Source organism: Natrix helvetica (genome assembly GCF_964273705.1).
Source record: "Natrix helvetica genome assembly, chromosome: 2".
NCBI classification, from domain to species: domain Eukaryota; kingdom Metazoa; phylum Chordata; class Lepidosauria; order Squamata; family Natricidae; genus Natrix; species Natrix helvetica.
In genome coordinates, this window is record NC_138552.1 from 17,459,082 (window position 1) to 17,519,788 (window position 60,707).

Genomic DNA, 60,707 nt, shown 5'->3' on the forward strand with positions numbered 1-60,707 from the left:
TGCATCAAGCAGTAGTGTCTGCCGGAACTCACCCCTGAATACGCTGACATTGTAAACCACTCAGAGGCGCTATGGAGCAGTATATAAACCCTCTTTCCAATCGTCCTCCAGCTTCCATTTTGTCTCCAGTGCCTTTCTCCTGGCTTGGAACTGAACCAGATGGATATTTCTTCCAACATCAATGATCCATGAAATGTATTTGAATATTAGTAGCTCGGGTTGGGAGACGGGCTGTTGGGCTGAGTCTGAGCTCTGATTCAAAGCTCACTGATGATGTCTCCTAGAATGGTAATGAAATGCTTGCAACCAAATTGCCAAGTTTGGAACTCAGACAAACAGCCTATCAATGATCCATCCCAGAGCATAGAATTGGTGTCTGGAAGTGATATGTTACATTAAATATCTGGAGATTCATTTTCCAGTACTTTGTCAAAGCCGAACTAAAACATTTTTGGAGCGTATCTTTGAAAATCCATTTAAGTATACTTAAAGGCTTAAATGTTATTGTCAAACAAATTCAAACTCTTGATCTGGAAATTGATTTTTTTAATGGAGACCTTGTAAATATGACAGCACAGTATCAAACCATTCCCTTGATCGGATTGAGCTGAAGAAAGTAAAATGAAGGTATTAACAATTGTGAACATAATTGGAGTGCATACGCACAGCTCAGTATAAAAAAATTCTGCGAATGTTACCAAACCATCATCACAACATCAGAGTTTCTGCAATTTATTCTCTCAAACTCTTGGTAAGACTCACGTGACAATCAATAACAACCAGTAGCAAAGCCAAGGGAATATTCAGAAGACTGAAGATGGAATTTTCTAGATTTTCCATAGAATTTTCTAGATACTGGTAGTCCTCAAGTTATGACCACAATTGCGATCAGCATTTCCATTGTAAGGCAGTACATGCCAATTGCCAAGTGTCTGGTTTTTGATCACATGACCATGGGGAGGCATTGACAGCAGTGGTGGGATTCAAACATTTTTATTACTGGTTTTGTGGGCGTGGCTTGATGGCGTAGTGTGGCTTGGTGGGCGTGGCTTGGTGGGCATGAAGGGGAAGGTTACTGCAAAATCCCCATTTCCTCCCGATCAGCTGGGACTCAGGAGGCAGAGAATAGATGGGGATGGGACCAGTCAGAAGTGGTATTTACCAGTTCTCCGGACTACTCAAAATTTCCGTTCAAAATTTCAGTACTCACTGCCAAAAAGTTTAACCATCAGTGATATATTCTGTCCATGCATCATCTTATGTCCCAAAAACATTTGCACCTGACACGATGTGGATTAAAATTATCTTTTAAATTATATATTTAAATTACTAATCCCAGATCACATCTACTAAATTGTTGACTGCTTTGTGTTTTTTCAACTAAAAATCTTATACTATTTAATCCATTTTTTTTTCTTTTGCGTTGTTTTGCTGTTCCAGAAATACCTGGCTTTGAATTGTTCACACCAACCCATAAACCTGGAAGAGATCCTTCATAAGTTTAGAATGCAAGCCACAGTGAGATTGATATATTCTAAGATTTATGACAGTGAGTCACTCACCCAACCATTTACTCACTTCTGGCCTCTTAACTCTTCCAATCTTACTTGTATTTGTAAAATTCTTTTCTTCTGTTCAATTGTGTCCAGTTCCCAAAGACAGCCTGGATAAGTCCCTGCCGTTTTCTTGGCAAGGTTTTTCAGAAGTAGTTTGCCATTGCCTCCTTTCTAGGGCTGAGAGAGAGTGACAGTCTCCCAGATTCTAGTCTGATGCTTTAACCACTACACCAAACTGACTCTAATTTGCCCATTAAATTTGATAAACAGAATAAATGGGTTTTTTTAAAGCCCACTGGAGAAGGGTTAACTCCATTTCTACTAGTCCTAATTCAGATTAGAACCCATTCCGAGTCAATGCCTGCTTTGCAAAAGAAAAGTAAGAAAACAAACATGTCATGACATCTCTGGTACAGTAGCATGTCATAATTTACTTGGACTTCAGTAAGGCATTTGATAAAGTAGACCATAACCTATACTAGAAAATAGAAGAATGTGGGTTAGACAGCATCTCCACCAGATGGATTCATAACTGGCTGACCAATCACACTCAACGTGTGGTCCTCAATGGAACTGCATCTACTGTACATGGAGGGAAGTATGCAGTGGAGTACCCCAAGGCTCTGTTTTAGGCCCAGTACGCTTCAACATCTTCATCAATGATTTGGATGAGAGAATAAATGGGGAATTCATCAAATTTGCAGATGACACCAAACTGGCAGGAATAGCCAACACTCCAGAAGATAGGCTTAAGATACAGAAGGATCTTGACAGACTTGAACATTGGGCACTATCTATTAAAATGAAATTCAATGGTGAAAAGAGTAAGGTTCTACATTTAGCCAAGAAAAACAAAATGCACAGGTACAGTATAGGTGGTACCTTGCTCAATAGTAATAACTGTGAGAGGGATCTTGGAGTCCTAGTGGACAAGCATTTAAATATGAGCCAGCAGTGTGCAGCAGCTGTCAAAAAAGCCAACACAGTTCTAGGCTGCATAAACAGAGGGAAAGAATCAAGATCCCATGAAATATTGTTACCACTTTATAATGCCTTAGTAAGGCCACACTTGGAATACTGCATTCAGGTTTGGTCGCCACGGTGTAAAAAAGATGTTGAGACTCTAGAAAGAGTGCAGAGAAGAGCAACAAAGATGATTAGGGAACTGGAAGCTAAAACATATAAAGAATGGTTGCTGGATTTGGGTATGTCTAGTCTGATGAAAAGAAGGAATAGGGGAGACATGACAGCAGTGTTCCAATATCTCAGGGGTTGCCACAAAGAAGAGGGAGTCAAACTATTCTCCAAAGCACCTGAGGGCAGGACAAGAAGCAATGGGTGGAAACTAATCAAAGAGGGAAGCAACTTAAAAGTAAGGAGAAATTTCCTGACAGTTAGAACAATTAATCAGTGGAACAACTTGCCTCCAGAAGTTGTGAATGCTCCAACACTGGAAGTTTTTAAGAAGACGTTGGATAACCATTTGTCTGACGTGGCGTAGGGTATCCTGCCTAAGCAGGGGGTTGGACTAGAAGACCTCCAAGTTCCCTTCCAACTCTCTTATTCTATTCTATTCTACATTTCCAATTTAGGTATTTTTCCCCTTCTGTGCACAGTTGATCCTCGGTATGTCTTGCCATTAAGATGCTTGTTTTACTGGCAGTTTCCGTCCATTACTTGAAAATATCTTATCTTGAATATCCATTGCTGAATGTTCTCTCCTTGCTTTAACAAGGAATGGAACAGGTAAAGGAAGAAGTTTTGCCAGTGTTGAGAAGGGAGGTTATGTCTATTCCTACATTTGTATATTTAGAACCTAATTATGGATGATCATGAGAGATGGGAAGCTTCTGCCCTTCAAACGTATATCAGTTGAACACAATTTAGAGACAGAAAGTCTGACCCAAAAAATATATTGAAAGAGCCTGAAGGGGATAAATTTAATAAGAAGAATCAATACATGGTAATCCCCGCAGAACATCTGAAGCTGTAGTCAATTTCCAGGCGTTGGGTTGCCTGGAAGAGTTATATTACAAGATATTTTGACTTGCTGGAAGATGGAATTTAAACCAGAGAAAAACAAGAGGAGGGGTTATCTTGAAGTTCCCATCTCTAAATTTTCCTCTCTAAATTATCTCCAAATTCTTTCATTTGCTTGTGTTCAGAAGGGGCCATTGAGCTGCTCAGTTTTATCTAAATTGAGTTACCCACCGTATGAAACTTAAGGAAGACCAGTGTTCAAAGTCAACTTAACCTAGCAGCAATTCAAAGCTAAATCTCAGGTTTCGACATGGTTGAATTGGGTTGCTTAGATTGGATTCAATTTATTATACTGTATTTTTCGCAGTATAAGACACACTTTCCCTCCCTAAAAGAGGCTGAAAACTTGGGTTTGTCTTATACTCCAATGTAGCTTTTTTGAAGCTTTTTTTCAGCCCTAATGAGGCGCTAGCGATCTTCTGGGCTTCCCCTGCTTTTCTCATTGCTGCTCCCTCCGATGATCAGCTGTGCTTTAGAAGCTGTTTTTTATCCCCAACCAGGGGATAAAAAGCGTGCGTGCTCAAAACCAACAAATTTATGTGCTGAAGCTGTCCAGACTAAGGATGTTAGCCAGATGAATACCCGATAGGCAGAATTTCCACACACCCCTATTTTCCTCCCCAAAAACTGAGGTGCGTCTTATACTCCAGTGTGTCTTACACTCCAAAAAATATGGTAATTAATTCCTCAGTATGTATTTTTTTCCAGCTATTTCTTCACCCTAGAATGCCATTACAGTAGTTTCATTGCCTTCTTTTACATTTTAATGAAAAAGAATTTATTCTCTATTAAAGGAGAACTTACAAATATAATAATAATAATAATAATAAGTTTGAATTTATTAGCCGCTCCCTTTCCAAGTAGGACTCGGGGCGGCGTACAATGGGGCATATAAAACACAAAAAATATATAAAACACATAAGCGTACATACAGAACATACATACAGATACACAAACACGGACTCGAACTCGGAGGAGGTAGACAATTTACATCATATAGACAGTTAAAAACCCGCATTAAGATACCCCAATTATAAAAACCCCATATAGAATTAAAATTTTAACGTTTAAAATACAATTTAAAACCAGTTAGGAGGAATAAGAATAATTACGATTGAGCCAGGCCAGATAATTGAAAGAGGTGGGTCTTCAGCTGTACACGGAAGGAGCGGAGATCGGAAGTAATCCTGATGTCACGGGGGAGGTCATTCCACAGGGCTGGGCCCACCACAGAGAAGGCTCTGCTCCTGGGTGTCGCCCCCCGGCACTGTTTGGCGGACGGCACCCGGAGAAGTCCCTCTCTGTGTGAGCGAATTGGTCGTAGGGATGTGTGAGGCAGGATGCGATCCTGCATATAACTAGGCCCTGTGCCATGGAGCGCTTTAAAGATCATAATCAAAACCTTGAAACGCACTCGGTAGACCACAGGAAGCCAGTGCAGCTCGCGCAGGAGAGGTGTTACAGGGGAGTATCTAGTCCTCCCCATAATCACCCGCGCGGCCGCGTTCTGGACCAACTGTAGTCTCCGAGTGCATCTCAAGGGAAGCCCCATGTAGAGAGCATTGCAGTAATCCAGGCGAGACGTCACTAGCGCATGGGTGACTGTGCGTAGGGCATCCCGGTCCAATAAGGGGCGCAATTGGCGCATCAGGCGAACCTGATGGAACGCCCCCCTTGCCACGGCTGTTACATGGTTATCCATGGACAGCCGGGCATCCAGGAGGACGCCCAAATTGCGCACCTGTTCCATGGGGGCTAGTTGGACGCCCCCGATGGCCAGAGATGGAAGCACCTGGTTGAACCGGGAGGCCGGAAGCCACAGCCACTCCGTCTTGGAAGGGTTGAGTTTTAGTCGGTTGCCATCCATCCAGACCCGTACGGCCTCCAGACACCGGGACATCATTTCGACGGCCTCATTGGGGTGGTTCGGAGTGGAAATGTATAGCTGAGTATCATCAGCATACAGATGATATCCCACTCCAAAACCACGGATGATCTCGCCCAGCGGTTTCATATATGTGTTGAACAGGAGAGGCGAGAGCACCGATCCCTGTGGCACTCCACATGTGAGTGGCCTCCGGGTCGAACTCTGCTCCCCTGTCAACACACGTTGCGTCCGACCAGAGAGGTAGGAGCCAAACCACCGTAAAACGGTGCCTCTGACTCCCAGCCCCTCTAGCCGGTGCAACAGGATACCATGGTCGATGGTATCGAACGCCGCCGAGAGATCTAATAGGACCAGGATAGAGGAACAACCCCTATCTCTGGCCCTCCAGAGATCATCAACCAATGCGACCAAGGCCGTCTCCGTGCTGTGACCGGGTCGGAAGCCGGACTGGCGCGGGTCTAGATAATCATTTTCCTCCAGGTGACGTGGGAACTGCTGTGCTACCACACTCTCTACAACCTTCGCCAACAAAGGAAGGTTGGAGACTGGACGATAATTGACTAGGTCCGTTGGGTCCAGGGAAGGCTTCTTGAGCAGGGGCCTCACCACCGCCTCTTTCAAGGCGGCCGGTAGAGACCCCTCACCCAGCGAGGCGTTCACCAGGCCCAGGAGCCAGTCACGCGTGACCTCCCAGGATGCCAGTACAAGCCAGGAGGGACACGGGTCCAATAAACATGTGGTGGGTCGCAGACGTCCACGCAACCTGTCCAAATCCTCGATGGCAACCGAGTCAAACTCCTCCCAAAGCGGTCCCTCAAGACTCGCAACGGGCGTCTCTACTGAACCACTGAAAGGGGTCCATCCCATCCGGATTTGAGCGACTTTGTCCTGTAGATAATTCCCAAACTCCTCTGCTCTACCCTGTAAAGGGGCTTCCCGTGGTCTCTCAAACAAGAGGGAACGGGTCACCCGAAACAGGGCGGCAGGGCGGTTATCTGCAGACGCAATAAGAGCAGCGCAATGTTGACGTTTGGCCGCTCTTAGTGCCACAAGGTACGTCTTCAAATATGCTCGTGCCTGTGCTCGGTCAAATTCGGAACGGGAGGATCTCCAACGACTCTCTAGGCGTCTCTTGTGGCGTTTCATCACCCTTAGCTCCTCGGTAAACCAAGGTGCCAGGGTGGTTCTTCGTCGCAGGAGAGGCCGCAAAGGCGCCACCCGGTCTAGGGCCCCGGTAGCCGCACTATTCCATGCGACTACCAGGTCCTCTACTCGGGGGCGGGTCAGGTCCACAGGAGGTGGCCCAAGTTCCGTCTGGAACCTATCCGGTTCCATCAGGCGCTTGGGGCGGAACCATCTAATACCTTCCAGTTCCGCCTCCTCGCGGCGGGGGGTAGCACCAGGGAAGTCCAGCCGGAGCAGTGAGTGATCCGACCATGACAGGGGAATAGTGTCTAGATCCCCTATTCCCAGATCACTCATCCACTGGCCAGAGACAAAGACAAGGTCCAGCGTGTGGCCTCCCTCGTGAGTAGGGCCCTGAATTAACTGGGTCAGGTCCATGGCTGTCATGGAAGCCATGAACTCCCGAACCCCCTCAGACGCTTCTCCCATCGACGGCAGATTAAAATCCCCCATCACTAAAAGTTTGGGGGTCTCAACCGCCACCGATGAGATCAGCTCGAGGAGTTCAGGCAGGGCCGCTGACGTATAGCGAGGAGCCAGGTATACTATCAGCAGGCCCAACTGCCTCCCTGGGCCCCATCTCACGACAAGGGACTCACACCCGGATGTCTGTGGCACAGTGAACTCTCTCGGCTCTAAGTCTTCCCGGATAATCACTGCTACCCCGCCGCCCCTTCCCTGGGCCCGAGGCTGGTGAAATGCTCGATAACCTGGTGGGCACATTTCCACGAGGGGAAGACCTCCCTCGTGGCCCAACCAGGTCTCGGTTATTCCTGCGAGGTCCGGCTCCCCCTCCAAAATTAGATCGTGGATGAGGGGGGCCTTATTGACAACGGACCTCGCGTTGCATAACAGCAGTCTCAGGCCTTGGGTCTGTAGATCCTGACCACCTAGTATGCAGGGGTTGGTACAAACGACCGGGAATGACCAAAAACCCCGGTCTCCCAACCGACTACGCGCTCTTGATCTGTCCTCGTACCTGCCCCTCCCCACGACCGTTGGTATCAAAGAGCCCTGCACAGGAATGCTATCTTACTTGTTTATTCTTATAGAGGTAGTCCTCACTTACTGAACACCATTGGGACAGCCAACTTCATTGCTAAGACCACAGTTGCTAAGCGATATATCATGTGACTGCAACCACTTCCATCGCAAGGATTGCAATAAAAATGTTCAAATTAATTCTGAGTTACTCTATTTTCCAGATTTCATAATATACCAAACCATAAATGAATCAAGTGCACTAGATTTGTAAAAGCTGTAAATCAAAGCAGCATAATAATTGACCAGAAACTTTTATTTACTTGCTTCCCCCCCCCCAAAAAAAAGCATAATACTTAGCCAAATAAGGAAAGCCAGTTCTTAGTCTAATGAATCTTCACCATGTTTGTAATGAAATTTACCATATTCTCCACATCATAATACAGTCATCAAGTGATGGGTTTTTCTTTTTTCGCGAATTACCAAACTGGAAGATGAATGACTTTATGGTCCCAATAGCTTCTTTCTTGAGTATCAGTTTTAATTTTCAGAATGGGCAGAAACAGCAAAAGCATTTACAGCTGCATACATCCCTTTTTCTCAGAAAAGCCTTTTTTCCCTCAACTACCTTATTTTCTGACAAGCAGTGAAAAATGGGGAAGACCATTACACAACAGCATACCTATGAAACAGAGGTCGAGCATTTGCCCTTTACAAGAACATGTTTTCTGCCTGATATCTTCCCCACCCCTAACATTTGCCTTATATACTGTGTATCTGTGAGATATTTTAGAAGCTTCTTCTGGGGATAAAGAGGAAGAAGGCTCTCATTTCCCCTTAGTATAACTGGGCAAGTATCTCTTTGGTTTTTGGCAGATGTGCAATCTTTGTCTTATTGCATTGGTTGCCAAACTTCCTGAAGTAAATATTTTCCCAGATATGATCCAAGAGATACCATCTGGTTCCTTATCCCTATTCACAAAGTTGGGATAGAAATTGTAGACTTCGTTTAACAACCATTCCAGTGAGTTTTTGAAGCCCAAATTTAGATGATTGATTGATTATGTGTTATCAAGTTGTTGTCAACTCTGGAATCAAGATCACATGAAGTGCCGCTTTATAAAACCCTAGTAAGACCACACCTGGAATACTGCAGCCAATTTTGGTCACCATACTACAAAAATGATGTTGAGACTTTGGAAAAAGTTCAGAGAAGGACAATAAAGACAATCAAACTCCTGGAGACTAAACCATATGAAGAACAGCTGTAGGATCTATGTTGGCTAGTCTAAAGAAAATAAGAAATAGGGGTGACACGATAGCAGTATTCCAGTATTTGAGGGGTTGCCACAAAGAAGAGGGGGGTCAAATTATTCTCCAAAGCACCAGAGGGCAGGACAAGAAACAATGGTTGGAAACTAATCAAAGTGAGAAGCAACCTGGAATGGAGAAACTTCCTAACAGTGAGGACAATTAACCAGTGGAATGGCTTGTCTTCAGAAATCATGCATGCTTCATTACTGGAGGTTTTAAAGAAGAGACTGGACAGTGACTTATCTAAAATGATATAGTTTTTCCTGTTTGAGCAGGGGGCTGGATTAGAACACCTTCAAGCTCCTTCCAGTTTATTCTATTCTATTCTATTCTATTCTATTCTATTCTATTCCATTCCATTCCATTCCATATTTCTATTCTATCCCATTCCATTCCATATTTCTATTCTATTCCATTCCATTTTGTTCCATATTTCTATTCTATTCTATTCCATTCTATTCCATTCCATATTTCTATTCTATTCCATTTCATTCCATATTTCTATTATATTCCATTCCATTCCATATTTCTATTCTATTCTATTCTATTCCATTCCATATTTATATTCTATTCCATATTTATATTCTATTCCATTCCATTCCATTCCATATTTCTATTTCATTCCATTCCATTCCATTCCATATTTCTATTCTATTCTATTCCATTCCATTCCATATTTCTATTCTATTCTATTCCATTCCATTCCATTCCATATTTCTTTTCTATTCTGTTCTATTCCATTCCATTCCATATTTCTTTTCTTTTCTATTCTATTCCATTCCATTCCATTCCATATTTCTTTTCTATTCTGTTCTATTCCATTCCATTCCATATTTCTATTCTATTCCATATTTCTATTCTATTCCATTCCATTCCATATTTCTATTCCATTCCATTCCATATTTCTATTCTATTCCATTCCATTCCATTCCATATTTCTATTCTATTCTATTCTATTTCATATTTCATATTTCATATTTCTTTTCTTTTCTTTTCTATTCTATTCTATTCTATTCTATTCTATTCTATTCTATTCCATTCCATTCCATTCCATATTTCTATTCTATTCTTTTCTATTCCATTCCATTCCATATTTCCATTCCATATTTCCATTCCATTCCATTCTTATTCTATACTTTTGTGACCAGATATTTTTTCTCCATAATGGTCTATTCTTAACTTGTTCCAATAAAGAAGAATATTTGTAGCTCAGGGATTAAATGAGGGGTCCTTGGTGCTCTCTGAGCTTGCTTGTTTTCTTATAGACGTTTCATTTGCAAAACTGAGCTTCATCCTCAGTACTAGGGCTAGTGAGGAGTGCTCTCTGCTGTCCATTTATGTTCTGGTGTCTTGCCTGCCTGTGCGGGTGGGGGCGGTCTTAGAGATTCTTTCCTTTGATTGTCTACTGATGGCTCTTTGGCAGTTTCTTGGTTGGAGTATTGCCTACTTGAGTGTTGGTCCAAAGTTAACCTTGGAGTTAATCTATGCTGATCTGGGTGCTGATTACTGGTGGGGAGGTACTGGAGTCCTTTTCTCTTTTGGGGCTGGTTGTCTCTTTTGCATAGTCTATAGATGTTGTTAAAGTCTATGTGTCTAGAAATTCCCTGGCATTTTTGGACTTGGTCTGGTCTAGGATTGTCACATCATCCCAATTGAAACTATGGTTAAATCTTTCTATATGTTGTGAAATTAAAGAAGTTTCATTAGTCTTCTGACTGCCTGTTGGTGTTCATGGATGCATTCTGCTGAACTCTTTGTCCTACATAGTTGTTGTTGCAATTCTTACATTGTATGTTGTAGATCACTCCTATTTTTCCTTTTGGGGATGCTGGGTCTTTTGGTTTGCTTAGGATGTTTTGGAGGGCTTTAGTTGGCTTGTTTATTTAACTTGTTCTTTTAAATCTCCCAATGGTGAGCCCATCACCATGGTAACTGAGTCCATCCAACATGCTGTTGGTCATCCTCTTCTTTTCTTTCCTTCCACTTTTTCCAGCATTAGCGCCTCCTCAACAAATCTATTGTCTAGTTACAGAAATGAATCACTTTCTAAATTTTGGGCAAATTTTTAAACCTAAACTCCTCCCCTCCCCTCCTCTCCTTACAAAAATTTGTTTCTATCACTCTGGTCACATTCATTGATCTTCCCTTCATCAGTTCCAATTTCTATGAATCTTTCTTAAAAACTTCCTTAAAATCTGGTGAATGAAATTTGAATACAGAATGGATTCATGACGTGGAATCAGTACTTCTGATGGTGTAGCCTAAAGTCACAGTATATCTACAATTTTACATTATAGATTCAACGTTTATTTCAATAATGTAAACAGTCAAATAACAGTGGGAGATATAGACACTTTTAAATATTTGTATGCAGCGCTGCATGTGAAAAAGACACAGAAAGTGCACTAATTATTGTTGTTATTTTTTCTCTTTATATTCTTTTAGCTTAAAGCTACCAGAAACATTTTACTGGATAAATTTAAAATATTATACATTTATAAAAAGTTGATATTTTATCGTACTTTTAAAGCTTTTCCTTAATAGCAGACAAATCTTTTTTATTTGAAATATAAAGGGAAAGAATGAAAGTATTTAGAGGCAATGTGATTACAGATATTTAAACAGATTAATGTCTTCCTGATCCATGCAGCTGCTGTGACATATTATTAAAACTAGGGATTAAATTCTGTCAAAATTCAGAGTGCTTGCCTTTGGATATGAACACATTTTGAACAATTGTCACAAATGAACACAGATACATTTTTGACAACGCACTAACATTTTTTGTTGACTTGATTCTATATACTGCACATTAGCTTTCTAAGAGGAAATGAATGACTGTGATAAATAAAAAGTAATTTTGCATACCCATCCACCCATGATTTGTTCAGGGTAGAAAAACAACATTTATTATAGGCTTTTGTATTTAAAGAGTACTTTAACTTCCAAAATGTTTAATCGAGGAAGAGAATGTCTTTGTGTCCCAAATTTGATTCTGAGGAACCCCGATGTTCTGAAGCAAATTTGGTGGTGAGTAAAAGATAGAGGTAGAAGGGCCACACAGTGGCTAAGACGCTGAGCTTGTCAATCAGAAAGGTTCGGCAGTTCAGTGGTTCAAATCCCCAGCGCCACGTAATGGAGTGAGCTCTCGTTACTTATCCCAGTTTCTGCCAACCTAGCAGTTCGAAAGCATGTAGAAATGCAAGTAGAAAAATAGGGACCACTTTTGGTGGGAAGGTAGCAGTATTCTATGCGCCTTCTGCTTTTAGTCATGCCGTCCATATGACCATGGAGACGTCTTTGGACAGCGCTGGCTCTTCGGCTTTGAAACGGAGATGAGCACCGCCCCCTAGAGTCAGGAACGGCTATCACATATGTGCGAGCGGAATCTTTACCTTTACCTTAAAAGACAGAGGTAGAAATGGCAGAAGAAATACATTATCTATCTGCAAACTGTAAAACTGACATCCTAATATGGCATCAGGATATTATCCTATATGTTACCCATAATTCTTCTTCTTCCTAGTGTATTCCCACAGGTGCAGGGTTCACTTTTTGGATCATTGAACACCACTTTGCACAGTCAGCTGCGTCTCCAGGGTGTAGGCCCATGGCTTGCATATCTTTGTTGATGGTGTTTTGCCATCTCTGTTTTGGGTGCCTGCAAGGTCGCCAGGCATTGAGTTCCAGTTGGCAGACAGTCTTGGCCACGGTGGAAGGTGCTGCTCTCAGGATATGTCCATAGCAGTGGAGCCAGCCTTCTCTCATCTTCTCTATAATTGCTGCCACACCAAAATGCTGTCGAATGGTGCCATTTGTGATGTGGCCAAGAAGAGAGATGCCTGATATCCAATGGAGCATTCACATTTCCATGGCATGGAGAGAGCTTTCGGTGCCTGTTGTTGCTGCCCAGCATTCAGTGCCATGCAATGGAACAGGGCGGATGGTTGTCTTGTAAATCTTAGATTTAAGATGCTTGCTTGTTTGTTTGTTATTTATTTATGAATATATTACCCATAATTGGATAGTGTTAATCAAGCTGAAGTTGCATCTACGGAGACATGTACTGAATAAAATGATGGGGAAAGGGAATGAAAATCCTCGCAGCTTCCAGAATTTGGAAGGAAAACATCTAATCCCCTCTGCAACCAGAAATAGGTGCAATATACTTCGCAGCTCTAGTAGTGAGAAAACTACAGGCACTGTTGTACGGGTCGGTTCTGGCTGCTGCCAGTTTGCTCAGGAACACTTTATGTATGCGCTTGATGCACACTATGTGTGCATGCGCGGTACTTGAAAATGCTTCTGTGCATATGCAGGAGCAAAAAACAAGATGGCGGTGTCTATGGCGCAGCCGATAGAAACGGTTTGGGGGCATGGCAGACCGAATTACTATCTACTCAGCCGAACTGGTCCGAACCAGTAGGAACCCACCTCTGCACTGTTGGGATAAACGAAGGTTTTTTAGAATAGATTGGACAACCATTTCTCTGAAATGTTATAAGGTTTCCTGCTTGAGCAGGGGATTGGACAAGGAGACCTGCCAACGTCCCTTCCAACTCTCTTAAATACCATATTTTTCGGACTATAGGAAGCACCTTTTTCCCTCAAAAAAGAGGCTGAAAATCTGGGTGCGTCTTATACACTGAATACAGCATTTTTGGCCTCCCAAAACCCCGCCCCCTTTGCAAAATGACCTTGCAGAGCCTGTAGGAGGCTTTCAGAGAGCTCCTGGGGGCTGGGGAGGGCAGAGACTTTGCCCCCAGTCCCCAGGAGCACTCTATAAACGCCCTAAAGGCTAAGCATGCACTTTTTTTGACAAAATATGGGCCCTTCTTTGGGAGGTCTGCAAAGTGCAAAAACTTTTTTTTTTAAATTTTCCTCTTCAAAATCTTGGTGCGTCTCATACTCCGAAAAATACGGTAAGTTGTTTTATGTTCCTAGGCCACTTTCAAAGTTGCAGGCACAACCCATCCACCCTAGACTGGCATGGATGTGCTGGGTATCCACTTTGTAGAACTTTGGAGCATAGCCACGTTCAGATCAGAAGCTGGCAATGCAGATTTAAGAAGGGAAAACAATGTGTGTTGCAAAGATAGTCGGGCTCTCTCTCCTCCATTCTTTTTCAGAGCGAAGTGCGGTGGGTTTGTGTTCAGAAAGATGCATGTGCCAGTGTTGGGGGAAGGGGACCATAAAAATGAAAGATGCGTTTAGAAAACTGGATCGTGTTGAGTATCAGCAGACTGTTCGTGGTGGGCGATTGCCGGAGTGTTCCCCACTATCTCACCGGGGCTGCAGGCATATCTAAAGTTGCCCACTACAATAAGATAGTCAGAGGGCTCCATCAATCAGAGGCAAGAATATTTAGTTATCAGTGCCAGAAACTCCACAAATAAAAAGCCCCTTCCCCTGCTTTGATAAGGCGACTGCTGTCCCAGGTCTTATCAAGTCTCTCCAACCACAGGGGGAAAACAAAGATTCCCACTTCATTCATGGAGAGAGAGGCTTCTGAAACGCAGGGTGGGGGTGGGGATGGGGGGGGGGAGAAGGGACTTTCCTTTAGACACAGTCAGCCACGTTTCACTTCCAGAGATCCCTGCTTTGTAGAACCAGCTTTGTTGAATGGAAACAGGGGATATGAATGAAGGACAGGTGGCGGGGGAATACACCGTCTGTATTTCTAATCAGAAAGTATCAGGGGCTTCTAACTGGAGATGGAGGAAGGGAACGGGCAAGGAAGATGCTATCATGAAATGCAGACTGCAGTCCAAATTGGCGCCTGGTTCAAATAAATTATTCTGAAAGGTAGCAATTCAATAGGGCACATCCTTGGCAAACACAAGGGCGAAACGTTCAGGGCGAGAATAACCCGAGGAGAAAAGCTAGTGTAGGACAGACACGTGGGCTGGAACACGCGCCTTTCCAGGAATGAATGAAATTGTCTTGAGGTGAGTCAAGATTGTGGTTTCACCGGCACAACGCCTGATGTCTGGAACTTTATCCAGGGAGTCCTTCCCCCTTGGTAGTTCTGCCATCTGGGGACACCACTTAATGTTTGCTGCCAATATGAAATGTCTTGAGGGTGGAAAGGAGGTCAGGCTGTGTCTGCAGCTCTTAAATGTGTTGTATGTTTTCAATTGTTATGAACTGGTATTGATGGGCACGCCAGAATCTATGGGAGAAGGTGGGTATAATGAATAACAGAGCTGGAAGGGATCTTGGAGGTCTTCTAGTCCAACCCCATGCTGAAGCAGAAAACCCTATACCATTTCAGACAAATGGTTGTCCAATTTCTTCTTTAAAACATGCAGGGTTGGAGCACCCACAACTTCTGAAGGCAAGTTGATCTACTGATTATTGTTTTCACTGTGAGGAAATTTCTCCTTAATTCTAGGTTGCTTTTCTCCTTCATTAGTTTCAATCCATTGCTTCTTGGCCTGCCTTCAGGTGCTTTGGAGAATAGGTTGACCCTCTTTTCTTCATGAAAATATTGGAACACTCTATCATGTCATCCCTAGTCCATCTTCTCACTAGACATCCCCAATTCCTGCAACTGTTCTTCATATGTTTTAGCCTCCAATTCCCTAATTATTTCTGCTGATCTTCTCTGCACTCTTCCCAGAATCTCTACATCTTTCATTTAAATAAACATTTAAATGCATAAATAATAATGCACTATTACTGTTCATGCATAGATGATTGTGGGATAACCCACTTGGCACTTCTTCAAAGGCACTGCCCATCTAGTTAACCAGGATTCCAGGTGTATAGGTTTCCTTAAAGGTAAAGGTTCCCCTCGCACATATGTCCTTCTGTTTCAAAGCCGAAGAGCCAGTGCTGTCCGAAGATATCTCAGTGGTCATGTGGCCAGCATGACTGGAACGCTGTTACCTTGCCACCAAAAGTGGTACCTATTTTTCTACTTGCTTTTTTACATGCTTTTGAACTGCTAGGTTGGCAGAAACTGGGACAAGTAATCAGGGGAGCTCACCCCGTTATGAGGCCAAGCTCAGCGTCTTAGTCACTGACCCACCATGTCCCACAGGTTTCCTTAGGCTTCCTCTAACTGCAATTTTCCTGGGCTGGGCTGAGGCTTCAGGCATCCTCCTCCTCGCCCTGATTTTGGAACCCAACTGGGGGGCGGGTGGGGGGGAGGCTCTGCCCTCTCCCTGGCCTGGAGGGCTCCTTGGAGCTCGCGTAGCTTCCGCCCAAGGGCTGCAAACACGGCAGCTTGGCAGCCTGAGCTACCGAGAAGCGCCGTCGGCGTCGCGGCTGGACGGGAGCTCAGGAAAGGCTCCCCACGTTCTTTCCCTCACTCTGCCCGTCGAGGGGGCGACTTCGCCTGACGGCCGAAGCGTCCTCCAGAGAAAGGCTCAGAGCCAGACTGGAATAAAGGACGGCCGGTGGGCGGGGGCGGAATGTCGAAGTGGAGGGAGCGCGCATGGGGCGGGCGGGGGGAGAAGAGGGGGGGAGTTCGGCTGCCGCTCGTCGGGCCAGCCAGTCAGCAAGAGGGAGGCGCGCCACGTCCCCCCCCCCAACTTCGAGTTGGCCTCCCCGAGGGGGATAAAGGGGGGGGAGCAGGGTCACGTGCCTGACCTTTGCTGACACTTCTCCCCCCTGCCGGCGTATAAAAGCGGGTCAGCCGGCGACTCGAAGCAGCGCCTCGCTCAGGCTCCGCAAGGCTCGGACCTCTCCGTGCTTGTCTCGCCTCTCTCGACCGAGCGCTCGGCGGACTCTGCCCCGCGACGCCCTTCCGACGCCGGCTCCAACCCAGCCCCGCGATGGCCCGCCCGGAGACCTTGCCGCTCCTGCCGAAGCCCCGCGGGCAACCCTTCCCGCTCCTGGCTCTCGTCGCCTTTGCGCTGCTCCTGCAAGGGCGCGGCGGGCGGGCGGCTTCTTTCCAGGGCGTCGACGGAGCGCCCCCGATGGCCAAGATCTACCCCCGAGGCAGTCACTGGGCAGTGGGTGAGTCAGAGTCCCCTCACCCCACCCACCCCAGGGTCCCACCTGGGCTTCCCCGGGAGGCTGACTTGGCTAGGAACCCGCGACCCGGGTGCTCGTTTCCTTACTTATAGCCTTCGTTGGGCAGAGGGGCAGGAAACCAACATGGGCATCTAGGAGAAGTAGGTTTCAGTACAGGGATTGATTTTGCTTGCAGGACCCGGAGTTGCCAGTCTGTGAACTGGAACCCTACTTTCCGCACAATCAGCCCCTGGTTGGGAAAAATAGCCAGGATACCGGCCAGAATAACAAAATTCGAAGGGACCTTGGAGGTCTTCTAGTCCAACCCCCTGCTTAGGTAGGAAACCCTACACCACTTCAGACAAATGGTTATCCAACATCTTTTTAAAAACGTGGAGTGTTGGGGCATTCACAACTCCTGGAGGCAAGTTGTTCCACTGGTTAATTATTCTAACTGTGAGGAAATTTCTCCTTGGTTCTAGGTTGCTTCTCTCCTTGATTAGTTTCCCTGCTAAACAGTAGGAGTTTGAAGCTTTAGTCCTTTAATTGCATTCTCAATGGAAAGAGATCTGCCGAATGGAATAGAATAGAATAGAACAACAACAGAGTTGGAAGGGACCTTGGAGGTCTTCTAGTCCAACCCCCTTCTTAGGCAGGAAACTCTACACCACTGCAGACAAATGGTTATCCAACATCTTTTTAAAAACTTCCAGTGTTGGGGCATTCACAACGTCTGGAGGCAAGTTGTTCCACTGATTATTTGTTCTCATGGTTAGGAAATTTCTCCTTATTTCTAGGCTGTTTCTCTCCTTGATTAGTTTCCACCCATTGCTGCTTCTTCTGCCTTCTGGTGCTTTGGAGAATGGCTTGACTCCCTCTTCTTCGTGGCAGCCCCTGAGATATTTGAACATTGCTATCATGCCACCCCTAGTCCTTCTTTTCATTAAAGTAGATAGACTAGAGTAGCTTTGTGTGTCTTCAAAAAGTGGACTATCTCTGCCTCCCCCCCCCCCCCCCCCAAGTGACTTACCTTAGAGAACTTCCATGCCATGGCTTTCCATTTCCTTCCAGGTTCTCCATCTCCGGTCTGTAAAACTCCACATCCATGACTCCCTTTGGTGTCCCAGTTTTCTTTTAAATCCCAAAGGAAAATGTTGGGGAAGAGCTTGTCCCTTGGGCTTTTAAAAGGATGGGCAGCCAAGGAGGCATCCAAAGGATGAAAAGGAACACAACAGAAAGCCGCCACATAAAGATGCACATCAGAAATCTGTCGGTGGTGGCACACTCGGCTGCCTCCAATGATGAAATTAATTCAAAAAATATATAAAATTAAATGAGAGGTGCCTGCCCTAGCGGACCAAATTCCTGGAGATTGGGAAGCCAATTCTCCACTAAAATACTTACTCTTTTCAGTTGCTAATTTAAATTGTTTGTAATAAAAGTGTTTTAGGGAAGGGGCGGTAGGCTGGGAAGAAGTAAAGTAAGGAAGAAGAACTCAGGGGGAAAAAAGAGCTACAAGCTAGAGAAAGAGATATCCTGTTCTCTAAATATTGTTAGAACTACCCTTTATTTCCCTCTTCTGCATAAGGATCAGAAATTTTCCACTGGGAATTTATTTCACTGGCAAATCCAATTGAGATTCGAAGCATCGTTTGCCTGTATTAAAGCAAAGATCACAAACATATTGTCCATGAAAGTAGATCAAGAAAAGATGAATTCGATGGCAGTCATAATCAATTGAATATTGGCTCTTCATAATAATTGTGTTCCTCTTCTGTTTGTCATGGAAAGTTCCAGCGAGCTGTGTAGAACATACGAGCCTCTGTTTTAGCTGCTGAGACTTAACTGAGCATCACCCATGGGTGTTTTGTGAGGTCTAAAAAGTTTTTCCTTACTTCAAGGAAAGCGTGGTTATTGCCAGACAGATGACTATGTTCTTCACCATATTTGACATTTGGCACAGAGGAACAGAATAGAGAAGACATCAGGAGAGCTTCAATAATTCTCTTGAATTGTTCCAAGCCAATCAACGTGGATGTCATGGTCTTCAGACCCCAAAAGATGTCCCCATTGACACTAATTTCATGGCACATTATTTTCTTCTTGCAGGCCACTTCATGGGGAAAAAGAGTACTGGAGATTTTCCTTACCTATATGAAGACCGGCAAGAGATGCCCTTCTCTTTGCTGCCAGATAACGCCAAACAGCCGGCCAGCTATTTGCAACAGGACGAATCCTTCAAGGCGCTGCTCAAACGCATGGAAGAGGATGAAGATCAAAATACTCAGGTTCTCCGGGAAGAGTTGCCTTTTTCTTCCAAAAATGTTTGGGGGACGGAGGAAAGCAGCAGCTTCAAAGATGTAAGTGAGGTTTCCGTAACCCCACCTGTTACTCGTTGCATTCTCGTTATTGGATGCTTTAACGTTCTTCTGTTCAGTTTGCTCGCTGTGAAAATGTGTGTGGCAGGCAGAAACCGCCTCTCTTTAATTCCTGTCTCTTTCCTCATTCAGATGAATAAAAATTCGCTTCAGGGATTCTTTTTTTAGGAGATAAATAATAATAATAATAATAATAATAATAATAATAATAATAATAATAATAATAATAATAATAATAATAATAATAATAATAAAAAAATTGAATTTATTAGCCGCTCCCTCTCCAGACAGGACTCGGGGCGGCGTATAATAAAACATATAAAACATAAAACATGTGCAAACACATAGACATCCAAATACACACATATACAAAGACATACATGCACGGACATACATGCACGGAGGAGGTAACAGATTACATCACATTTAGACAATTAAAAGTCACCACTAAAATACCCCATTAGTAATACCACAATTTAAAATTTAAAAGGACTGTCAGGAGGAATAAGAAAAAATTTACGGTTGAGCCGTAATAAAGATTTCAAAGAAATGAAATTACTGCACTGATGACATTAACTAATTGGGCAATGAAATACCTGCTCTTCCCCCTCCCCTACCAATCAAATGGATAAAAATTTGTCTTGAACCATCTAATTGCCAAATATGCCTATAAGAGGAGAGCCCTGTTTGCTGCTTTTATAGACCTTACAGCAGCATTTGATATGGTAAGTAGAGAAGTACTATGGAGTAAAACTGACATCTCTTAAAATAGAGCCTAGACTCCTGGCTTTGATTAAAGCCCTTTACACAAGTACTTGTTTGAGGGTGCGGCATGGGTTTAATGGGGCTCTGGCTAACAGGATTCACACAAATAAAGGGGTTAAGGCAAGGGTGTATCCTGGCCCCCATTGTTATTTAGTTTATATATCAATGACTTGCTAGGGTTAGTGATGGATCCCATGGTAGACATGCTGATGATCCGAAATACTTACTGTAACAGCTTCCTTTATGCTGATGATATGATTTTATTATCACTAGTAGGATAAAAATTTGTTTTGGGGATTCTTTCTTAAGGGGGACAGATTTCAAAGAAATCTTCATGGGAAGAGTGACCTAGGAAAAGTGTCCTATATCTACTTACTTAGTGGCAAGGTGATCAAGACTTATAAATGTCCTTTCTTGATGATTTTACTGCACTGATGACATTACCTAATTAGATAACGTCTGCAAGCAAACAGCTAAGTTCAGAGAGCCCCAAGGACTTTACACAGTTTTTTTGTTGTTGTGCCATTCTCATTGGCTTCCCACATGCCAGTGAAATCCAAATCCCAAAGAATTCCCATAAAAATGGATACCTCTTGTCAGGCATTCCCTGTTAGAGAAAGAAATTTCAGACATATGTTCTCTAGTAGCTCAACAGGTTGGAATTGTGTGACATAACTGCTGCTTTGGGTTTATCTAAAAGCAGAATTAGATCGAGACATCAACCTTTGCCATTAGATTTCCAAATATCGTATTTGTCTGTAAAAAAAAATAACCCAAAAAGTCGGGGATTAATCTGAAATACTCTAAAGAGGGGAAGCTGTAAAAATGCTTTGCCTGGATGATTGAATACTGGTTCAGCATCATCTCCAGGATATCAAACTGAGTTGCAGTTTGAGATCATTTGAATTGGAGAAATAATGGAGAGGCCAATCTTCCCTAGTAACCATATTTTTCGGAGTATAAGACACACCTTTTTCCCTCAAAGAGGCTGAAAATCTGGGTGCATCTTATACACTGAATACAGCATTTTTTGCCTCCCGAAACCCTGCTCTTTTCACCAAAATGGCCATGCATCGCTTTTAGGAGGCTTTCAGAGAGCTCCTGGAGGCTGGGAAAGGCAGAAATGAGCAAAAAATGCCCCCCCCAGCCCCCAGGAGCATTCTATAAGCCTCCTAAAGGCTATCCATGCCCTTTTTAAAATGAAAAACAGGCCATTTTTTGCTCATTTTTGCCCCCCTCCGGAGCACTCTACAAGCCTCTTAAAGGCTATTCATGCCCCCTTTTTGGGGGGAGAAAAAACGGGCCCATTTTTGTGAAAAATGGGCTATTTTTGGGAGGTTTGCAGAATGCAAACACTTTTTTAAAAATTTGCCTCTTCAAAATCTTGGTGCGTCTTATACTCTGGTGCGTCTTATACTCCGAAAAATACAGTAGTATTATTGTATATACAGTAGTTCCTGTATAAAAATACAGGAACAGTAGTTCCATCCAGTTAACACCCCATAAAGGACATCAGTTTAAAAACAAAAGCTAATATTTGACATTTGTATTAGAATTCTACCATGAGTACATATTTAAATAGGGGCATCATGAAGCTACATCATTCCTATTGCTAAAGGAACTGTGGTGGGCAATGCAAGTACATGCAATGGAGTCGTCGAGGCATAGTTGCAACACTAAAGAAAGATAAAAAGGCTCTTGAAATGCTGCATGAAGTACATCAGAGGTTTATCACTACTCTTCTGTCAATAACCTCTGATGTAGATGCCTTTGTTAAAGAAGAGTTAGCCTTCTGCAAGAGACATGTCATAAATATAAAGGACCTTCTCTTTGGTACTACAAACAAGATTTGGCCAGGGAGAAACTTTTAGATTCATTATAAGGCAAGTCTTGTGCATTTGTATGAACTGTTTGTATTCCCCACCCACAAAACATTTCTACTTTTCCTTCTATTAGCTTCCTTCCTTCCTTCCTTCCTTCCTTCCTTCCTTCCTTCCTTCCTTCCTTCCTTCCTTCCTTCCTTCCTTCCTTCCTTTATCTGACTTTGCTCTAGGATTTTTTTGACTTTCGTTGGAAGTTCCTGTGCATGAAAAATGCTCTTCTCAGACCTCATGCTGAATCTCTGATGGGGTCTCATATTTTCTTAACTGCCTGAGGATCTTTCTTATATCATGAAATAATACGAAATCTAGGAAGTCATTTAGGGTAAAGGCTAGGGGAATGGATTGAAAAACCAGAACTATATTTTTATATATAAGCCAATTGCTTTCAAAGTGTGATTGCTTTCAAATCAAAGTGATTTTTGATGGAGGGATGTATAGAGATACATAAATAAACAAAGGAAAACCTCTGGTCACAACCATAATTTGTTCCATAACTTTGGTCGCAACTCGATTCGGTCGTGACCTGAACCTAACCAAAATTAATGCATGGTCGCTATTGTTTCTAAACAATCACCAGGAAATTTGACACTTACAAAAACCACCTGATTTGGTGGTGGTCAGAATTGTTCATGACCAGAGGTTCTACTGTATGACATTTTGCAGGAGGACAACTGTGTTACTCTGTCCTATCCAAAAATCAGAAGGAGTCAGGGAACACTTTTTTCAAACTAAAAGATTTTGCTGAAAGGCACAGACTGTTTGTGAGCTTTTTAATAAAATGTGTTAGCTTGAAAAGGTGATCTCAGTCTCCTTCTAATTTATAAACACATATACGTCTCCATTTTATTAAGTTATTTCTTAGTTTGTTCCACAACAAAGGCAATCTATGATCGGAACATGGGAAGGATAGTGAGGAGTTGAGAGATGATATTTTCTGCTAATCATAGTAGCACATTGGCTGAAAGGGAGCACCTTATCTTCCTCCTTTCTTCTAGGTTTGAGATATTTTGAGGACATCTGACTAGCATTCATTGCTGAGATAGGAAACCAGCAAGTCTCAAACACATCACTGAGAAAGGGGAGAGTTGTGGTTTCTTTAAACATCCTACACATTGTGGTATAGTGTTTTTTCTCCACTGGGACCGGTCTATCAGGGCAACCTGGTCTACCCAATTATGGGATGGAGCATACTGCTCCTGTTTTCGCCTTTCAGCCCCAATCCAGGGGCCTTCGCAGGCAGTTGATTTCGCGACAGACAATTTTTGTGTTAAATTTATGTTTTACCAGCAAAGAAAAATAAAAGGGAACTAGTATAGCTCTATTTCAAGCTATTTAGCTCTCATTAGCTTGCCATACCCTTCTGGATCAAATGGCTAGCTGATGAGAGCTAAATACCATATTTTTCGGAGTATAAGATGCACCTTAGTTTTTGCGGAGGAAAATAGGGGGGGAAATTCTGCCTATCGGGTATTCATCTGGCTAGCGTCCTTAGTCTTGTCAGCTTCAGCACATAAGTTTTCTGGTTTTGAGCTCGCGTGCTCACGCTTTTTATCCCCTGGTTGGGGATAAAAAACAGCTTCTAAAGCATAGCTGATCGTCAGAGAGAGAAGCAATGAGGAAAGCAGGAAAAGCACCTTGTTAGCGCCTCATTAGGGCTGAAAAAAAAAGCTTCAAAAAAGCTACATTTGGAGTATAAGATGTACCCAAATTTTTAGCCTCTTTTTGGGGGGGTGGGGGTGGAGACTGCGTTTTATACTCCAAAAAATGTGGTAGCTTGAAATAGATATATACTAGTCTCTCTTTATTTTTATTTGTCAGTAAAATATAAATTTAACATCTTCGTATTGTGTGTGTGTGTATTAGGTGGGGAAAGAGGTGTTCATAACTTTGCAACAAGTGAAACCTCAAGAAGACTGCTCATTCTTGAGTTCAGAAACACATACCATATTTTTCAGAGTATAAGATGCACCTTTTTCCCTCAAAGAAGAGGGTGAAAATGTGGGTGCAACTTATACATTGAATTCAGCATTTTTGGCCTCCTGAAACCCTACCCCCTGTGCATAGCCTTTAGGAGGCTTCCAGAGTGCTCCTGGGGGCTGGGGAGGACAAATTTTTTTGCCCCCTCCCCAGTCCCCAGAAGCACTCTATAAAGGCTATTTTTTTGACAAAAAAACGGGCCCGTTTTCATGAAAAAGGGGCCGTTTTTGGGAGGTCTGCAGAGTGCAAAAATATATATTTTTTAATTTGTCTCTTCAAAATCTTGGTGCGTCTTATACTCTGAAAAATACGGTAGATCCTAGTAAATTTGCTCATCGGCAACCCATTCTCAGCCAAGGAATTAGGCAGCAGAAGCTGGGGACAAGACTAAGAGTGTCCAGTGCTTGTCTGCCTGGTGGACAGTGTTGTGCACGTCCTAAGCCTCCTCAACTAGCTTGATGCTCTGGATATAAAGAAGGTGCTTTCCATTGTTAGATGCTGCTTGACGCTGCGTTGCTCAATTCCACTCCAAGGGCCAGGGATGACATCCTGACTCACCTTGTTTACCTGATCATCTGACGAACACAAATGTGGTCTTCAGAGTCGACTCCTTTTGGGGCTCTTTGTCATCCGCATTTGCCCACCCCACATGGAAGAGCGTGAAATAGCGTGTAGAAAAAGACCTGTTGGTGCTTCAACAATTCTCTCTTTTTTCCCCCTCTCTTCTCTCAGATGGTGGAGCTCCTGTTGCAAGTACTGGATAAAAAGGAAAGCACTCCAAGTTGAAATGACTGCCATCCAGTGCTGAAAACATAGAATAATGTCTTTAAGAGACTGTTGTTTCATAAGCATTTTATTGTACATGATAACTAAATGATTATCTTTTCTGTCAAAACACGATTCCCCACCCACCCCTGTCAGTATAAAAGAACACCTGTTTACTTGTTTCTCCTAACAGTGGCTACACTTGTCCGACGGCTTTCCGCCCTCTTTCCAAGCAGGGTTTTTCTTGTGTGAATTGCTTTGTTGTATATAATTGTCAATGAAGGGTCTTCCAATTCTCTGACAATACTTTACCATTTCTCTCTTCAATCCCTGCAATCTTTTACCTTGCGATCATTCTGCATTTCAATATGCACAATAAATAAATATATATATTTAAAAAAAAGATCGGCATTTTTATTGATCTGGGAGCACACGATATAAATGGCTAAGACGCTGAGCTTGTCAGTCAGAAAAGTTGGCAATTTGGCAGTTCAAATCCCTAGTGCCCCATAACGGAGTGAGTCCTCGTTACTTGTCCCAGCTTTAACCAACCTAGCAGTTCGAAAGCATGTAAAAAATGCAAGTAGAAAAATAGGGACCAGCTTTGGTGGGAAGGTAACAGCGCTCTGCACGCCTTCAGCATTTAGTCATACCGGCCACATGACCATGGAGACGTCTTTGGACAGCGCTGGCTCTTTGGCTTTGAAACGGAGATGAGCACTGCCCCCTTGAGTCAGGAACAACTAGCACATACTGTATGTGCAAGGGGAACCTTTACCTTCACCTTACATTCAGCACACTGGGACACAAGTTCCATGATGGGGCTCACATTGGAGAAATACTTAAGGAGCAACATATAAAACATGTAGTCTCCAGAAGCTTCAATTGGTGCAAAATGCAGCAGCCCACATGGTTTTGTGCAAGTCTAGATTTGCACATGTGTCTCCTCTCTTGTTCGAGCTGTATTGATAGCTGATTTGCTTTCAAGTCCAATTCAAGATGCTGGTTGTCACCCTTAAAGCCCTACATGGCCTGAAGCTAGTTATTTGAAGGACCTTCTTTATCCAGGTACATCGACCTGGCCCGTCAGAGTGGGGAGGCAGCAGGGGTGGGTTTCACATAAGTTTACCACCAGTTTGCTGTGCACCGAAACAATTTGCTTGTGTGTGTGGCTTACACGCATGTGCACGGCTTAGAAAACGTGGCAAAATAGGACGACATAGATCCGGGGCTGGTGGGCCCCACAGGTTGCCACTACCGGTTGGCCTGAACCGATCTGAACCAGCTGAATACTACCACTGGGAGGCATGGGATGTTACAGGAAACCACTCCTAAGGAGATCCACCTAGTAGCAAGAAGAAAGGCTGTCTTCTTGGTAGCTTGCTCCCTGAGGAACTTCATCCCTGCAGAAATAAGATGGGCTCCCACCATGATACTCTTTCAAAAGAACCTGAAGATATGGTTTTGCCAGAGGACCTGGATACTCAGAGTGATATGGTGACCCGTTTGATTAGTGTCACCTGGGGGTCGGGTTTTATCTGGCAACAGTGCAGATTATCGCTTGCAATTGGCATGTAACAGCTACTATAGCTTTGTCTCTGGACTTTTGTCCTGTGTTAAAGATGAAAGCCATGGGGGAGGCAAGCTAGGAGGTCCTTCAATTATCTACTTTAGGAAGAAGACACTTGAAGGTGCTTTTGAGGTAGCTCCTTTGTGGAAACTAGATGTCATTGGGGGAAAAAGATTTGAGGAATGGTCTCTCCCAAATTAAATCTAAAATGGTCTCGAGAAAGATCTGATCTTGACTTTATGATGTAGGCAATGGCTTGCATGTTCCTTGGAAACAGAACGATGAACAAGGTGGACTATTAATGAAATCTAACTTGATCTCAAACTCTTTCTAATGGTGCTCTGAAGTGGAAGATAACACCGATGCCAATGGATACAAATCAGGGCTGCTGAAAAATAAGAGGGAGCAATCAATCTGCTGGTGAGAAATTTGCTCTTCTTGAGTTGCTCCAGTTTTTTTTAAAAGAACAGCTTCCAAGTAACAGCTCAATAAGCTTCACCATGGAAGAGGCAAAACATGGACTGGTAGATAGGCAGAGGTGGGTTCCTGCCGACGCAGTGCTGCCATCTTGTTGTTTCAGTCATGCGGAAGCTTATTGAGCTGTTACTTTTTAAACAACTGCGCATGCGCAAAGCGCATCCCCGACCGAACCGGCAGTAAAAGAATCTGGAACCCATCCCTGTAGATAGGGAATAAGACTGGTTAGAAGGCAAGGAGTCAGGTGTGGTGGAGAGTAAATTCCTCTTAGAAAACATACTATTATATAACATTTTAATGTTGGTCTTAACTTGTAAGTCCTAAAGGAAACCAAGGAAATCTGCTTGAGCAGGGGTTGACTAGAAGACCTCTAATTCTTCCCCTGCCACACCCACCAAGCCACACCACGCCCACCAAGACACGCCCAGATAGCTAGCAGTAAATCTAATTCTGTTATTCTTAAGTGGTTCTTGCTCTTTGGAAGGACAGATGCTGAAGCTGAAGCTCAAATACTTTGGCTACCAAATGAGAAGGGAAGACTCATTGTGGAAAACCCTGATATTGACAAAGATCGAAGACAAAAGGAGAAGGGGACAACAGAGGATGAGATAGTCAGTGTCATCAATGCAATGAACATGAATTTGAGCAACTCCAGGAGACAGGGGAGGACAAGGGAGTTGGTTTACGATGATCCATGGAGTCATGAAGAGTTGGACATGGCTTGGCAACTGAACCACAATTTATTTGCAAGGAACTTGCCACAATCAAACATAGAGGCAGGTGCACCTGAGCCCATTCAAATCAGTTAACCTTGGGCTGAATTCTGAAGATCAGAATCTCTGTGGTATATTACCTTCATGCCTACAGGTCCATGAAGAGATTCTGAACTGAAATATTATGAAATGCTTGAAGTGGGATTCAAACATAGCTACGTAATTGGATCCAGTCTCTATCTAACCGTGGTGAGCCGGCCTGAAATGCAGAAGGCATGCAACGTAGAAACGAGATAAACAAATTAGTAAGACAAAATTAAGGATATCCATTCAGATCCATTGGGCCTCACTTCCATCCTAATTTATTCTCATTGATATAGTTATATTGATATGAAAATAAGGGTCAACCTATTTTCCAAAGCACCAGAGGACAAAACAAGAAACAATGGAACAACGGAAACTAATCAAGGAGAGAAGCAATCTAGAACTAAGGAGAAATTTCCTAATAGTGAGAACAATTAACCGGTGGAACAACTTACCTCCAGAAGTTGTGAATGCTCGCTCACTGGAGGCTTTTAAGAAGAGATTGGATAACCAGTTGTCTGAGATGGTAGAGGGTCTCCTGCCTGAGCAGAGGGTTGAACTGGAAGACCTCCTAGGTCCCATCCAAGTTCCAACTCTATCATTCTGTAATTCTGAACTCAGTGAGAACATGTGATTGGGAGTAGATTTAAAAATATGAGAGAGAGAGAGGAAGAAGATTCGTTACAGGAATGCTATGAGGTGTAAATTCTCCAAAATAAGCACACGTGGGTTTTAAAATGTCAAAAATAAAACAATTAAGTAATGCAAGGAGCATTACTGAATTTGCACTGAAGCTTGTTTTAGTCACAGGTGGAACAATTGTGTTTAGGTTGTCTGATTCTGCTTCAAGAGGATTGCAGTCTTGGGAATAAACTTTACTGACACCAATCAAACTGAAAAGGAACATACAGGATTGTACTATGTCAAAAGCAATCTGTCCAAATTGGTCTCTCCCTGCCAATGTAAGATTAAACTCAAATGAATGTTTTTTTTCAGGAAATAAACTGGATTGAATTAAGACTTCCTTTTGAATGGGCATGTAGAAGATCAGCTAATTCAACTGGGGCCATTTTACTTCTAGCATATAGGGGGAAATGACAACCATCATGTCATATGACTCAATTTTATGGCCATCGTGGCTTATGACCATAATTGGCAGGGTCAATTAAGGTCGCAAGCAGATGTAGTATTCAGCCGGTTCGGACAGGTTCGCCCAAACTGGTAGCAGAAATCGCCCACCCGCCCTGGCTCTATGCCATCCTATTTAGGTATATTTTTGAGGCCGGATGTCTAGAAGCCCACATTTTTTAGGCCTGGCACATGCCCGGATCACACACACATGCGCCGGGCACATGCGATCAAAGTGCATGGAAGGCTGGGCACATGCATGGAAGAGACACATGCACCTGTGAATGTGCATGTGTGCAAAGCGGGTGGGTGCACAGGGGGCAAATCCAGTGGTAACGAAATGTGAAACCCACTGCTGGTCATAAGTCAAGAACTACCTGTAGCAGCTCCATGAAACTGAATACAATTTTCAAGGTCATGTTACGTGATCAAGCATCCATTTAGTGCTCTTTAACTGGTGTCAAACTCAGTAACCAATAATTTGCAAAGAGTCAATGTCAGTCATTAATCAGAATAAAAATTAGCAAGTGTCTATGTACTGTGATCCCTATGCTATGCCTATGAGATACACTTGCATTCCGATTTGAAAATGTTAGCGCTCAGCGTGTGGTTGGTCCTTGCCTAATGAGGAAGGAACAAATTAGTCTCAGGACAGCTTCACAAAATATCTACATTGGCCAGAGCTAAAACAAATATGAAGAGTTCCATTAATTTGAGCAGAACCTTCGGTTCAAGCAATGGTGCCCCAGTGGTGGGTTTCAAATTTTTTTAGAACCTCTTCTGTAGGTGTGGTCTGCTTTGTGGGAGTGGCTTGCTGGCAGTATAACCAGGTGGGAGTGGCTTGCTGGCCACGTGACCAGGTGGGAGTGGCTTGCCAGCCATGTGACTGAGTGGGAGTGGCTTGGCAGTCATGTGACTGGGTGGCCGTGGCAAACTTGTAAAATGTGGTGAAACTCACTTAACAACGCTCTTGCTTAGCAAGCAAAATGTTGGCTCAGAAACTCTGGCATTTGAAGCACGCAAGTCTTAAAGCTGTCAAGTGACAAGACCTCTAACCCTTTAGAAAAAAAAAAACCCAGAGGTGTTCAAATCTGACAGCTTTAAGACTTGTGGACTTCAACTCCCAGAATTCCTCCTCTCGCTCTTCATCTTGATGATGTGCGGACAGGCGGAGGGAGGGAGCTGGAACCGGTTCTAAATGGCACTGTAGATTTGTGGAACCTCTTCTATAGAAGAGGTTAGAACTGGCAGGAACCCACCCCTGTGGTGTCCCCCCAAAACCCCAGATAAAACATTTAAAAGGCAAGTTGCCCCCCTTTGGCAGAAAGATTTGCCACAGAGGTGAGTTACTCCTGGTTCAGCCTGGTCGGGAGAAGCGGTAGTAGCGGTGGTGGGAGGCTCCGCCCACCTGCCCCGACACATCTGCACATGTGTGCAAACTCACCACTGATTTGCCCCATTCTCATTGTAGAGACCTCTGAAAAGAAACGTCACCTAGGACCTTAGCAAAGCTAAGATGGGGACAGCTAACTCAGATGAATGTAGTTTGCAAAATATTGGCAGGAATAGCAATTTATTCCCATTTCAATCAGTTCAGTTTGTTTACAGGTACACTATTTTTGTGTAACACTCAGCACTAATGAAGGAAAACCACAATTTTACGGAGCTAGTTTGAACATGGCCCTTCCATGTGTTCTGTCAGGCTCTAGGATTCCACCAGATGGCACTCTCGGCTAACACATCATTTTTGCACACTCACAAGTGGAAAAAGCTAAACCAAACCCTACATCTAATTGTCTATGGAGATTCTCAGTCATCCAGGTCATGGTTGTTCCAAAAAATGCTTTTTCAAAAGCTAACTGGACTTTGTTTTTGTTTTTCTCCTTGAAGATGTTTCTTTCCTCATCTGAGAAGCTTCTTGCTCTTCTCTGAGAGTTGCCTTTTCAAAAAGCACTTTGGAGACAAACATTATTGTGATATAAAAGTGTCTTATTTATGTATTTGGCTGGCATTTATATAGAGCCAAACTATTGCAAATTTTGCAACGTATGTTTAAGGTTGGTTCACACAACAGTGTAAACCACAAGGGAGTCGATTCCATTTTAACTGATTCTGGTATGTTGTGTAAATACAGTTGAATAAACTGTGCAAAAGGAGCAGGCTGGTGGTGATGATAATGATAATAATGATCAAATTGCTAAATGGCACAATCATGTGTATCAAACTTCACTCCTGCCAAGGAAAATACAGTAACTGTATTGTAGTTAACATATTTTCTCAGGTGTGTCTGTATCAGCTTAGATTGTCCAGTTCTTCTTAGGGATTCAGGATATCAGATTATTTGCCAACTTTACCACGTGTGGGAGGTTGTGGGGAGAATTGGAAAATAATGGAAGGGAGATTAGACATAAAAAATCAAGTGGCAGAAGGAGAATCTCCTGGAAGATTAATTTTCTGGGGTATAAATTCAGTGCATCTCCTCCAGCTTTGTAGCCTTAGCTTTCTATGACATGGAAAAATGAGAGATTTTACATCATTATATATAACTAGCTCGTGCTTTGAGATGAAACTATTATGTATTTTTCGGAGTATAAGATGCACCCTTTTCCCTCAAAGAAGAGGGTGAAAATCTGGATGCATCTTATACAGTGAATACAGCATTTTTGTCTCCTGAAACCCCGCCCCCTTTGCAAAAAATGGCCATGCATAGCCTCTAGGAGGATTCCAGAGTGCTCCTGAGGGCTGGAGAGGGCAAAAGTGAGTGAAAAATGGGCTGTTTTTTGCTCGTTTTTGCCCCCCTAGCCCCCAGGAGCACTCTATAAGCCTCCTAAAGGCTATGTATGCCTCTCTTTTTTTGACGAAAAACGGGCCCATTTTCTTGAAAAACGGTCCATTTTTGGGAGGTCTGCAAAGTGCAAAAACTTTTTTTTTAAATTTGCCTCTTCAAAATCTTGGTGCGTCTTATACTCTGGTGCGTCTTATACTCTGAAAAATACGGTATGTGATCAGGCTATGCAGGAGAAATTCGGTTCACAATCCGTTGGCTCAGTAATGGTCGGTGATTGAAACACATAAGGGAATATCGCTCCCGCTGCCTTCAGTTTGGAAGCAGTTTCATAGGTGGAAGGCGTAGACATTTTGGTGAGATACTGCCATTTAGTACTGTAAGGAGCCCCAGACTGCTCCTGAGTGAAAGAGTGGAACGTCTGCCAGTTTTACTGAGGTAACAGAATGTGAGGCAACTGGCAGTTGGAACAGAGTTCTTTTCAGGTGGGGAGGGGGAGTAGAACTCCTTAGCATCAGAGTGTGTTAATTACTGTATAAGAAATACTAATGATCTGATAGGCATTTTGAAAAATCCTTTCTTAGTGAGCACCTAGAAGCCAAGAGGAATATACATGTCAAATTTCAAGTTTGTAGGCTTGTAGCCCAATTCTCACCTCACAGTGTTGTTGTTTTGGGGAAAATAGGAGGAATTTGTGTTGGATATGTTCACCACAGTGAAGTTATTTGTAAAAATAATAAAGGCGGAATACAAATAAAAATATGAAGTTGAAATCAAAGGGTTGGTCCATCTATTGGAATCAGATATGTATTTTAACTCAGAGAATTCTTAATCTGAGTTGAAGCTAGAGAAATTTTTTTAGGTTCATTGGACAAACAGATTGGGGGGAAAAAACACTTTATGGAACTTTGTTTTTATATATAACAATAGCAGCAAGGCTTATATATGCACGGAGATGGAATGACTCATATATACCCGCAATGGAAGAATGGATGGTGAAATTAATGTAGTGGGAAGAGATGGTGAAATTGATTGCTTTGATTAAAGAAAAGACTTTTCCTAGTTTCGTTCTACTTGGAAACTACTCCTGGATTTTTTTTGTTTGAAATGGAAAGAAATGAAATTGTAACATTGGGTTTTGATTATTATTATTGTTTATGATTGTAGAAGGACTATTTGTTATAGTTTATTCTGGTTCAGAAGGTCACTGATTAAAGACTTTTATCTGTATTGAATAAAGTTGGAAGTTCCTTCCTTCTATAGCTTTTGTTTCTTTTGTTCTCCCTCCCCAATCCTGCTTTTCTCCATCCGTTCATTTTCTTTCTTTTAAAGTTTTTTTTTGCTTTTCTGCATTTTGTACTTTTTTGTAATTTTATAACATTTTGGAAGGGGGAAAAAGAGGAATGCTCCTTCTATCTAATCCTAAAATCAATGCTCATGAAAGCTTGAGCCTTTTTATAAAAATTGTTAGCCATTAAATGTTTCTACTTGACTTCCTTTGGCTACCGTAGATAGTTTGCTTCTTCCACACTGTCCATTCCTATCAACTCATTTTTGGGGCTCTTGGCCAGCTTAGTTCTTATATCAGCTACTCTGATGGTCTTCAAAAGCCTTCTCTGGAAGTGATGAACTTCCCAAGTTTCCAGGCAGTATGATTGCGGAAAATTTATCTCAGGACAATCTCCAAAATTTAACAGATTTTTAACAGACTTAACAGAGTTGGAAGGGACCTTGTAGGTCATCTAGTCCAACCTGCCCCTCAAGCAGGAGACCCTACACCATTTCTGACAAATGGCAATCCAATCTCTTCTTGAAAGCTTCAAGTGATGGGCCACCCACAACTTCTGAAGGCAAGCTGTCCTCACCATTAGGAAGTTTCTCCTTAGTTCTAGATTGGTTCTCTCCTTGATTAGTTTTCAACCATCTTGTATTGCCTTCTGATGTTTTGGAAAACAGGTTGATCCCCTCCTCTCTGTTACAACCCCTCAAATATTGGAACACTGCTATCATGTCAGCCCTAATCTTTCTTTTCACTAGAGTAGACATACCCAATTCCTGCAACAGTTCTTCATATGTTTTAGCTTCTAGCCCCCTAATCATCTTTGTTGCTCTTCTCTGCTCTTTCCGGAGTCTGGAATACAACTGAAACTCTTCCAGGCCTCCTACAATTTCAGATATGACAATGTCTTCTGTATATAGCAATATATACAGAATAGCAATAGCACTAGCAGTTAGACTTATATACCTCTTTACAGTGCTTTTACATTCCTTGCTAAGTGGTTAATAGAGTCAGCCTATTGCCCCCAACATCCTGGGTCCTCATTTTACCCACCTAGGAAGGATGGAAGGCTGAGTCAACCTTGAGCCAGTGAGAATCGAACTGCCGAACTGCAATCAGCCGGCAGTCAGCAGAAGTAGCCTGCAGTGCTGCATTCTAGCCACTGTGCCACCAAGGCTCTATATCGGTTATATCCATAATTCAGATGCAAGGTAAAAGTGTTGATGTTTTAAGAAAAGCATCCTAAGCAGAAATCAAGTCTCAGAAGAGGAAAAAGCACCTTAATGTATAAACCTAAAGCTTATCAAGAAATGTCAGCAAGCTAGAAATAAAAATATTTACACAACTGGGAGAGTAAATATTGAGTAGAGTACATGCCACAGGACTCTTGACATTTTAATCAAGTTTTCAGGTGATAGAAAGCTAGGAGAAGTGGCTAAAGAAGGAGATTCAGTCAGTGGAACAGGCTACCAGATGAAGGTATAAAGGTCCTCAGAAAGAGACTGCATCTCTGTCAGAAATGCTCTAATCAATGGATCCTGCTCTGAAGTGGGGGTTGGATTAGATGACCTCTAGGATTATTTCCTATGATAGGAAGAGAGGGGAGGGAAGGAGGGAGGGAGGGGAATGTCTTTTATTCCAGAAATATAATTCATTTTTCTCTTTCAGGCCACATTGTTCTTACCGTTCCAAGGATGGTCCAGAATTTTTCTACAAGTTAATCCTTTATTATTTGTGGTGTCCCGGATGAAATTTATTTTAATAAATAATAAAATGGATACCTAGAAGAAGAAAAAAGCTCACTTTCACTTTTCTGTATGGTTCCTTTTAAATATTTTTTCTTTGCTTTTTCCGGATTATTGTTATTGTTTGTTCAATGATATAAATTCTTGGAATGGATTGCAAGATACCTAAAATGATAAAAAGATTCTAAAAGCAATTGACAAAGGAAAATGAACTTAATAAAACATTACAACACAGTTGCACGTATCATATGAAAGATTTAAAAATAACCCTTTTCAAGTCAAATAGGTGTGTTGAATAAAATAAGGCAAGTACCATAATCATTCTGAATTTCTGTTGTTCCTGATGTACAAAATATTTAGCATTTTGGGGAATTTCCAATAAAGTGGATGAGGAGCCACATAACCCTGTAAATGGTGTAACAATGAACAGCTAGAAACAATGTAGAAGAAATTAATCACTAAGGGGTCAGTATATTATATAATTATTGCATTACATAATTAACAAGCCAAGGCAGGCAACAAAGCAAGATTTTTGCTACAAAAGGATCCCATCTGCTCACTTCCTACCAATACCTTGAAGCCAATTATTTATCACCTGGTTAATTTAATGTCATGTAATTCATTTATTTAATTGATATTCTGGTAGAAACCCTGTTTCCACACAACAGCAAATCAAGGTAACAATGAAGCTAATGTCGCTTTTAAAAGGCTGCCCTTAATGTTAATACAAGTGTTTAAAGATGAGATGTCTATTAGAAGAGGAAATAAGATGAGGGCAAACATTGTAGTGTATTGTGCTGTAATAAAAACTTAATTAAATGAAGGTTAATCAAATATTGCTCCTTAATTTAGTCCTTTCTCCCTTCCACCCTCTGTCATCTCATTAAATAGGACATTCAGTGGGGCATTTTAGAGGGAGTCCCAGACGGTCCTCCACCTTCAAGGCTACATCTTCCCCTCCCTGCCTTTGATGTGTGGATGGATGGATGGGAGATGCTGGACAAACCAGGTTTACTTTGAGGTTTTACAAAACCTGTTCTCTAAAGCAGCGGTCCCCAACCTTTGTGGCTTGGCAGACCGGCAAAGGGAGGGGGGGCAGAGGGGAACATGCAAGCATTGGGCTGGCACACATTTGGGCACAACACTCAACTTATGTGGGCAGTGGGCAGCTCTACTTGCACAGGTTGAACTGTGTCTGTGTGTCTGTGTGTCTTTGTGTGCATGCACACCAGCCCACCGCTCGCACGACCCGGTTGCAAATAGACCACGGCCCAGTTGTTCTTCTTTGGAAGCGGACTGTACATTGTGGCTTTTCCTTTCTTTCTTTTCTTTTTTTTGAGTCCTTGCAGCTTTGTGTAAAATTATTAGACTGCTATGTTGCCAAGAATGCCAGAATCTCAATGAGTTTTTCCCCCTTTGAGGTATGTCCTCTGGGAGAGTCAACAGCAAGTCAACAGGGCGTCCGTGGCTGTGTGCCCCACATTTTATTTATTTGTTTATTTGCCAAATTTAGGTACCACCCATCTCATTCACAGTCTTATTGCTTTCTCTTTTTTTAAATGCAAGATCGTGCATTTAAGATCTTGGAAGGATGAAAAGAGCCATGAGCTTTGTGGTCGAGTGAGGAGCTGAGCCCAGGATTTCCTTAACTACTAGGCTTCCCTGCATCTCCATTTCGCAAGGCACTTGCTCCTTTCTCAAGTCCTTCACCGGGTTGTTGTTGTTGTTGTTGTTTCCCCCCCCCCTTGTGTGTTTCCAAACCATCCCAAATAACGCATTGTCTGCCCGCAGCTTGAGCCGGTCGACTTGGTTACAGGGAGAAAGGAGAAGACAGAAGTGGCTTGGAAGGGGAAGGACAGCGAAGGGGACTGTTTTCAAAATACAGTGGTTCTCATAATGATGGGCCCCCCGAGAAGTTTTCTAATCCACAAATGGAAGCCCCATTGTTTCCAGGCCCCTTTTGGGCAGGGATGTTGAGAGAAACTGCTAAGGTTAAAAAGGTCCCTGAATGAAAGTTGAACAAAGATGACGGGCTTGTTTTTGACAGGGGCCCTTCAAGATACGCACAGATTGTGAAAATATAATTAGAAGCCTCCCTTTGTCTGACCACAATGAGTGGGAAATGCTGAATGGAGAGGTCCCCCCCCACTCTTTATGGAACCTTCCCCACCCCTGAGAAACAATGCAGGGCCTTGTGAGCTCAGCTCCTCTCCCTTAATGAGAAGCGTTAATTGCCACAATTTCCAGAATGCCTGCAAAGTACCCTTCGCTTGAAAAAAAGACACAGACAGGGAGAGAGAGGGAGAGAGAGAAAGAGAGAGGGGGGGAAGGATGGGTGGATGGGCAATGCAGGGGAAGGTTTGAGTTAAAAGGGTTCCGGACCCATTAAATGTGGTAACAGAGATAATGGGCTTGGGATTGTAAAACACAGTTTCCAAATCACAAGGATGGGCCTACAGGAGAAGGCAGGCAGGCAGGGTGTATCTATGGCAGATTCTCTTAATTTCCCCCCCACATTTTTATTTTTATTTTTATTCAAAGAGTTAAAATGCAGAATGCAGATTCTTGTCTCCAAAATGCTAGGCAGGGGTGGGTGGGGGGCAGGTATGAATTCCTGCCAGTTCTAACCTCTTCCATAGAAGAGGTTTCACAAATCTACAGTGTGTTTAGAACCGGTTCCAGCTCCCTCCCCCCGCCCGTCCACACATCATTAAGATGAAGAGCGAGAGGAGGAATTCTGAGAGTTGAAGTCCACAAGTCATAAAGCTCTCAAGTTTGAACACCCCTGCGGGTTTTTCCCCTAAAGGGTTAGGGGTACCAGGGTCTTGTAACTTGACAGCTTTAAGACTTGCACACTTCAATGCCAGAGTTCCTGAGCCAACATGACTGGAGGAGGAATTCTGGGAGCTGAAGTCCACAAGTCTTAAAGCTGTCAAGTTTGAACAGCCCTGGGGGTTTTCTTTCTAAAGGGTTAGGGGTGCAAGGGTCTTGTAACCTGACAGCTTTAAGACTTGCACACTTCAATGCCAGAGTTCTGAGCCAACATTTTGGTTGCTAAGCAAGAGCGTTGTTAAGTGAGTTTCACGACATTTTACTAGTTGGCCACGCTCACCCAGTCACATGGCTTGCAAGCCACTCCCACCCAGTCACATGGCCAGCAAGTCACTCCCACAAAGCAGGCCACACCTACAGAAGAGGTTCTAAAAAAAATTGAAATCCACCACTGGTGGGGGGACTCCCATTGTTCTCCTCTTGGGTGCAGCCTGATTCTTCTTCTTAAAATAGAGCTGTTTTGGGGTGCTGAACCAAATGGGACATTGACCAAATGGGAGATAGGAAAAGTGTAAATATATAGATAAGGGAGGAGAGCTTGTGGCTTAGAGGCTAATATAACTGCCTAACATGTAAAACAGCCCAGGTTCAAATCCCAGTAAGGGTATGGTTAGCTGATGAGAGCTAAATAGCTTGAAATTCGGTTGAATATTATTAAGATGCTCTAAAGATTGAGATGAATTTTGCAAAATTAACATTTTTAAAATGTCTTTAATTAAAACTGCAGGTTGAAGACACATGGTGTTAAACATCCCTGATTTAAGTCAGCCCAACCAGTTCCAACTAAAAGTTGTTTTTGTCTCCAAACTTTTTTTTCAAAAGAACTTTCTGTGGTCAGCCAAATGCTACTTCTTTAATTTCTTAGAATGCCCGTTATAGGAGATTAAAAGTTTGGAGTCAAAGGCCTGCATTAATTAAAGGTAAAGGTTCCCCTCGCACATATGTGCTAGTCGTTCCCGACTCTAGGGGATAATGCCCATCTCCATTTCAAAGCCGAAGTGTCAGCGCTGTCCAAAGACGTCTCCGTGGTCATGTGGCCGGCATGACTAAATGCCGAAGGCACACGGACGCTGTTACTTTCCCACCAAAGGTGGTGCCTATTTTTCTACTTGCATTTTTACATGCTTTCGAACTGCTAGGTTGGCAGAAGCTGGGACAAGTAACGGGAGCTCACTCTGTTGCACGGCGCTAGGGATTCGAACCGCCGACCTTTCTGATCAACAAGCTCAGCATCTTAGCCACTGAGCCACCATGTCCCTGTCTTAATTACACATTTTTAAAAAGAATCCCCTTATCACCTTACCATGCACTTTTATTAATTGCGCTGACCTTAGTCCCTGTGATAGACCACTTCCCAGCACACCGACGTTTTTATTCCAATCTGACAATGACAGATGATAAATGTGGACTTTTTCATATCTGGGAGTTACTTTTAATATACTGTACATTTCAAGATTCATTTGGAAATCTGAAAGCAGGCTCTCGCTAAGAATCACTTCCATTAGGAGCATCTGTGGAGATGGGATTTAAAAAAAATGGCATCCATGCAGGGGTGAAATTCAGCAGGTTCTGACAGGTTCCGTGGAAATTTTGAGTAGTTCGGAGAACCGGCAACTACCACCTCTGGCTGGCCCGAGAGTGGGATGGGAATTGAGATTTTGCAATATCCTTCTCCTGCCACACCCACCAAGCCTCCTGCCACGCCCACCAAGCCACGCCCACAGAACTGGTAGTAAAAAAAATTTGAATTTCACTACTGCATCCAAGGGGATGTGATTGAATACCATCACTTTGTGTTTTTTACAGGTGAGGTGGTCCCAAGATTTCGTCTGGGGTTGATTTTATGTATCGGCTGATATTTATAGTGTGTGGGATGGTGGAAAAAGCAGAAGGAAAGCCAATAGAAGGCGAGAGAGTGGGAGATCCCCCCCCCCCCAAGAGAGAAATGCCTGTTTATTCATGTCAGAAACCTCACAATTAAAATAAGGCATAAGAGGGGAGTGATTGGACTTTTGCAGAAGGAAGAAAAAAGGGCTCCTTTCTCTGGGTGAGAGGACAGAGGATTACCAACTAGGCATCCTTGAGTGATGAGAGAGGAAAGTTGAACCTCCGGTCTGGTGCTTTACTAGGGATTAGAACAAAATTGGGTTGCTGCCGGTTCAGCCCGGATCAGCCGAACCAGTAGTAGCGGTGACGGCTCTGTCCACCCGCCCGGACACTTCCGTACATGCGCAGAAATGTAGCACGAGCGCATGCAGGAGTGGGCCCAAACCGGTAGTAAAAAAATTAGCAACCCTCTCTGGATTAGAAGGATTGAGTTGGAAGAAGGTGGAAGAGAGGGTTGGAATTTCAGGAGGTATAAAGAAATGGGGTGGGGGATGAACAAACGGATGAACTGTTAGAAGAAAAATGAGAAATAATTCCTGAGAAAGAGGAAGACATGAGAAAGAAGCTCAGAATAACTCTACCTGGATTTTGCTTGGTGTTTATATTATTTGAAGAAAGAAAGAAAGAAAGGAAGGAAGGAAGGAAGGAAGGAAGGAAGGAAGGAAGGAAGGAAGGAAGGAAGGAAGGAAGGAAGGAAGGGGTTATGTCGAGAAACCTAATCGTTGAATGCAGTGGGAATGAGTTATTTACTAATGATGGTCTCCTCCTCCTTTTACTCCCCTCTCCCCTCTTACTCTTAGTCCCTCCCCCCCTTCCTCCTAACCATTTCCTCCTCATAAGGCTGAATTTCAAGTCATTTTTGTTGCTCTGCTCAGCATCTGCTCCAGTTTCTTTGAATCTTTCTTAAAAAGTAGCACCCAGAACTGGACAGGGTGCACGAGGTTCAGTTTTCCCAGTAAGAACATGGCAGAATTGTTTCTTCACAAGAAAAAGGAATGGTGCAGGCAACCATAATCATGATGAGGTTTACTTTCTACACACAAGTAGCTTGTCTTTTGCTGAGGTGTGTAGACCCCACTTTAGAGACTACAATCCTAGAGTAGTAGTTACCCACTACTCCAGAATAAGAGGCTACTTGATCTAGAAGCTCATGAATTAAGAGTTGGATAGCACGGTTATTTATTGTATGACAAGCTTAAAGTGAAGGTTAATTTTAACAACTACTTTGTTAGATGTGCCATTCTAAGTGTTTGGAATAAATATAAAAGAAGGTTTTCTACAAAGATGCTTCTTTGAGTGTCCTCCAGGAAGCATTTTTCAAAAAAGAAATGGTGGTGAAGCCAGACTGGTGGACTTACGGTCAAATAATATCTTTTAATTTTGGTGATCCTTCCTCAAAGTCTAAGAGCTAGAATCAGAAGGACACATCTGTCATTGGTTTACATATTTAACAATTAAAGAAAGATTTAAATTGCACAAAAAGTGTTATGGGTGTGACTTTGTTAAAAATGAATTGGAAATCCTAACGTATCGTGGTGGTGGTGAACATAGTATATTGCTAAGGTCTATAAAACATTATTACATTTGAATTTGGGACATTCATTGCATGATTCAGTGAGCAAGGAACTTTGGATGTAATGTAATGCTTGAGCAATGGGAGAATGTGTGGACGAATGGTTTAAAGTTTATACTAAATTATAATTTAAAAGAATTTTTTTAATATAAAATGATGATATCACTGGTATTTAACACCAAATTGTCAAGAATATATAAAGGTACCGTATTTCCAATTAATGTTGGAAATGTAAATGCAAAGAAGGGAGTTTTTATCATTTATGATGAACATGTAATAAAGCAATGAAATATTGGAGTAGGATTCATATCCTAATACAGAAGATTCTTAAAGTGAATATAAAGATAAAACCAGAAACTTTTCTTTGGGGTTTAAAGGAAAAGGACTTGGAAAAACTTTTTGGAATTTTGATGTTATGTGTGTTGACAGCAGCAAATTTACTTTATGCACAAAAATGGAAGGACACTTTGATTCCCACAGTGGATTAATGGCTACAAAATTTGATGGAGTTAGCAGAATTGGCCAAATTGACTACTTCGATTAAAGGAAAAAACACACAATGACTTTTGTTTCTACTTGGAAACCGCTTCTGGACTTTGTGCTTGAGATGGAAAAAAACGAAACTTTGATTTTTGGTTTTACCAATTAGATAGATTTGCTATTATGTAAAAGTAAAAAGTTGATGTTTGACGTTACTATCTTGTTCTATTGCACCAGAGGGAATCGGAAGTCAATGCCTTTTTTTTTCTTTTTCCCTTCTTTTCTACACTTTTCCCTTCCTTTTCCCCCTCCCCTATTTTTCCTATTATTTGCTTTTGTATTTTATATTATGAACTGATAAAAAATATGCAGAGAAAAAAAGTAGTAATTACCCTACCCGTATTTTCATCCTCCACCCTATTGATAAGCATCCCATATCTTTTACTATTTAGTTGGCTAACAGCTGCTGAAGAAATTATGAAACTGTAGAATGCATTACATTACAACAGATTCAGTTATGATTTCAGACACAAGTCAACCATTTTAGACTATAATGCAAAAATATCTGTGCTTTAATGTTTACAAAATTCACCTAGGAAAGTTACAATTGTCTTTGTTTTATCCAGCCAAGATATCAAATGATGAGATCATTTTTTTAAAAAAAAAATCCTACAATCCCATCCAAAGGAAACCTAGAACTAACTAGGGAAATGGAAGGAGGCAACTGATGGCTTGTCAGAATCACAGAATCGGAAGGGACCTTGGAGGTCTTCTAGTCTAGCCTCCTGCTCAAGCAGGAACTCCTATATCATTTCAGACAAATGGTTGTCCAATCTCTCCTTAAACACTTCCGGTGATGGAGCAAGTCGTTCCACTGATTAATTGTTGAGCATTCATTTTACTTCTACCCTGAAATTCACTCTCGAGAACAATGGCTCTCTTTATCCGTCCAAGAGAAGATGCTAGAAACGAGACCTCTTCCAAACACAGTTCAGATTGTCTGCCACGGTTTGCCAAAGGACTGGATGTGCTCCTTCGCTTTCATCCTTAAGGATGCAATGCTGGTATTCCGGGGATCCACTTCTTCCAATGGGAATTTATCCACAAAGTTTGTCCCACATTGATAAGGTGGCGGCGGCCCCATGACCCCCAGGGGCTGCAAAGTGTGTCCCATGGGGGGAGAGTTTAGGAAAGGAGGAGGGGTGTAGCTGCTAGGGAGACTCTGCGGAGAGGACACAAACCCAGGCAAAGTTTGGAGGGGGCTACTGTTCGACATGGGTGGGTTGAGCCATGACTCCAAGGGCAGGTTGCTACCAATAGTCCCAATGGCAGAAGGTTGAGGAGAGCGGTTAAAGGAGAGGATGGGCGAATCCTGCAGCTTCATGGAGGTCATTTCCAGCTTCTCCTGACGCCTCCATTTCGCTCTCCGGTTCTGAAACCAAACCTAGGGGAAGCAGAATTCAGAATTAGTCACACGCCAGAGAAGGAGGCCATTCACGTCATAAAATAGTACTACGCCCTGTTATTAAATGACTGTTACTATGACGGTGCGTATGTTACAGCAGCAGTCCACAACCTTTTGGGCACCAGGGACAGGTTCTGTGGAGAGAGGTTTTCCGTGGACCAGAGGGGGCATTTTGTGGCCTACCTACATTCTCATAGATGGGTCACACACAGCAGGGGTGAAATCCTCCCGGTTTGGCTGAACCGGTAGGGACGATTGTCCTGTGAACCGGTAGTAAAAAAAAAAAAAAACTTCTGAGGATCACGCGGCTCAACTGTAAACTGCGCGATCGTCAGAAGTTTTTTTTCCTGCTTTTTAAAGCATTTTTTCCCTGCCGGTTTATTCGGCAGGGAAAAATGCTTTAAAAAGCTAAAAAAATAATAATAGCTGAAAGTGAAAAAAAAAAAAGTTGACTACGCCCACCCAGTCACATGACCCCCTCCCCCCCACAACAAGCGATGCCCACAGAACTGGTGTGGAGGGAAAAATTAGATTTCACCACTGGTCCACAGACCGGGAGTTGGGGACCCCTGTGTTAGAGCAGGGGTCCCCAACCCCTGGGCCTCAGACTGCCAGTGCTCAATGGCCTTTAGGAACCAGGGGACCAGCCCGCACAGCTGGAAGTGAGCAGTGGGCAAGTGAGTGAAACTGAGGTTAAGCCTCTCTGCCTCAGCTCCACCTCAGACCTACTGTAAACTCCCCTCCCGCCCCCAGTCCGTGGAAAAAAATGTCTTTCATGAAACAACCTTGGTGCCCAAAAGGTTGGGGAGTGCTGTGTTAGAGGAAGAAGAAAGGGATTTTTTTAAAAATACAGTAGGGAGCCCCAAGAGCTGAGCTAAATCTGAGGAAGACTTCATTTTCAACTGATAAACACATCTCCCAAGTGTTTTAGGCCATATCCATGAATCATCACGAGAGAGACAATAAGACAGCCAAGCTTCTCTAGTGAACTTTTTGGACTGGAGGAAAGGGAAATCCTGAATGATCCTTTGTCTTATCTAAATTGTATGCATTTAGTAGTTCAGACTGTAATTTACGGAAAGGTAGGCTTCTTTCCTAACTTTAAAAACTTCTGGTACTTTTAGGGGTGACCTTGAACATAGATGTCAAGTTTCTCCCAGCCCAAAGATTCAAGAAAGAAGTCTTTGGAGCAATATTTTGTTATCTATCTATCTATCTATCTATCTATCTATCTATCTATCTATCATCTATCTATCTATCTATCTATCTATCTATCTATCTATCTATCTATACATCTATCTATCTATCATCTATCTATCATCTGTCTATCAATCATCTATCATCTATCAATCTATCAATCTATCAATCTATCAATCTATCAATCTATCAATCTATCAATCTATCAATCTATCAATCTATCAATCTATCATCTATCTATCTATCATCTATCTATCTATCTATCTATCTATCTATCTATCTATCATCTATCTATCTATCTATCTATCTATCTATCTATCTATCATCTATCTATCTATCTATCTATCATCTATCTATCTATCTATCTATCTATCTATCTATCTATCTATCATCTATCTATCATCTATCGATCATCTATCATCTATCTATCTGATTTATATAGACGCTCATCTCATAAGTAAGTAACTTTGGTCAATGGTTTTGGAATGGTAACGTTTATCAAAATTTTCCAGTAATTATTCTCTCTTTTTTAAAAAAAAATTACACTGAGCACTTTTGATGGTGAGTGGATTATTCAATGCCGTTTCTGGATTAATTGGAGGAGGAGAGAAAGTAGAAGAGCCCCATAATCCTTTGTTCCTAACTTCCAAACACGCACAACTATAAACAACTGAAGATACAGAAACAAACATGTTCTTCCTTCTTTATTCCTTATTTCTGATCTCTTTATTTGCTGTCTACCGAGGGATGAATTCTAGAGTGTAAAAACTTCAGGACAAAATCTTGTCATCTTATATTTTATAAATTGCCATGCGCCCTGATGGAGATCGGATATGTTTGGGTGATATTGCAGTGTTGTGGATAGCCACAGAGAATATTACGTATGAACCCAAACTGGGATGAACAAAGTTTAGAAGGCTTAAAATCCATGCTTGGGCTTAGACCGGTGTGCTAAGGATTACCTGTCTATAAAAAGATCAAGCTTAGGAAGAAAAAGCTTTAAATTTATTTCAATCAATCAGACTGATGTTCTATTTAAATTTTGACTAAATTTTATTATTTTTAAATTTTCCTTATTACATTTTGGTTAATAGGAGTCTTCCCCCACCACAGAATATATATTTAAGAAGTGTTATTGTCCATCACATTAAAATAAAACTGACGAATTGCCATGTCCCAAAGGTGCTTTTTCAAGAGGCAACTGGACTTTCTGTTTTTTCTTTGATGACGCTTTGCTTCTCATCCAAGAAGCTTCTTCAGAGTTGAAGAAGCTTCTTGGATGAGAAGCAAAACGTCTTCAAAGAAAAAACAGAAAGTCCAGTTGCCTCTTGAAAAAAGAACTTTAGGGACAACCATGACCTGGATGATTGAGAATCTTCATAGACATTTGACAAATTGGCAATAGCTTTAGCTGGTTGTGCCTAGTGGATAACATTATCTCCCTCTTTGAGGGAGATGGGTGGTTTAGAAATATGAACCATAAATAAAATAAAATAAAATACACATTGTCAATGTTTTTCCCTTTTGAAGAGCCATCCTAAATGATGTCCCAAATACATAAGCTTATGATTGAAACCTGGGTCTCTCTAATCAAACAATTACTTGAGAGACAGACCTTTGATAGGAAAATACCCTATGTTACATTTGCCATAAAGCAGGAAATGCAACATGTTGGTGCAACATATGTATACCTATAAAACAAGCAATTAGCATTCATAAACTCTTGGGGCTCCAAACGTCCCTTAAAATTTGGCTTTTAGAAAGCCTGTGGTTGACATAATTTCCATCTATTAATTGCAAAAGGCCACATGACTTGGACTGGCACATATACAATACTGATACATTATGGCATCCTAGGTTTATAGGAAGTACTTGAGGCATATGAAGGCCAACATAATCTAAAGAACCGACAGCTATGATTTCACATTGTTGTGAACAGACAATAAATAATGTCTTAGCATAAATGTACAAAGTACAAAGACTAGAAAGTCTTTACATCTTTGCTTTAAACCAATGGCATTCTAGGTATAGTTAATTTGAAGAATTTTGCTTAATTACTAAGTTCCACAAAAATCTATTACAGAGGTAGCATTCCAGAAAAATTACTCTGTAGGACTAAAAGAGAGCAAAAGATTTACTTATAAAGGAGAGAATCCATGCTATACGAGCTTTTAGTACTCTAACCAAAAACTAAAGTGCCCGATGGAAGAGCAAGTAACTCACTATCCCATAATTAAATAGACCGTGTAAAAGTCTCAGTTGAAAATTGTTCACAAGACTTCTTATCACTTTTGATCAGGAAACTCATGACGTTGTCATTCTAAATCAAATTCAATAGAGATTAAAAGGGGGGAACACCCTCCCCCAAAAAACTTATTCATATAAAATCTATGAAAGACAAATAATTATTCTCCCATTTATTGTTCACCATATCCATTGCCCCAACAAATAAGAATATACACCCTGAATTACATATTGGCTGAAATATTTCAAGCCTACTGTGTGTTCTAAGCAACATTACTTAAATCCATGTTTGAGTTTTTTTGACAGTGGCCATTCCTCTGTCCCACATTAATTTCTCTTATAATGTCTCTTAGTTTATAAACCCATTTTTGCTTTCATTAAATAGGTAAAATGATTCCTGTTTTTCCTTTTGTCTTAACTATTTAATCTTATCTTGGATTTTTTGCTTTTTAAAATGAGCTCTTCGAAGTCTTCTGTATATCTAGCTCATAAAACAGTATGAGCCACATTTCTCAATTGTGTTTTGATCTCCAATTTTAATTCCTGTTACTGTTTCCAATCCTGTCCTTTCCATAATCTATTTAGATATGGAGACAATATAGCAAAAAGATATTTTGGAAGAAATGGCAAAAGGGAAGCAAGATTTATCTGACAAGACAGAGAAAGAGTTGACATTGAAAGTGGATCTAGAAATGATAAGCTCCAAGAATGATATGGAAAAGATATTTAATTGGGCGTACAAAGAAATTGATTGATACTTTAAAAATAAAATAGAAGTAACAAGTAATAAACCAAGAGAATGACCTGAATAATTCTTTTATATTGGATTTACAAAACAGATTTTTTAAAGTTTGGGTGAAGTTTTGAGAGAAGAGGTAAAAAAGTAATGAAAAGAAATCAAGTTCTGTTTACATGATTTGACTGGACTAAAGATTGTTAGAAGTAAAAGGAAGATATATAAAATTGGTTTATTTAACCAAGTTTAAAATAAATAAGCTATTATTTCTATTAAGGCAACCCTTAATGGATTTTTGCTGATACCAAGACTGAAATCGTGAAGTTTTATGGATTTGTCACTGGATTTGAGGTGGAACATGGGATCAAGAGATCATTAGTTGCAAATTAAGAGGAGGTGAAAAGTTGCTAAAATTGTTAATGATTCTTGTGATGAAAGTTGGAAATCACATTTTAATGTATTTTTCCTCCTTTTAAGCTATATTCTTGTTTCTTTCTATTCTCTAGTTTGTCCCTTTCCTTTCCACTTTTTACTCTTTCTACACTTTTTCTCTTCTTTTAATTGCATTAGTTTTTACTATTGCCATTACAATATTTAATAAACAATTTTAAAAAAGAGAAATTCTCCAAGTCTTGTTGTCCTGTGTAATGCAAACATAGACCTCATTCTTACATGTTTTTGCTCTCGCAATTACATTAGAAAGGGCATCTGGTTAGTAAGTGCTCAGCTCCACTCAGTCGTCCCAACTCTACCCCAAATTAAGAGTTTACAAATCATATTATATTAGTAAAAAGTTATATTGCATTAGTAATCTGATATAACGTGTCTTTGTATGTTCATTAGGCATTTCTTTTTCTAAAAAGGCATTTATTCATCTTTACAGTATATCATGCAAAATTAATTTCCAATCTCTAGATCAGGCATTCTTGTTCAATATTTGTTGACACAGAGCTGTTAGCATTATAAATGTCTATTATCTTACAGCTTTAACAGCTGGACAGTAGAGTTCTCTGTACTTGATGCTTTTCTGTTTGACAGTCAATGGGCTGCCCTAGATAAATAAAAATGCCAATTTTGATGGAAAGAAGGAACAGTTGTCCCAAATCACTGCAGTTACAGGCTAAGCACAATGAATAACTAACTTGACTTAATGGTTCAATTTATGAGTTATTTGTGATTTGATCAAGCAGTTCAAAAGACTCATGCTAAGGGTATAAATGTATTTGCTTTAGAATGGGAACGGTAGTAGTTTGATCCTTGTTAATGATGTTATAATTAGTTTTTATGAGACATGAAAGAAAATGTGTACTATATAACAGCAAGGGATTAAAGTATGCTCTTGTTTTCTTTTACTTAATTTCAGCTTCAAAAGTTCCATAATTAGCTAAATAACTACCTTCAAGTAAACCCCAAGCAAATTTGAAAGTGTTTATTTGGAAGAAAGAGGCACCCTGATTTTGAAGTTGCAGGAAAAAATAGACAGCATACTAAAAAGGAGAGACATCACCCTGCCAACAAAAGTGAGTATAGTCAAGGCTATGGTTTTCCCAGTTGCAATGTATGGCTGTGAAAGTTGGACCATAAGAAAAGCTGAGCACCAAAGAATTGAGGCCTTTGAACTCTGGTGCTGGAGAAAACTCCTCCGAGTCCCTTGGACTGCAAGGCGATTAAACCGGTCAGTCCTAGAGGAGATCAACCTTTACTGTTCTTTAGAAGGCCAGATCCTGAAGAGGACACTCAAATACTTTGGCCACCTAATGAGAAGGAAGGACTCACTGGAGAAGAGCCTAATGCTGGGAAAGATTAAGGGCAAAAGAAGAAGGGGATGACAGAAAATGAGGTGGCTGGATGGAGTCACCAAAGCAGTCGGTGTGAGATTAAATGGACTCTGGGATATGGTAGAGGACAGAAAGGCCTGGAGAAATTTTGTCCATGGGGTCGTGATGGGTCGGACATGATTTTGCAACTAACAACAATAACAAAGGGAAAAAAATAACAGCTAAAGGAACGAAGCACTAAAAGCAAAAGTGGAATATCAACTAATCATGCTGTCTTCTACAGTGTAATATTCTAGTTTAAAAAGTAATTCATTAAACGTCTATCTATCTTCCATTTTTTGACCTCTCCTTCCATCCCCAGATTTATAGGATCCAGTGAATAAATAAACTTCAGCTTATAGTAGGGCTAGGAAGAAATTCACTTGGATCAGGTTTTAACACAAACCAGCCTCATTTATATTGCTCAAATTAACACTGAATGAGAACACAATTATCCTTGGGCTTTGATAGCTCTCCAAATTTTGTAATGAAGTCCTTGAATCAAAAAAACGTGAAAGTAGTTTTATATCATCAGGCAAATCTTCCTGAAAAGTGCTTGCAGAAATGTGGAAATTTGGGACAGGGCACGCCAAATACATACAATTATCCCCCAATGTATGCAGAAACAATATGGAACAAGCTTACATTTGGGACAAGGTGAATATTACCGAAAGGAAAACAAGGGAAGAATGCATTTTTGCACGTGTGGTTTTAGGTAATTTTATGGGCTCGAAATGCTATGAGTGGAAGGACCACAAGTTACAGGTGCTGAAACCAAATACTAATAATTACAGTCTGAAATGTTAGAACACACACACACACACAGAGAGAGATTAGAGAAAATCCCTTTACAAACCATTTAACCTGGGTGCAAATCTGAAATTAGCTCCAGAGGGGCAAAAAAGAAAAAGAAAAGAAACAAAGAGAGTGTCTTTAAAATGGATTAGTAAAATAAAGGCTGCTGTGGGATTGCAATGCTCTAATGAAGGAAGAAGAAAGAGATCAGTAATTCTAAATTTCACGGTGCTATTAGATCACCATTAGAAGGGAAGGGAAGGGAAGGGCATGTCTTTCACCTGAACTCTGACTTCAGGTAGATTGACTTTCATGGCAAGCTCTTCTCGGCTGTAAACATCAGGATAGTGAGATTTTTCAAAAGCTCGCTCCAGCTCGTGTAGTTGATAAGTGGTGAAGGTGGTACGGTTCCTTCTATGCTTCTTCTTGGGTTGGTCTTCATCTAAGAGTTTGCCGTCACTGTTACAAACAGCCAGCTCCGGGCTCAAGCAGTTGTCCGAATGTTTGGTACAATAAGAATCTGAGAAGTGAGAAGCAGGGAAAGTTTGATCGACCTTTAAGTGGATTTACACCAGAATGCTCAATTGATGCCAAGCATAACCACGCAAAACCTATTGATTTCAACATCCTTTTATTTATTTATTTATTTTCCAGACAGTTCCTTCAGTTGCTTATTTGTTTTATTTGAAATAGCTTTCATGAAGAGTTACAGGAGAGTCTCTAGCTACTGATGCACACTCCAAATAGTGATTTTTCTAAGAGGAAATTGTGTATTTTCTATTAAGCGCTGAATTGTGCGGTGCTTTGGATTTGAATTCAAGAAGTTGCTTGAAGTTATGCAGGAGTTCAAACACAGCGTCAGCAATTCCTTAAACGAGCCACACTTTCCTGCCCACCAGGAACTGCCTCATACTGGGAATGGATGCGGCTGTTTTAATGGATTGCCAACCGGTGCTCTTTCTATCCTATCCAAACTCTTCTTGAAATTCAGATCAAATCACTGCACAGCCTTATCAAGCATTTTCTCAATATGTATTGATAGAACCTGTTCTGCTGTTAGGCCAGTGTTTCTCAAACTTGGCGACTTTAAGTCCTGTGGACTTCAACTCCCAGAATCCCCCAGCCAGCATAGCTGGCTGGGGAATTCTGGGAGTTGAAGTCCACAGGACTTAAAGTCGCCAAGTTTGAGAAACACTGTGTTAGGCAAATGTTAAGTTCTTTGCTTTTGCTTCCTCTTTTATCAATTTATTTTGAAATTCTATGTTGTCCCAATGGTGCTTTGTCTAAAAGGCACCTGGATTTCCTTGTTTTTCATGGACGAAGGAAAAATATACGCGTCCCAGGATAATGTTGCAGGATCCATTGCTGCAATCATCACCACGACCAGATTGGATCCTTGGGAGTGGAGTCAGTTTGAAATTGTTTTGCTTCTCATCTAGGAACCTTTTCCAGTTCTAACTGACTGGTGCGGAATGGAAGGATTTATATGTATAAATCCTTCCGTATCCCGCCAATCAGCTAGAATCTAAAATGCTTCTTAGATGAGAAGCGAAATGTTTTCAAACAAACAACAAAAAAAAACTAACAAGACAGTCCAGTTGCCTTTTGGAAAAAGCACTTTGAAACAACCACGACCTGCGTGATTGAGAATCTCCATAGACATAACATCCATGTTAAAAGCAACTGGTCGTAATCAATAATATTCTACTACTAGATGTTCATTTTTCCCCCTGCTCCCTTAATCTGTGATCTTGGACGTGCCTACAGCCCACTCTTGCTCAAGTCTACCCAGAATTCAGTTACTTTGGATAAGTAACGGGAGTTGTGGACACTAGTCTTGCTTGGGTATTCTACTGAAGACCTCTCAAACAAGGAAGAGCTTAATCCTACAGTCATTCTACACCACAAGCCATGTCTTTTCTTTCCCCAGGTTGAAAGATTGTCACCATCATTCTACCACAAGGACCCATTGTCTCTGAACTTGCTCCTAGTGACTTCCTGTATTAGTCCAATTTCTGGTTCTCACAGCAGTCGTCCATCAGATGCTCCTAAGGATGACGTGGTTTGCATGACAAAATTGTGAAAAGACCTTGGCTTTGCCCAGCAGGAGTATTTGAACTGGGAGCTAAGTGTAATCCTAAGTCTTATGACTTCCTCATAAGACTGTTCTTCTAAAGTCAAGGCATCCTAGGTAAGAGGTCCTCGGGGACCACTAAAGTCATAATTTTAAATCCCGCAGACCACTAATATGATTTTTTTAAAAGGTAAATAGTATTTAGTGCAATATAAAACATTCAAATGCTTTTTCTGCGGACCACCAAAATTTTCTCATGGACCGCTGGTTGGTGATCACTATCCTAGATCACTTTGGTTATGACTGATATGTCCGTCTCTTTCATTTCCAAGGATCTGAGAGTCACAGAATTAGGAGGCCCTGACCGACATCTTAAGAGAGATTAATCCAATTACTTCCAGGGGGGGGGGGATTCTAAAGCCATGCAGAATGCGCTTATTTAATATATATCGCTCCCTCAAATCCCTTCCTATAAGGAGTTGCAGAAAGTTCTTCTCAGAGGACAAAAAAAAAATCACTTCATTTTTTAACTCATTAAAAATGACGCTGATTAAAACTGCAAGGTCTTTTGGGGTATGTGATCCATCAGCCCCATACTGAGCACCAGCTCCGTGCTCTTTTGACATTTTGGGTGAAATCACATATCGGAGGGCAGCGCCCATAGGAGAAGAGAAGCAGAGAACCAGGCAAGTTTCAAAAAAGCATGAAGGCTATTCTGAAAATGGAAGGATGTCTTTAGCCAGGAAAACTACTTTGGAAATGATCACATGTTTCCAACAGAACAGGGACCAATTTGAGGGTTACTTGATATTGTCTAAGGTTGGTTGTTTTCTTGCAGATCTTTCGTTACCCAAACTAGTTAATATCATCAGTGCTAGACAACCAAGCTCAGAGAGCACCAAGAACTCCTCATTTCAACCCTGAGTTATAAATATTCTCCTTTATTGGTAGGGATCTATCTTCAACAGGGCCTTTCTCAAAGTGATCCGTTGGGACTGTAACTTTCTTGCGTCCCTGGCTGGAAACTTTATGAGAAGGTCCAATGTATCTGGACTGCGCAGGTGCTGGAAAACATCGCTAACAGATCTTCCAAGGTGATTAAAAACACCTGTATTATAAATGTGTCCCAACAAAAGCCCTTAAGGTTAGCTAGCCTAATATTTGTCACCTTCTGATAAGCATGAGGAATGGAATATGCACCTCAGTCCTAAGGGAGTTCCCAATTAATGTCATAAAGGCAGGACACATGTTAATAAATAAATATTTTTTTTAACTTGCTCTCAAGCTTATTTCAGTGATTCAAGTTTAGCCCTAGCAAATTTGCTGCAGTTAAGCTTAAATCACGGAAATGAGCTTTAGATCGGTAAAACTTTATTGACTTATTAATGTGCATCCCACTTTTATTATTTTTTTACGAATAATTTAAGGCGATAGAAAAAAGGGGCTGATCTTGAAACAATCGTTCTCTGAGTTACAGAAGGGAATTTCAAAGAATGTGACTTTCACGGAGGCCACCTGAGACCTCCCAAAATTCTGGGCTGGGAAGTAGCGATGTTGGGATCCAAGTTTTATGGGGCCCAGAAAACGGACTGATGGTTATTCTCTCCCCCCCCCCCCAAGCCCCTCTCACCTCCGAAGCGTCCCGTCCTGGGGCTCGCCTGCTCCTGCCTCAGCGCCTCCTGGGCGGGCATTTGGGAGAAGCCTTCCGCGCCGGCGCCCGTCTTCTCGTCCGCCTCTTTGCCCGGCTTGGCCCCGCCGTTGCCCTCCTGGCCTTGGAAGCCACCCAAACGGGGATCCTCTTTGGTAAATCCCAGGATGGCCTCGATGCTGTGGAGACGAGACGGGGGACCTCCCGGCACGGGGCTCCTCAGCAGGGGCCCAGCCAGCGAGAAGCCCCCGCCGCCTCCCCCGGCGTCGCCCATGCTCAGGAGCGCCTCCTGAAGCGGCAGGTGCATGAAGAGCGCCGGGTGGCGGACCAGCCTCCTCCCGGCTCCGGGCGCAACCCAGACGCCGGCCCGCCCGATCTCCGCGCCAGGGAAAGGCCGAGGCGCTGGAGGGGGGAGAGGGGTTCTTCTGGGTGGCGGATCAGCCTCGGCCCCGACGGACGAGGCTCCGCTCGGCGTCCGAAGCGAGCGCGGTCGGCGGTGCCGCTTCAGCCCAGCCGCCTTCACAGGGGCTCGAAGGCGCCCGGGGAGCAGGAGAGCGGCGGGCAATCGGGCCACCCGCTTCAGCCGGCGGGACGGGCTCTCGCCCAGGCAGGCGCATGCCGGGCTTCAAGCCGCCTTGGGCCTGGACGCTGCCTTTGCCGCCCCCGCCAGTCCTGTCCTGCGGGCTAAACTGAGCTCGGAGGCTTTTTGGCCCCCGGGAAGGGCTGGCAGGAGAGCCCGGAGTGGAGGAGAGGCCCCGCCCTCCCCCAGAAGCCCCGCCCCCTCGCTCTAAAGGGAAATTGACCCGCTGAAATTGACCAGCCGGGGAGGAAAGGAGGACGCGGTCCCCGGGAAACCCGGGGGGGGGGGGGCCGATGAGGAGCAACCCCCCTTTCTTCTTCTTCTTCTTCTTCTTCTTCTTCTTCTTCTTCTTCTTCTTCTTCTTCCTCCTCCTCCTCCTCCTCCTCCTCCTCCTCCTCCTCCTCCTCCTCCTCCTCCTCCTCCTCCTCCTCCTCTTCTTCTTCTTCTTCTTCTTCTTCTTCTTCTTCTTCTTCGAGGCAATTCGTTATCTTTCAGTTGCGATCGTTCCGGGCAGAGGGGGACACCCACAATAAATTGATTTAGAGAGCAAGAGAAAGATCCTGGCCAGAGTCAACCCAAAAAATTAACAGAAAGGAGAGCAAGTTTATTTTTAAAAAAAAATGATTTGGAAATCCTGCAAAAAAAAAAAAAAAAAAACAAGCACCACCCTCCGACCTTCCCTCATTTTTATATTAAAAAAAACTGTCTTAAAAGATAAACTGTGATTTGATCCGATATTTTTAGAGAAGGGAGCTTTAAAAGAAAAGTTGCTCTTTGCAATGCGAGAAATTAGCTCCGGCCAGTTCTGGACCTTTTCTTTGGCTGGTTTCCGACACCGGGCTAGGAAAAGAAGCGAAGGGCAGGAGCGGCCTCGCGATGTCTAAGTCGAGCGACGCGGAGGAGTTTCCCACAAGTTCCTCTTAAACAGCCTGACTGAAGGGGCCGCCGAATCCCAGAGTTTTCCATTTATTTAAATCAAATAATAAAACATAAATACAACGAGTAATAATCAGGGCGAAGGGATGAATTAAAAGGTGACTTTTCAAGCATAATTTTATTCTTCTCTTCCACTTGGCCTCCCCCCCACCCGCCCATAAACGATTTCTCACGTCTCTTTCACACCAGCGAATCCTATAAAGTTTACTTAACTTCACGGACTGCCTAGCAGAGCAAAGGCGCGATTTTAAAGCCGACTTTAAGCCCGGTAACCGACAGGGTGTCCTTAGGTGAGCGACCTTGGGTGAGGAGGACAACCGTTTTATCCTGCGACGGGAATTCCACTCGGGACGGAACTACAGTTCGATGTAGCTTAAGCCTCCGTTTAAAATCCCATTTAAAGGGCAATTTCTTAATCTGTGTTAAATCGATTGCGCGCACGAATTAACCGCTACGCGTTCCCACGCCTGGTTGTAACGATTCTAAGAAAGAAAGAAAAAGAAAGAAGAAAGAAAGAAAGAAAGAAAGAAAGAAAGAAAGAAAGAAAGAAAGAAAGGGAGGGAGGAATGGAAAGGAAGGAAGGAAGGAAGAAGAAAAGGGAGGGAGGAAGGAAGGAATGGAAAGAAAGAAAGAAGAAAAAGGAGGGAGGGAGGAATGGAAAAAAAGAAAGAAGAAAGGGAGGGAGGGAGGAATGGAAAGAAAGAAGAAAATGGAGGGAGGGAGGAATGGAAAAAAAGAAAAGGGAGGGAGGAATGGAAAGAAAGAAAGAAAAGGGAGGGAGGAATAGAAAGAAAGAAGAAAAAGAGGGAGGAATGGAAAGAAAGAAGAAAAAGAGGGAGGAATGGAACGAAAGAAAAAGAAAGAAAGAAAGAAGAAAAGGGAGGGAGGAATGGAAAGGAAGGAAGAAGAAAAGGGAGGGAGGAATGGAAAGAAAGAAAGAAGAAAAAGGAGGGAAGGAGGAATGGAAAGAAAGAAAGAAGAAAATGGAGGGAGGGAGGAATGGAAAAAAAGAAAAGGGAGGGAGGAATGGAAAGAAAGAAAGAAAGAAAAGGGAGGGGGGAATGGAAAGAAAGAAGAAAAAGAGGGAGGAATGGAAAGAAAGAAAGAAAGAAAGAAAGAAAGAAAGAAAGAAAGAAAGAAAGAAAGAGGTTCCTTGGGGATTCCTTTCCCCAAGATCTGACCTACCAAGAAAGTCCTGTCTTCGGAATGAAAAAAAGGGGACATTTGGCGGGTTCGGTTTCTGCCCTATTTTCCCAGCGCGCTAGGACGGAGGACGCCCCCAAAACTTGAGGTCCCGAAAACAGCAATTTTGCAGCGCTCCGAAAGTATCGCCGGCGGATTTTCCCATCAGAAAATGGTTGAGAATATTCCTAGCTCGGGTTGTGGGTTGTAGGATTTTTCTGATCGCCCGTTCTTCCCTCCCAGGTCCTCAAGGAATCCCAGACAAGCAGGGATCCACCCAGACAAGCGCGATCCCGGAAGGACAGCGAATCGCAGAAAGGGAAAACGATTCCAAACCTACAGCGGGCCGTGGCCCTGACACTCTGCACATCCTCAGACGATAAGCGCGTTCTAGACTTATTCCCGGCGGGAAGCAAAAGGTAAACGTAATTGTAGGTGTTTCCATCCGTTGGGGTTTTTTCCCCCTGTTTAATCTTTTGCTCCGATGATTAACCACAATCATGCTTGCAAGAATAATTCTTAATCAAAACAGTAAGATGCCGTGTGGAAACGAGACACGTTATTCTTTTGGTGTAAAATCCCTAACGGAGATAATAACTTCCTTGCCAAAGACCACGTGGGTAGTTATAAATATGTGGAATCGGAGAATGGTTTGAATAACATATATTTTAAACGGGCGGGCTTTCAATAGATTTTGATTCCCCTCCCTTACAGCCGGTGCAACTTAAAACAACAACAACAACAGTATTCACTAATCGTTCCGGGATACGATATTAAATGTAAGCGTCCCATAGAAATAAATAATTGGACAAAATATTCTAATGGAGAAAAAAATAAAGGAAGCATTCTTAATAAAAGCGGTGCATTTTATATCAGCCAAAAAGATGCTTTCATAGTCTCACTTACAGCTTAATAAAGATGCAAGTTTAAAAGATCCAGTAGAGTGTGTGTGTGTGTGTGTGTATGTGTGTGTAATTAATTGTGAGAAGAGATTGAATCACTGAGTCACACAGGGCACGCCATTCTGTGCCCAGGGATGGGAAAGAATTCAAAAATGCTCTCTTTATCAATCAGCCAGATTGTGTTTTTCTGCAATTTTGGCTCAGCTGGGCAGATAAATCTGGCCAGGTCAAAATGCTCCCACCCCACTAAGTCTGCAGAAGCCTTTGACTTGGAGATAGAGGAGGGGGAAGCGTTAACTCTCTACCTAAATTCATTATTCCATGATGGATATAAAAAAGAAATGGGCTTGAGATTGTGGTCCCTGTTTTTATTATTCGTTTATTTACTTATTTATTAATTAAATTTATATGTGACCCATTTCACTCTCAAGGTGGGCCTACAACCTCATAAAACAAAAATAGAATGGTTAGAAAGTTTAAAACATTAAAAACAGAAAGTGTTAAAAATTAACACTGATGATGTTACCGAGCTTGGTAGCGAAATGGTTGCAATCAAACAATGAAGTTCTGGGAGAAGGAAGGACCCCAGGTTAATTAAAAATTAATTTAAAAAACTAGATAAAAAGGAACCAATATATAAACAGGTCTCTTTTTACTCCTTCCCTGTGAACCCCCCTGATTCTATGTCTTCTATTCTGAAATGCCATTGCCCTTCTTCTGGGAGGTGGGGAGATTCCATCTTTCCCCGTATTAGAAAAGTACAATAATCTCCTCCACATTTGGTCTTCTCCCCAGCTGTCATCTTTGCCATTTCTAGCAATTTTCCCATGTCCTTTACATCATTCTTTCTTAAACATGCAGGGTATGTGAGATGGGATCTAGCCAGTGTAAAGCAGAAAAGAGCTATTCTCTTTTGTGATTCAGAAATCCAGAAATCACACTTCTATTAACTTAACCTAAACTAAGTTTGCTCTTTTTGCAATCATATTATTGTGGAATGCTACTCTTTGGACCTTTTCAACATTTTCCTTCTGAGCGTCTTATGAAATATCAAGCGTAGGAACAGACTTGAAAAGTTATTTAAATATTTAAATGGGGGTGGGTGGGTAGAATCAAGATCACCTGAAGTGTTAATACCATTTTATAATGCCTTGGTAAGGCCACACTAGGAATATTGCATTCAGTTTTGGTTGCCACGATGTAAAGAAGATGTGGAGACTCTAGAAAGAGTGCAGAGAAGAGCAACAAAGATGATTAAGGGACTGGAGGCTAAAACTTATGAAGAACTATTGCAGGAACTGGGTATGTCTAGTTTAACGAAAAGAAGGACTAGGAAAGACATGATAGCAGTGTTCCAATATCTCAGACGCTGCTCCAAAGAATAGGGAGTCAAACTATTTCCAAAGCACCTGAGGACAGGACAAGAAGCAATGGGTGGAAACTAATCAAGGAGAGAAGCAACTTAGAACTAAGGAGAAATTTCCTGAGTTAGAACAATTAATCTTAAGTTTTTAAGAAGATGTTGGATAACCATTTGTCTGAAGTGGCATAGGGTTTCCTGCCTAAGCAGAGGGTTGGAATCGAAGACCTCCAAGGTCCCTTCCAACTCTTTCTATTCTTTTCTATTTGGCAGATCGCTTTGAGAATGTAATTAAAGGACTACAGCTTCAAACTCCTACTGTTTAGCAGGTAGCTAGACCTCAGGAGGAACTTCTTTCACCCTATGAGCTATCTAAGCTGGTGAAACTAGTGGGCCCATGAGGTGCATGAGCTTTTCTTCATTGGAAGTCAAGACTAAATGATCATTTTTCAAGAAACTCTTCAAGTTGGGTTTATTAATCTTGGCAGCTTTAAGATGTGTGGACTTCAGTCCCCAAAATCTCCTGGATGTTTAGAGGTGAAAAGATGATTTGGCTGAGGAACTCTGGAAGTTGAAGTCCACAAGTCTTAAAGTTGTCAAGTTTGGAAACCCCTGATCTAGATTGATAAAATGCTGCAGAATTATGTGTCTCTGTATATGATGTACAGCTCCTTTGAATTAAACCCACTTTTTGGCGATTACATAGGTAAAGGTTCCCCTCGCACATATGTGCTAGTTGTTCCTGACTCTAGGGGGCAGTGCTCATCTCCATTTCAAAGCCAAAGAGCCAACACTGTCCGAAGACGTCTCCGTGGTCATGTGGCTGGCATGACTAAACGCCGAAGGTGCACAGAATGCTGTGACCTTCCCACCAAAGGTGGTCCCTATTTTTCTACTTGTATTTTTACATGCTTTCGAACTGCTAGGTTGGCAGAAGCTGGGACAAGTAATGGGAGCTCACTCCATTACGCAGACACTAGGGATTCAAACTGCTGACCTTTCTGATCGACAAGCTCAGCATCTTAGCCACTAAGCTACCACGTCCCTGGCAACTACATAAACATACTTAATATAACTTTTTTTTTGGGGGGGGGGAAACACCAAAATGATTTGTCACGGCTTTCTCTTAGTCTGGTTCATGGACCTGAAATCCTTGGCAAGTTTCCATCCAACTAGATCTAGCTCTGTTTAGATTCTAATCCTCACTCATAAAGATATAAGGATACTGCAAAATCTCCATTCCCACCCTACTCCAGGGGGAAGGATATTGCAAAATCTCCATTCCCACCCTACTCTGGGGCCAGCCAGAGGTGGTATTTGCCGGTTTTCCAAACTACTCCCAATTTCCATTACCGGTTCTACAGAATCTGTCAGAACCTGCTAAATTTCACCCCTGCCTAATTCCTTTTAAAGTCAAGTAATAGAGATTCCACATTTGGGGCAGTCTATCTCGATGGACAGGAAAGTAACAGAGAAAGGCTTTCTCTGATAGACCCCGATTTGCTATTAGGAAAAAGGTTGAAAATAATTGGATATGCACCTTGGTTTTCTCCTCAGGCCAACTAAGAAAACTGGGTGGGTGGGTGGAGAACGGAATGTAAAAAAAAGTAAACTTAATAAAGTGAAACTTGTGTAAACCACCAACTGCTGCTGGAGGCAGGCAGGGAGGTTGTTTTATCCTGGAAAATCCCAGCCTGGTTGATCTTCTCCTAAACCAAGATTGGCAGTGTTTCCCCTAAGCTTCTGCCCACATGTGGCTAAAGGACTAATAGGCTTTGTTTCCATCAATTAATTCTTCCCACCAGTTGTCCTGGTCTTCCTAGTATTGCTGGGCTAGTCTGTTTTTATGATGATGGGAGGGGGAAAAAAGAGAAAAGAGCTGGCTGCTTTGAAAAGGGGTGGAGTTGAACCAATAAGTCTTGGGGGTGCCTTTTGTGCTGGTTTCAAACAGCAGGTCATCTACATTGTAGTGGCAACCACGGATGCTCAAAAGCCTCCAGCTGGAGAGCATTGTGCCCCATCCCAGTTGCTGTGTAATTTGGGGAACCCAGTAGTGCTAGTGAATAGCTGGTACAATGTTCCTAATATGTTGTCTTTTCAACTTTGTTTTTTCTTCTTTCTTCCTTTTTTTAAAAAGGCTTTCTACCAATGCCACCCAGCTCCTGATTTGAAGGACTTGAAAAACTCCTGCTATCTTCATCGCTTGTGCCAGACGTTTCTTCTTGCCCCTTTATTTTCTCTGTAAAGGCTACTCCTAAAAAGATTCACCGTCTCCTCCATCTGATTCAGATTAACAGAGTTGGAAGGGGCTTTATAGGTCATTTAGTCCAACCCCTGCTCAAGCAGGAGGCCCTACACCATTTCTGACAGATGGCAGTCCAATCTCTTCTTGAAAGCCTCAAGTGATGAAGCTCCCACAACTTCCGAATGCAACTTCTGTTCCATTGGTTGATTGTCCTCACTATCAGAAAGTTCCTCCTTATTTCTAGGTTGAATCAGTTTGCATCCATTATTCCTTGTCTGA

General features: G+C 42.2%; 2 protein-coding genes across 2 annotated transcripts; one reads left to right on the forward strand and one right to left on the reverse strand.

The window, feature by feature from the left end:
- Positions 1 to 16,640: 16,640 nt before the first annotated feature.
- GRP (gastrin releasing peptide) lies at positions 16,641 to 25,063 on the forward strand. Its single transcript, XM_081943762.1, has 3 exons — positions 16,641 to 16,929; positions 19,036 to 19,286; positions 24,662 to 25,063. The coding sequence occupies exons 1-3, from the start codon at positions 16,746 to 16,748 to the stop codon at positions 24,713 to 24,715; spliced, it is 489 nt and encodes a 162-aa protein (XP_081799888.1). The 5' UTR covers positions 16,641 to 16,745; the 3' UTR covers positions 24,716 to 25,063.
- Positions 25,064 to 42,238: 17,175 nt separating this feature from the next.
- RAX (retina and anterior neural fold homeobox) lies at positions 42,239 to 53,530 on the reverse strand (the record flags this gene model as incomplete). Its single annotated transcript, XM_081940467.1, has 3 exons — positions 42,239 to 42,691; positions 49,783 to 50,021; positions 53,206 to 53,530. 3 exons carry the CDS (start codon positions 53,528 to 53,530, stop codon positions 42,239 to 42,241), a joined length of 1,017 nt encoding a protein of 338 aa, XP_081796593.1.
- Between the last annotated feature and the right edge of the window lie 7,177 nt (positions 53,531 to 60,707).

Coding starts and splice junctions, on each gene's coding strand:
- GRP (XM_081943762.1), top strand. CDS start 16,746: ATGGCCCGCCCGGAGACCTTGCCGCTCCTGCCGAAGCCCCGCGGGCAA. Junction 16,930..19,035: donor AGGCAGTCACTGGGCAGTGG/GTGAGTCAGAGT, acceptor TTCTTCTTGCAG/GCCACTTCATGGGGAAAAAG. Junction 19,287..24,661: donor AAAGCAGCAGCTTCAAAGAT/GTAAGTGAGGTT, acceptor CTCTTCTCTCAG/ATGGTGGAGCTCCTGTTGCA.